The sequence below is a fragment of the Myotis myotis genome, unplaced genomic scaffold (genome assembly GCF_014108235.1).
Source record: "Myotis myotis isolate mMyoMyo1 unplaced genomic scaffold, mMyoMyo1.p scaffold_m19_p_3, whole genome shotgun sequence".
Taxonomy (NCBI): Eukaryota; Metazoa; Chordata; class Mammalia; order Chiroptera; family Vespertilionidae; genus Myotis; species Myotis myotis.
Window position 1 is genome coordinate 199,140,627 of NW_023416335.1, and position 54,029 is coordinate 199,194,655.

Here is a 54,029-nt window from a genome sequence, read left to right on the forward strand (position 1 = left end):
GGTTTGACAAGTATGAAGTCACCATTACTCATCTTACTTAGCTCAGGGCTCCAAGCTGGTACTAACTGTGATCAGTGAGAGGAGAAAGGGAAATGTAATTTTTAGGAAACCAATAGTCCAAGCCCGCGCACGTTTAAAACAGAACCCCAGGAGGCACACGAGGCCGTCCATCCTGATGGGCCCGACCCCTACCTGCCCCACACTCTCTAGGTTTTCATGGGACACCATGGGGCGGGGGGGATGTCACCGCGGTGGGCTCCCCTCTCCCCAGCGGCGCGGGCCAGGCCCCTGGGAGGGGAAGCCCGGGTGTTCCAGGCCTGGTACCCCGGAAACCCCGAGGGAAGGAGGGGGCGGGAGGAGCTCAGTTTCTCCGAAGTTGTGCAACCGCGGGGCTGAGAGCCGGACATTTCCGCCCGCGTCCCCCGCACAGACCCGCCCGCCTGCGCCGACCCCGCCGCACCCGAACCAAAAGCGAAAGGAGCCGCGTCTCCCGAGTGGCGTCCGCGGGGAGGTCCGCGCGCCTCCCATTCCGCGGGGCCGCCACTTTGTGACTTCACTCGCTTCGCAACAAGCCCGGGCCACTCGCGCCCCACCCACCCGGCCCGCCGCTCGGCCGCCCGCAGGCTCCTCCGCTCTCCGCGCTTCCCTTCCCTCCGGCCTGGCCTGCCTCCCGCGTCGCGGAGTCGCCCATCGCGCCGCCCGTGGCCGCGCGCACCGCAAGGTGGCCGCCGCCTGGACGGCTGGCACGTGGCGCCCCCGCCCCCGGAGCTGCCCGGCGCCCGGCCCGGCGGAGCGCCGCGCACCCCAGGCGGCGCGATGCCGCGCTTCCTAAAGGGAATGGCCTTCGTCCCCTTCCTCCTGGTGACCTGGTCATCCGCCGCCTTCATCATCTCCTATGTGGTCGCTGTGCTCTCCGGGCACGTCAACCCCTTCCTCCCCTACATCAGGTAGGCTGGGCGGTGGGTGGACCCGGCGGAGGCGCCGCGGGGTGCCACTGATGCAGAGGCTGGGACCCAGACCCAGCGGGGTGTCTTTAGAACCTAATGAATGGGATCTGACTACAGGGAGAGGAGAGGCTGCCCCCTGGCAGATGTGTAGAGGCAGGGGGCGCGCAGCTGAGTACCAGGAGGGGTTCGGGATAGACAGAGCTACACCGAACTTTCAGGTTGGGGATGGGACAGAAATCTCAGGAAGATGCTTTTCTGGGCAACGACGGATGCCATTTATTTTGAGTGCAAGTTGGAGATCCAGGTGTGAGCTGAAACAGCTCGCATATTTCACTTCTGCTTCCCAGCATCCTCGTGAAGTGGATGTCTGGTTCATGTTTTCAAGAAAGGAAACTAAGTTTAAGCAGATGTTGAAATACCATCAGTGTGACACTGATGTCACAGCTAGGAAATGGTGGAAGCAGAATTCACACCCAAATTACATCCCATGCCCAAAGCAACACTCCAGGTCTTTGGGAATCAGACTGAAGCTCTCCTGGATGGAGCTGGCCAAAACACCCCCCCCCCCCGCCCCCGCCCCCCCAACCCTTCTCTGTCTGGGTTCTGTGCCCCCAGAGCCAGAGCCCTCAAGCTGTCAACAACTTGTGGCATCTCTTGTGTTGTCATTATGCCGTTTCATTTTTCTTGAGTTTTGGGCTCCACCTTTTTAAGGGCACTTCATCGTTGGCCAGGACACAGGTCCTGATTCTCTTCGTGTGGCTCCCAACTCCGTGTCTTGTCCATAGCAGTCTTTATTAGAACGATTCATCTCTATCCTAGATTGTGTGGCTTCTCTGGGTCTATATTGGCTGGTGAGGGGATAATAAAGTTGGTGACACCAGTTTGTAGAGATGATACAGATTATAAGCGTTTTCCCTCCTGCAGCCCTCTGTCTCGTGGGCAATATTCTGTAATATTTTCTTTGTGGGTGAGGAGGGGGAAATGAAGGTGAGGCAAGAGGAGACTAGGATTTAGAGATGCAAGGAAGAGAGCATTAAGGAGATAGGGCAAATCTGCAGTCACGGGGGGTCAAGGAGGGTGTTTCCCATACAGAAAGAGGCTCCATGCATCAAGCAAACGTTCCCATCTGGTCATGTGCCCCTGAAGAAACCTGGGCTTGGTGTCTCATGGCTCATCTCAGTCCTAAGTGCCATTGTCTTGCTCCTTAAAAAAAAAAAAAGTTTATTGATTTCAGAGAGAGGTAGGGTGAGAGAGATAACATCAATGATGAGAGAGAATCATTGATTGGCTGCCTCCTGCACGCCCCATACTGGGGATCCAGCTGCAACCCGGGAATCAAATCGTGACCTTCTGGTTCATAGGTTGCCACTTAACCACTGAGCCATGTGCCGGGCTGTCTAATTCCTCTTGATTCTGAAGCAGGATAGATCTCCTCAGACCTGTGTTAAAAGCTTTTCTCACTGCAATGGTTTGAGTGTCTGTGCATTTTAAAAATTTTAAGTAGGAATTATTTGAGCCAAATTGAAGACACGCTAGGGAGCAAGATCTCAAATGCTCCCCTCCCTGCAGTGCTGTGTGTGTGTGTCCTGGACCTGAAGGTCAGGGACAGATACACATTGGCCAGGCAGCCAGAGGCAAGGTTTGAGTCTTTGTAGACGTGTCTGAAATAGTTGTGATTAATATCACCACAAGGTGAACTTGAAATGGAAGACGTTCAGAAATGGGGAAATGAGCTGACAAGACGAACCACTTGTGAGATGCTCAAATCACAGACGTGCCAGGAAAGAGATTGTACATTTAACAAGGAAAAGAAGCCTTTAGGAAAAGCAGAATGACTGGAGAAAAAGGCATGAGATTGTTCCGTTGTTGCCAGGAGTCATCAGCCTACACACACACAGCAAACATGTGGATTGTTTGCCCACATGTGCCTGGGGCTTTTGGTTGTCTGAGCTCTCTGCCTGCAAAAGCAGCTGGAGCTCTGAAATGCCTCTGCGCCTCCTAGAAAACCAAGTCATTGAGGAAAGGGCAAGATGTAGGTAAGAACTAGACATCAGGGCCTGATGGGTGTGCCTGAATGATCAGTTTTGTCCAGAAATGTTCAGCTTTGTCTTCTATGATTCATCTCTGCTGTCAATACCTCTTACTCTTCCTTACCCCCACTCCCTCCATTTCCTCCCAACTGCACTGGCTTCCTCCTGTGTCTTAAATGTGCCAGGTCTCCCTGTATCCAGGCGTATTATTCACCATAGCACCTATCACCTTCTAACAAACAGGGTGATTTACTTATTATGTTGGTCACCTGTCTTCCCTCTGGAGTATCTATATATCTATACTAATAAAAGGGTAATATGATAATTAGACCGGATGTCTTCTGGATGACCTTCTGGACATCCTTCTTGACAAAGCCAGGCCCAGGTGAAGCCGCCCAGGGTCCTGGGTGCCTGTGGCTATGGCTGGCCCGTGTGAAGCCGCCTCTGGTCCCGGGTGCCTTCGGCCAGCCTGGGTGAAGCCAGTCTGGGTTGCAGGTGCCTGTGGCCAGCCAGAGGGAGGGAAGCCCGGGTCCTGGGTGCCTGCAGCCGGCTGGAGGAGGGAAGCCTGGGTCCTGGGTGCAGGGGCCGAGGCAGAGGCAGTGAGGGGTGATCAGGTCAGCAGGGGAGCAGTTAGAGGCGATCAGGCCAGCAGGCATAGGTAGTTAGGGGCGATCAGGCAGGCAGGCAGGCGAGCAGTTAGGAGCCAGCGGTCCCAGATTATGAGAGGGATGTCCGACTGCTGGTTTAGGCCTGATCCCACAGGGATGGGGATTGGGCCTAAACTGGCAGTCGAACATCCCCCGAGGGGTCCCGGATTGGAGAGGGTGCATGCTGGGCTGAGAGACACCGCCCCCCTGTGCACGATTTTGTGCACCAGGCCTCTAGTATATATATAAAAGGCTAATATGCTAAGTGTTCATCTGACCAGTAGCTGTGATGCGCACTATCAGAGGGCAGATGCTCAATGCAAGAGCTGCTGTGATGCGCACTGGCCATTTACAGAGAAACGGCACCTGGTGCTCACAAAGCAACACTCAGCTTCCCCCAAGTGGGACACAGGCCTCCGCCACCACCCTGGAGTGACAACCTACCAAATCGCAGCTGATGCTGCAGAGACCACATGGCGCAAAATGTGGCCCACAGCCCAGCTCAGCCAGGAAACGGTGGCTGTGGGCACCGGGTAATGACGTCACATAGCAACGCCTGGCTTCTTCTCCCTAGCAACTAGCTTCCTTGCAGTTTCTTCAGCCCAGGAACACACTTGCTTTATAGCCAGGTGGAAACATTTTACACTTTAACCAAATGTCTGTGAAGTGTTTTTCTGTGCCTCATCTCATTTGATCCTCACAGAAGTCCTGGAGTAGGTAGATAGGAGACTCAGTAGAATCCTATTTTTTTTTTCATTAGCCAGAAAACGGAGATTTAGAAAGCTTAGAAAGTTGACCTGACTGAAAAGAAGCAGGAAATGGTGGACCTTGAAAATGACTTTAGGTTTTCTCACTGTTCAGAATATACTGCTGCAGTTAAATATTTTACCCTTTGTTCTCCCTGTGTGATCTACAATAATAATCTGCTTCATGTTGATATTTACTGCTGTGTTGCTGACAATTACCTGACAGAGAAGTTGGGCTGGAAAAGGTTTAGCGAAATCAGAAAGCAGGTCTAATTAAGCAAGTTTATTCTCTATATATAAAAGGCTAAGTTGACTCGCGCGTGCACAATACATATAAAGCTCTCGCTGGCGCCAATCACACGCGTGTGTTTTGATCTGTCATTGTCTATCATGAATTTGGTTGACACTTGTATTATAGAGAAAGGGCAAATAGTGATATTAAAATAGTTCTTCTAATTAATTTTCTTTCAATGTGCATGAATTTCTGCACGGGGCCATTAGTAAGATTCATGAAGGCTCTCAATATTAGTAGAATTGATATTTCTCAGACATCCACTATGGATATTGTTATTCTTCTTCTAGGGCAGGGCAGGTCGCTTTAGGGGAGGCTTGATCAGGTAGTCATTGGTGGTTGGGATGCAGATAATCCTTGATTGTGGGGTTACATCCTGATAACCTATCTTAAGTTGAAAATATCAACATAAAAAATGTTCAAACCTCTAGAGACTTTTCTTTTTTAAAATTTTTATCTGAAAATTTTTTTTTTATCGTTTTTCTTGTGTTGTAGAGAATTTTAATAAGAGTTTATTTGAGCCAAACTGATGACATGTGCGGAGAGCAAGATCTCACTGCTCCTGAGAATAACAGTTTTGCAGGTTCTTTTATGCAGTTGAAATTAAGGGGAGAACTTAGGAAGATTATATGGAGGTGGAAGGAAGTAACTCGGAGATTGGACAGTTAACAAGGTTATGTGCTCTCTTGAGGGTTGATGCCCCTTCAAGATGCATTGCTTCTGGTATTTCAATGGTGTGTTAACCTACATGTGCAATGGACAGGGCTGGTTTAAAACACTTTATTAAAGGAGTTCTATGCTTGGGGCATGACTGCCCACCATGACCTGATCATTTAGGAATTTATGATCAGATCAGCCTGTGAGATTACTTTCCATAGAATTCCCCTTTTTTTGGTCCAACATATCTTAAGTTGAAAATGCATTTAGTACACCTAATCTGCTGAACACAACAGCTTAGCCTAGCCTACCATAAACATGCTCAGAATACATACATTAACCTATAGTTGGGCAAAACCATATAAAGTGTTGACTAGCTCATGTAATTTATTGAATACTGTACTGAAAGTGACAAACAATGGTTGTATGGGAACTCTCCATGGACCATTAACACAGCTGAAAGCACACTGGGCCTGGAGAATGTTTGAAGCATTGAACTAAAACAAAGAATGTTGGCAACACTGTATACTGCAGAGTGTTGGTTGTTTACCCTCGAGATCCCGTGCCTGATGGGGAGTGGGCCCATCACTGCTGTCCAGCATCTCCAGAGTACCTACTGCATATTGCTAGCCTGGGAAAAGATAAAAATTTAAAATTTGAAGTCGGGTTCCTGCTGAATGTCTATTGCTTTTGCACCACGGTAAAGTAAAAAAAATACATTTAAAAAAATCACAAATAGAACCATTAGAAGTCGGGCACTATCTATATTTAAGATGGTCCTTTCACGTGATGACCAATTGGATGTTCTGATATTTAAAAAAATAAATATTTTATTGATTTGTTTTACAGAGAGGAAGGGAGAGGGATAGAGAGTTAGAACCATCGATGAGAGAGAAACTTCGATTGGCTGCCCCACTGGGGATGTGCCTGCAACCAAGGTACATGCCCTTGACCGGAATCGAACCCGGGACCCTTCAGTCCACAGGCCAACGCTCTATCCACTGAGCAAAACTGGCCATGATTGTTCTGATTTTTTTTTAAAACAATGTTGAACACTTTGAGTAAGACCCATTGCATTTTTAAACAAATATATTTTTATTGATTTCAAAGAGGAAGGGAGAGGGAGAAAGAGATAGCAACATTAATGATGAGAGAGAATTATTGATTGGCTGCCTCCTGCAAGTCCCACACTGGGGATTGAGTTATCAACTGGGTCATGTGTCCTGACTGGGAGTTGAACAGTGACCTCCTAGTTCATAGGTCAATATTCAAACATACCATGTGGGCAAGCCATTGCATTTTAATTAAGAGCCAGAACCCTGGGAGGATCCCTATCCAGTATGACATTCAAATTGAGTTTCCTTATAATATACTAGGGGCCGGGTGCATGAAATTCGTGCACTGGGTATGTGTCGGGGGGGAGTGTCCCTCAGCCCAGCCTGCCCCCTCTCACATACTGGGAGCCCTCAGGAGTTGACCCCCATCACCCTCCAATCGCAGGATCGGCCCCTTGCCCAGGCCTGACGCCTCTGACAGAGATGTCAGGCCTGGGCAGGGGACCCTCATTTCCCCCCATCACTGGTTCTGCCCCCAGCCCAGGCATCAGGCCTGGGCAGGGGACCCCCAGACCCCTCCGATTGCTGGTTCTGCCCCTTGCCCAGGCCTGAGGCCTCTGGCCCAGGAATCATGCCTGGGCAGGGGACCCCCATCTCCCTCTGATCGCTTGCTCCACCCCCCGGTCAAGCCTGACGTCTCTGACCCAGGCTTCAGGCCTGGGCAAGGGGACCATCATATCCCTCCAATCCCGGGCTCCGCCCCCGACCCAGGCCTGATGCCTCGGCCAGAGGAATTGACCCTCATCACCCTCCAATCACCAATCACCGGATCGGCCCCTTGACCAGGCCTGAGGCTCTGCACCTGCCCAGGCCTAACGCCTCTGGCCAAGGCATTAGGCCTGGGCAGGGGACTCCCAGCTCCCCGCGATCTCCCGCTCTGCCCCTGCCCAGGCCTAACGCCTCTGGCCAAGGCATTAGGCCTGGGCAGGGGACCCCCAGCTCCCTGCGGTTGCAGGCTCCACCCCTGCCCAGGCCTAACGCCTCTGGCCTTGGCATCCGGCCCGGGCAGTGGGGACCCGCAGTGGCAGTGGCCCCACGATCATGGGCTCCGCTTTAGGCCCAGGCAAGGGACCCCTAGCTCCCGGGACTGCCAGCTTCGACCGTGCCCAGCTCCTATCGCTGGCTCCACCCCTACTTCCTGCTATCACTGGCCAGGGAGGCAAAGGAGCCTGATTCTCCGATCATGGCTGGGGGGCAGGGCAAAGGCAGCCCCAGGGCTGCCTTTGCCCTGCCCCCCAGCTCTTAGCTCCCCCCTGGGTTTCTGATCACTGTCAGTGGCAGGGGGCTTCTTCCTGCTTTCCCTTTCGCCTCCCTGCATTGTACCTACATATGCAAATTAGCTGCCATCTTTGTTGGCAGTTAACTGCCATCTTAGTTGGCAGTTAATTTGCATATAGCCCTGATTAGCCAATGAAAAGGGTAGCACTGTACACCAATTACCATTTTTCTCTTTTATTAGTGTAGATTGTCTTATTATATTGTTATTCTTCAGTATGTTGGGTAAATGGACAAATAGCTCTTAGACATGTAGAAAGATGCTCAATCTCATGAATCAAATGAAATTTCAAATTAAAACGAACTGATACAATTTTTCATCTACTAGATTGGCAGAAACCCAAATGTGTGACACACTCTATTGGTGAGACTTTGGGGAAACAGGCTATCACACTTTGCAGGTGGAAATGTAAATTGATTAAATCTCTAGAGAGGGATGTTGGCATTATTTATCAAAATGACAAAAATAGCATTACTCATAGCATTGCTTTTAATTAAAAAAGGTTGGAAACCATACAAATAACCATGAGTAGAGGACTGGCTAAATAAATATACTTTATTCAAAGAAGATTTCAAAAAAACCCCTCTCTATATAGAATACTCTTTATTTATTTTAAAATATATTTTATTGATTTTTTTAAATTAAATCTTTATTGTTCAGATTATTACAGTTGTTCCTCTTTTTTCCCCCCATAGCTCCCCTCCACCCGGTTCCCCCCCCACTCTCCGCCCTCACCCCCCCCCACTGTCCTCATCCATAGGTGCACGATTTTTGTCCAGTCTCTTCCCGAATCCCCCACACCCCTTTCCCCCCGAAGAATAGTCAGTCCACTCCCTTTCTATGCCCCTGATTCTATTATAATCACCAGTTTATTCTGTTCATCAGATTATTTATTCACTTGATTTTTAGATTCACTTGCTGATAGATGTGTATTTGTTGTTCATAATTTGTATCTTTACCTTCTTCTTCTTCCTCTTCTTAAAGGATACCTTTCAGCATTTCATATAATACTGGTTTGGTGGTGATGAACTCCTTTAGCTTTTTCTTATCTGTGAAGCTCTTTATCTGACCTTCAATGCTGAATGATAGCTTTGCTGGATAAAGCAATCTTGGTGGTAGGTTCTTGGCATTCATCACTTTGAATATTTCTTGCCACTCCCTTCTGGCCTGCAAAGTTTCTGTTGAGAAATCAGCTGACAGTCGTATGGGTACTCCCTTTTAGGTAACTGACTGTCTTTCTCTTGCTGCTTTTAAGATTCTCTCTTTATCTTTCGCTCTTCGCATTTTAATTATGATGTGTCTTGATGTGGTCCTCTTTGGATTCCTTTTGTTTGGGGTTCTCTGTGCTTCCTGGACTTGTAAGTCTCTTTCTTTCACCAGGTAGGGGGAGTTTTCTGTCATTATTTCTTCAAATAGGTTTTCAATATCTTGGTCTCTCTCATCTTCTGGCACCCCTATAATTTGGATGTTGGTATGCTTGAAACTGTCCCAGAGGCTTCTTACACGATCTTCGTATTTTCGGATTCTTTTCTCATTTTGCTTTTCTGGTTGGGTGTTTTTTGCTTCTTCGTATTTCAAATCTTTGACTTGATTCTTGCGATCCTCTCGTCTGCTGTTGGAACTCTGCATAATATCCTTTATTTCAGTCAGTGTATGCTTAATTTCTAGTTGGTCCTTTTTCATAATCTCGGGGGTCTCAGTAGATTTCTTGAGGGTCTCACTACATTTGTCGGCGGTCTCACCAGACTGTTTGAGGGTCTTGCTAAATTTATTGGCGGTTTCTAGAAAGTTCTTGAAAAACCTGAAAAGTGTGGTTTTGAACTCTATATCCAATCTTTTGCTTTCCTCCATTTCTGTCATTTGTGACCTGTTTCTTTGTCTCTGCATTTTTTATGCTTCCCTGTTTTGGTAGAGTGGCTTTGTGTGCTAGGTGTCCTATAAGGCCCAGTGGCTCAGCCTTCCCAATTACCTGAGGTGGACACTCTTGGTGCATCTCTTTGTGGGTTTTTTTCACAGTCTTGTTGTAGTTAAGCCTTGATTGTTGTAGGTATCACTGGGAGGAATTGACCTCCAGGCCAATTGGCTGTGAGAGTCAGCTGTGTCTATGGTGGGAGAACTTCTGTGCTGAAGACACCCTTATGAGGCAAGACTTGCTTCAGTGGGGCTTTGGTGCTCACTGAGTCTGCCCCGTGAGTGTGTCCCTTATGGTTCTGAGGAGTTGTAATTGGATGGTCCCACTCTGACCACTGGGTACACTGGCTCTTGGATCTAAGGAGGTGCTAATTTAGCCTCTGCCTCAGGCTACCCAGCAGGAACTACGAAGAGATCTACAGATTCCCCTTCCTTGTTTGGGGTTTGGAGGTGCCCAAATGAGGTCCAGCTGTGAAGCAATGCAAGCTGCTGTGGGGCCTTGGGCCTTCTCTTGGAAGTTCTGGGTCTGTCTGGCCCAGCTGTAGTTTGTTAGGTAATTTTCAGATTGCAAAGGGCCAGGGCATTCATATGCAAAAGCTTCTGCTGCAGCTTGGGTGGGGCAGGGTCTCAGGGAATCAACAGGGCAGAGCAAGCAGCTATGGCTGATCCTCAGCCCTGCCCTAAGGGGCTCCTCCTTTCAGTGTCCCGGTAATAGCTGCAAGCACCTTTAAGAGAAAGCCGCCCTCAAGTTCAGAGTTCTGCCCTCTGCCAGACAGTCCAGTTTCTCCCCTTTTGAGACTGGGTCTCCAGAGACTCACCTGGAACTGGAGTTCAGAGCAGTCGGGGGCTTATGACTCCCTCCCGATTCAAAAAGACAGCCCTTGCTGCGTGCGCCTCCATATCTCTGCACTTCCGCACCTCCTCTGAGTCTCAGTGTGCTTTTCTCTTTCCTTCTAGTTGTAGAATTTCCACTCAGCCAGCCTTCCTGTGGTTCTGGATGATGTCCGTTTTGTCTTTTAGTTGTATTTTTGAATTTGTTGTGTGAGGCAGCAATTTCTGGTGTTTACCTATGCCGCCATCTTGGTTTCTCCGCTTTATTGATTTTTTTACAGAGAGGAAGGGAGAGGGATAGAGAGCTAGAAACATTGATGAGAGAGAAACATCCCCTACCAGGGATGTGCCCACAACCAAGGTACACGCCCTTGACCAGAATTGAACCTGGGACCCTTCAGTCTGCAGGCCGACACTCTACCCACTGAGCCAAACTGGTTAGAGCTAGAATACTCTTTAAATTAATACATTGATATAGAAAAACCTCTGATACATTGTTACATAGGAAAAGCAAGATGCAGAATAAAATATGCTACCAATTAGTTGAGGTGGTGGGGCTTGAGGGGTAAAGGGCGGGGGTAATACACATTTATATTTGCTTACATAAAGAAACTAATAAAATGGTTTATCTGTGTATGATGGGCAGAGGAGGTCATGGTCAAGAAGACCTTAGCAGATAAGAAATAAGGTGGAAATAAGACCTTTTTTCTTTTTAAAAAATTAACCTTTTTACTTTGAGATCATTGTTGATTTACATGCAGTTACATAAAGTAATAGAGAAAGATGTCATATATCTTTTACCCACTTTATCTCAAAGGTAACGTCTTGCAAACCTGGAACACCTTTTTGTATGTAGTTATTTTTCAGCTACATGGATGGGTTTCTGGTCAGAAAATTCAATTAGAAATATGGGATTTAAGCAGCTACTAAATTGCAGTAGTATAGTGTGATATTTCTGGATTATGAGGCCATTAATGCAAGGATGTGAAAACCAAGGGCAAACAAATGTCAACATGGAAGGATTAGTTTAGATTTTTACAAGGTTACACCCACATTCTTGAGCACCATCAAGGTTAATTTGTTATAGTTTCTTATATTTCCTCTGTGACCAAATCCCTCAGGTTATCGTGGTTCACTAGTTACTTATCAACTCCTCTTAGCTTATAAGCTACTCTCTTTTACAACTTCTTTGGCTTGTGTCTCATGCTTCCAGAATGTTCTGTGGCCCTTGGTTTTGCCAATTCTGCATCCTGGTTGCATCCTTTTTTAGCCTGCTCTCACTTTTTGTCAAGTGCTGTTTGCTGTACCAGGTGTAGTCTTTGGTCACTCCCATTGTTCTTCCTCATGATCACAAACACTGCTCAGTGATTGGTGGCAGAAAACTGGGTCACCTAAAATTAAGCCACTTAAAAGGGGGAAAAATGACACAGTAAACAAAGAGGTTGAGCCTCTCACTTAGTTAACAAAATGTAGGTTAAAATCACATTGTACTAATTCTTATAACGTACAAAATTCATTATAATGAACACTTCTTATAATGAACAAAAAAAATGAAAATGCAAAATTCTTAAAATGAACAAAAATCTGAAAATAATTCAGGTGCTGATTTTTAAGGGAGGAGTACATAATTTTCCAATACTGTTTTTGATTGCATGATACGAAGTCCTTGATTTCACATTTGATTTTTGAAGGGGGATAGGAAAAGGGTCATTTCTGCAGAAATGTTTTAACTTCAATTTTCCAAATGATAATTCTTAACGTATGTGTAAGGATATTGATATTGTTTATTGTCTGTCTCTCACACAAAAGTTCCATGAGGGTAGAGGTATAAGGTCTGTTCACTGCTGTCTCCCCAGCATTTACGACAGTGCTAGACACATAGGGGATGTTTAGTAAATATTGACCGAATCCTAAGATCACTTACAACAGAAGGGCCTACTTTATTTATGCCCATTTTATTAATCTGGTCAGCTTCTCTTCAATTGTTAACTGATTCTGCCAGCATTCACTGTTGATTAACTTTGATTGTGTTTCTATCTCTTCTCTGACCCCATTTCTACTGACTTCATGAAATTCTCGATATTTTACAAGGTTAGCAACTTTGGAATCATTCTGACTATGATAAGCCACTCTCTATTATATCCTCTACTTTGGCTGTGTCTCATGCTTCCAAAATATTCTGAGTCCCTTGACTTTTAAAGTTTTGCCAATTCTGCATCTTGGTTGCTTTTGAGTAGCCTAGTCTCACTTTTTGTCAAGTGCTGTTTGCTGGATTGAGTGTGGTCTTTGGTCACTCCCATTGTTCCTCCTCATGACCACAAACCCTGCTCAGTGATTGGTGGCAGAAAACTGGATCACCTAGTAAATATTCACCATGTTGAATATTTACAACATTTGGTAATCATACTGAGAGGGAATACAGTGTGTTGGATAAAGGCGCAACTTTAGAGCAGACAGCTTTGGTTACAATACAAGTCTACCACGTGCCCCAGCTATGGAACTTTGGACAAGTTACTTCTTTCTGCTTCCCTGTGGTTTAAGAATAGCACCTCCCTCATGAGTTAACACATGAACCCACTTAGAACTCATTAACACCCTGGTCCAAGGACATAATAAATTCTCTGTAAGCAATTGCTATTAGTATTATCAAGGGACAATCCACATTGGTCTGGATAGATGCTAGTGTTAAGTAGGACAGGATATTTGGTTGAGGGCTAAGTTTTATAAGTGATTGGTGTATTTGTGCACATAACAGAAACTTTCTTAACCAAATTCAACTTAATGAATTTGCTGGTTTAACTGATAATCTCATTCTCTGAAAAATACACGGACTAAAGCCAGTGGACCCTGAAAACCACACCCAGGGATGGCCACTCTGAGCTGCTTGCTTGCTTCTTTCACCTGTTTCTTTGTACCCTTATCAAATGCCAGCTGTGTTTGTTCCCAAAGTGTTTATGCCAGTTGTATTTTTTTATTGTAATGGTGTGCTTTAACTCAATATAAATAAATTGTTGGTCTGTCAATGCAGAAAGAGAATCGTAGTTTCTAAGAAAACTCGGTTGAGTGTTTTTGGAAAGATTCAAAAGAGACTGCAGTTTGTTCACTAGTGTTTCTGACAAATGTAAGGATTTATAAAAACTGTAAAAAAACAACACTAATCCCGGCTGGTGTTGCTTAGTGGTTGAGTGTTGATTTATGAACCAGGAGGTCAGGAGGTCACAGTTAATTCCGGGTCAGGGCTCATGCGCGTGGATTGCGGGCTCAAGATCCACAGTTAGTGGGTGGGCAGGAGGCAGCTGAGCAATGATTCTCTCTCATCATTGATGTTTCTATCTCTCTCCCTCTCCCTTTCTCTCAGAAATCAATAAAAAACATATTAAAAAAACCACAAAAAGGATTCTGCACTCAAATTGCTTCAAAAGTGTCTTAAGATTTTTCTTAACTTTAAAGAAACCCAAACAAAATGAGATGATTGGGAGTAGGTGTGGTGTATATATCAGAAACACACACATTGGATTTATACTCATGTAACAGTCTTGGCCTACATTAACAAATAGGCAAGTGAATGTATAATTCTATGTTTATGGTGGGTATGTATCTATATACTTTTTGATGACTTCCTGCTTAAACTGACTTTTTGATTACTAACTACAATGAATTTCAGGCAACAGTGACCTTTGCTTTCCTGTTCAACCGTAACAATGGGGTCCGGATAATAAATACCCAGAGAATGAGGTTTGTGTACAGAGAGCCACATATTCTGACGTGATGTTAATGCCATACAGTGCAGTGATGATTATCCCCTAGTGTTTCTAAGCCATAATGTCGTGAGGACGAAAAGGCAGGCATGCCATTTAAAACATTTAGCTGAGAAAAGTATCAGTCTTTTAAATGATAATTTATAGTTTACTAGAGGCTGGGTGCACAAAATTCATGCCCAGGGAGGTGGGGGGGGGGGTTCCCCTCAGCCCAGCCTGCACCCTCTCACAATCCGGGACCGCTGGCTCCTAACTGCTCATCTGCCTGCCTGCCTAATCACCCCTAATTGCCCCCCCACTGCCAGCCTGATCATCCCTAACCACCTCTGCCTGCCAGCCTGATTGCCCCTAACTGCCCCCCCCTGCCAGCCTGGTTGCCCCCAACTACCCCCCCCGCCAGTCTGGTAACCCCCAACTTCACCCTCTGTCGGCCTGGTCACACCTTACTGCCCCTCCTGCCAGCCTGGTCGTCCCCAACTGCCCCCCTTTGCTGGCCTGGTCACTCCTAATTGCTCCCCCCATCACCCCTTACTGCCCCCCCACCAGCCTGGTCGCCCCCAACTTCCCTCCAAGTCAGCCTGGTTGTCCCATACAGCCTGCTGTTCAGTCGTTTGGTTGTCCCTCACTAATCCCCCTGCCGGCCTTGTTGCCCCAAGCCGCCTGCTGTTTGGTCGTTACTGTTACTGTGACGGCATCCCGGACAATTTGCACATTCCTCTATTATTAGTATAGATTATTTTCTTAAGAAAACATGACCCAAATTATTTAATTCTAAGAAAAGTATAGCCCGGCCAACATGGCTCAGTTGTTGTGTCAACCTATGAACCATGAGGTCACGGTTCAGTTTCCTCAGGGCACATGCCCAGGTTTTGGACTTGATACCCAGTAGGGGGCATGCAGGAGGCAGCCAATCAATGATTCTCTTTCAAAATTGATGTTTCTCTCTCCCTTTCCCTTCCTCTCTCTGAAATCAATTAAATATATATATATATATATATATATATATATATATATATATATATATATTTTTTTTTTTTTTTAAAGAAAAGTAAATGACAAAATTCAAGATCCCAAATCTCTACAGCTTGAAAATTAATGGAGGTGATGGATGCAGCGTTTGGCTTCTAAGCAAGCCAACAGTAAATTTTGCCTCTGTTCACTTTTTAAATTTTCCATTGTCATTTGATTACATTTCAGTTTTCCCTCACTACATTAAGTAGAATTGTGAACATTTTTCTTCTGTTATTCTGACTTTTAAAAACGCATTACAGTATTGCTTCAAAAGTCTTCACTGATTTGAGCTGACAAATTTAAATATAATGCCTCAAATTTAACTTAAAAAAGTGTTCACTTAATAGTTCTTTTTACCTGACAGTAATTGCATTTCGCTCCATAAAGAGCATGCATTGTAGAGTTATTGCACGTGAGGACAACTTACTGATGGCTCCAGAAGGAAGAGCTGATGCCAAGCTGGTTGTAAATATACAATGCTGTAAACTCATATGGAAATATGAACATTATGAGAAGAAATGGAATAGGGCATGGCAGAGAAGAGTTCCTAAGTTGTGTCCATTGAAAGTAGACAGCTCTCCATGCGTGTCTTGGCTTCCCCATTAACTATCTGTGTGACCTTGAGTGAGTTACTCTTCTAATAATAAGTACTTTCCTTATAATGTAAAGGCCAGATGAGATATGCCTGGCTGAGTGTAAGCACTGAGGAAGTGTTAATCGTTTTTTCTTTTTCTTTGTTTATTTTTTAAATATATTTTATTGATTTTTTTACAGAGAGGAAGGGAGAGGGATAGAGAGGTAGAAACATCGATGAGAGAGAAACATCAATCAGCTGCCTCCTGCACACCCCCTACTGGGGATGTGCCTGCAACCAGGATACATGCCCTTGACTGGAATTGAACCTGGGACCCTTCAGTCTGCAGGCCGACACTCTACCCACTGAGCCAAACCAGTTAGGGCTTTCTTTTTTAATATAGCAATTCTAAGTAGGATGGGTTTCTAGCGACTTCCCTCAAAAAACTTCACGAATTACCACTTTCCTTTTCATCACCACCCTGATCCCAGCCACTATCATCTCTTTACAAATTCTTACTCAAATCCAGGGAAATATATTCATCCTATCTAATAAAAGAGAAACATGGTAATTAGCGTACAACCGCTACCCTTCCCATTGGCTAATCAGGGCAATATGCAAATTAACTGCCAGCCAAGATGGCGGCCGGCAGCCAGGCAGCTTGAAACTAACATGAGGCTTGCTTGCTTCAGTGACGGAGGACTCCAACGTTCCCCGCCTGACGCTGCCGGCCTCTGAGCTGCAACTCTAAGCAACTATGTTACAATTGTAGAAGCTAAACAAAACCCCAGAAACCTGCTTTAGTCCGCCAGGCTTCAGCCAGCAGGATCCCAACATTGTTTCAAATACAGAAGGTAAACAAAGGCCAGAAACCTGCTTTCAGCAGCGGAGGCCTAAGAGCTGGAGCCAAGCCTCAGAGCTAAAGCTGGCCCAGAATAAAAAAATAAAGAAAAAAAGGAGCGGTTGGGAGCTTCAGTCACCTGCCAGCCTGAAAACAGCCCTCAGCCCTCACCCAGACTGGCCAGGCACCCCAGTGGGGACCCCCACCCTGAAAGGTGTGTGACCAGCTGCAAACAGCCATCATCCCCTCATCCAGGCTGGCCAGGCACCCCAGTGGGGACCCCCACCCTGATCCAGGACACCCTTCAGGGCAAACCAGCCAGCCCCCACCCGTGCACCAGGCCTCTACCCTATATAGTAAAAGGGTAATATGCCTCCCAGCACCGGGATCAGCGGAGCCGAGAGGCCTCCCGGCACGGGGATCAGCGTGACAGGGGGCAGCGCCCAAACCCCCTGATTGCCCTGTGGCTCTGTGTGTGACAGGGGGCGGGGCCACAACCTCCCTATCCGCCCTGCTCTGTTCGTGACAGGGGAAGGCACCCCAACCCCCGATTGGCCCTGCTCTGTGCGAGACAGGGTACGGAGCCCCAACCCCCCTGATGGGCCCTGCTCTGTGCGTGACAGAGGGCAGCGCCCCAACCCCCTGATTGGCCCTGCTCTGTGCATGACAGGGGATGGCGCTGCAACCTCCCCACTGACCCTGCCTTGAGTGTGACAGGGGGCAGTGCCCTAACCCCCCAATCAGCCCTACCCTGAGCGTGAGCGAGGGTGGCATTGCAACCTCCCAATCTGCCCTGCTCTGTGCATGACAGGGGGCAGTGCCCCAACTCCCCAATCGGCCCTGCTCTGAGCCCGACCAGGGCCTGCACCTAGGGATTGGGCCTGCCCTCTGCCACCTGGGAGCAGGCCTAAGCCAGCAGGGCGTTATCTCCTGAGGGGTCCCAGACTGTGAGAGGGCACAGGCCGGGCTGAGGGACCCCCCCTGAGTGCACAAATTTGTGTGCACCGGGCCTCTAGTTTATAATAATAAAAGCGTAATATGCTAATTAGACCAGACATCCTTCTGGACGACCTTCTGAATGAAGCCCGGGCTGCGAGGGAAGCCCAGGTCCCGGGTGCCAGAGGGAAGCCGGTGCCAGCAGCTGGGGGAAGGAAGGCCTACTCTTGCACCAATTTCGTGCATCGGGCCTCTAGTAAACTTTAAAGAGATATAATAAACAGTTCATAATGGCTGTTCAGAGGCAAAAAAAGTAAAATAAAGGGTGGTGCCTCAAATGTGCTCATTTATCATTCAGTCAGGTTACCCCATCCCCATCAGGTAATATGATGGCACTCCTAATGGTCTCCCTGGTCTACACTTGCCTCTCTATAATATTTTCATTACATCCTTTAAAAACATCACCTTTGTAATCACTTCCCTGCTCTAAGCCCTCAACAGCTGCCCAGCATGCCGAGAATAACATTCAGAGCCCTTACCACGACCACGACCCACGGGACTGTCTGTGACCTCCATTCGCACATATGCGTCCTTGCTCACTTCCCTCCAGACACAACCACTTCCTTGCAGTTCCTCTAGCATGTTGCCACCTGAAGGCCTTTGACTTTGCGGCTCTCTCTGCTTTTAATTTTCCTGGCCCAATAGTCCTCCTCATTCAGATCTCTATTCACGTACCCTTCCCAGAATACCCAGTCTTAGTAGATGACTCACCCATCACCCTCTGTCTTCTTAACCAACTTTCCTTTTCTTCACACTATTCCTCGCTCTGCAACTTTTTTATTGTCTCTCCCCCCATAAGAGTATAAGTTCCACGGAAGAGCAGCTTTTTTTCTGTTTCACTTACAATCTTATTCATCGTGCCTACAAAGTTGCCTGCAAATATAGAAAGCAATCAGTAACTATGTGTTGGACCCACGAGCCCTTGAATTTTTTGTTAGATATTAAGTGTCTTGAAGATAGTAAATTATCTTTTCATCTTTGTAGCCCCATCAACTGGCACAGTTCTCAACACTTAGGTAGTGCTTAACAATTTTTACAAAATGTTGTATGAGTAAATCCAGAGGAAACTCAGATTGATAGAAGGAAAATTGCATGTGGACGGTGTGAGGAAAGAGCAAATGGTTTGCGTTGATGAGTAGGAAATTCTTTTCACATTTAAAAATAGTTGGTATGGCTTTAGGGTGCCTCCCACTCTAGAATAATCATCTCCAAGTGAAGCTGCCAAAAAGTTAGTCCTAATAATAGGAAGTATCTAATAAAGTGTAATGTCTTTTATTACCATACATACTCCTTTTAAATAATTTACTTATTGTGAAGATAAAGGAAGCAATGGTCTCCTTTTCTAGTGGTGTATTAAGTGTTTTTAGGTTCTAAGTCCTGATTAATCTGCCAAACAATAGGCCTGACTAATCTTCCAAGCAAAACACCTCAGTCTGGGCATGCAGATAATTTTGTATCTTGTCATTTCAGTCTCCCCTAATAAACCATGACTCGGGCTTTGGAGTAATGGATCCCATGTGTCCAATGATTAAAAGAACAGCATTTGACCAAGCTTATAGTGTCATTCATGTTTTCTCTGTATTGTTTTCATTCCATTGCCCCCATCAAGTGATTATGCACTGGCTTAACATCATAAATTAGTTTGGAGAAGGATGTTAAACAAATAACTTTGAATTTTCCAGGATGAACTTAACTTGTAGAAATGTAAACAAAGGAAATATAGAAGAAAGCTAATTTCCTGGGCATAATTTACCGTAAAAACTACTTGTGTACACATGACACCCTCAACAGCTGCTAAGCCACATGCAAATAAGCAATAAGTTCCTAGCCCCGTTTTAATATTCAGGAAGTGCCTCATTTGCAAGATGATAAGTGAGGAGGTGGATGGGGCTGGGGCAGGGCTGGAACCATATTGCCTAAGCCACAATGGGGGTGCAGAATGCTTCGCCAGCCGGCACTTATGGTGAACCGAAACTGGTACTCAGATGCGTACATGCCTGCCCAGGCACTGACGAAGGGCTACCAGGACATTGCCACGCAGTTCATCTCCAACCTGGACATTGACGCGATCCTGGGTGGAGGCTGCAAGTATACATTTCCCAAGGGGACCACAGACCTTGAATACCCTGGTGATGCCAGACAGCGCAGAGTCAGGCTGGACAGACGGAACCTGGGTCAGGAGTGGCAGGCCAAGCACCAGGGTGCCGGGTATGTGTGGAACCGAAGGGTGCTCATTTAGGCATCCCAGGATCCCTCTGTAACACATCTCTTGGATCTCTCTGAGTCGGGGGACTTGAAGTATGAGGTCCACTGAAACCCAAGCTGGACCCAACCCTGATGGAGATGACAGAGGCAGCCTGAGTCTGCTGGGCCTGAACCCCTGTGGCCTCTACTTGTTCCTGGAGGGGGAGCCCACATCGACCATGGCCATCAATGAGAGCAGAGCTTACCTGGCACTGACAAAGACCATCAGTTTCTTTTCCTTCCTTTCTTCCTACCTTCCTCCCTCCCCTCCTCCCTCCCTCCCTCCCTCCCTTCCTTCCTTTTCAGAGAGGGAGAGAGAAAGATAGATAGAAAACATCAATGATGAGAGAGAATTATTGATCAGCTGCCTCTTGCACAACCCTCACTGGGATCGAGCCCGCAACCCAGGCATATGCCCTGACCGGGAATCAACAGTAACCTTCTGGTTCATAGGCTGATGGCTACACTGGCCAGGCATGAGACCATCAGTTTCAATGATGCCATGGACAGCGCCAGCCAGCTCACAAATGAGGACACACTGACCCTTGTCACCACTGAACACTCCCACATCTTCACTTTTGGTGGCCCGAGGTAGATGCCCTTCTGAGCACAACAGGGTGCTTCGTGGGCATGAGGAGGGGACAGGAGCCAGTAATGAGAAGAAGGCAGTGACAGCTCTATCTTTGGGCTTAACTTTTGCTAGAAAATTCATTCTCACAGGGAAGTCAAGCCTCCCAACCCAACTCCCACCCCCCACTGACTTCCAGGCTTTCTTGGCCCAGTTCATCACGGAGGTGACCTCATTACCATGTGTTGGTTGTACTGGTTACATCGGGCTGCCCCACTCACACCAGTGGTATACTAGTTGGTCTTGACCCCACACAGGTAGGCTGTGGCAGTGTTTGTTCATGTTGCATGTCTTGGCCAGAGCCATGTATGGGAATTGATCCATGGCCTGGGGTTATCCCAGGCCCTAGCTTGCCATTCATCTGTTCCTTTAAGATCCGAGCTGCTGTCACCATGGACACCCCCATCCCATCCCCCAAGAAGATAATGAGGTTCTTGGCAGCCATCTGGGTGGGCTGCAGCTTCTCAGCGATGTCCAGGGTCTGGGCTGTGTGGTAGTTCCAGAAGGCTGGGTCTTCCTCCTCAATGGAAAGATGCCCAGGAGAGCCATAGCCTCGGGTCCAGCAGCAGCAGCCAGGCTCCCCGTAGGCCTGTGGGACCATGGGAAGGTGGCGGAGCTGGAACTCCAGACGGGCTGGGACCTAGTGAGGCTGGGCCTTGGGCAAGGCTGAGACACCAGAGTGCCAGCTGCAGGGCAAGCTCTACTCTTCAGATATTGAGTGTTTGCAAAGGCTTCTGCTCTCCGCACACACAGGCTTCTTGTGGAGTTCTTCAAACACTCTGAAGTGTGTCTTCAATGTGATCCGTCTTTCAGTCCTTAATTTCAGGCCTGTTTTAAAACATGGGGACGCTCAAGATGGGTACACGTTGTTTCATCTTGGGAGCTCTTTTGCCATCAGTTTTCAACTGTTGCTTTACGCGGGCAGCTTGACAGTGTAAAAATTCAAACCTTGGCATTGATCAGTAGAAAACAGAACCTTTCACCCAGCTAGTGTGGCTCAGTGGTTGAGTGTTGACCCACAAACCAGGAGGTCACAGTTCGATTCCTGGTCAGGAGATGTGCAGGAGGCAGCTGATCAATGATTCTCTCTCATCATTGATGTTTCTCTCTCTCTCTCTCTCTCTCTCTCTCTCTCTCTCTCTCTCTCCCTTCCTCTCTTTGAAATCAATAAAAACATATAAAAAGAAAACAGAACCCATTGTCCATGTTTTTCTTCCCTCTCAGGTGTGCATCTCCTAAACTATAACGGTTCCCAAAGGACTTGCAACCAGGGGAGCAATGGGCAGCAGCAGCTTGTCCCGATCTAACCCCCGGAGCCTGTCGCCAAGGCCCCCTTTTCTCTGACTCTCCAGTGAGCTGACAGCAGCCGCACCTCAACTCACTTCTTTCCCATTGGTTTCTAGAGAACCAATGCAGCCCCGCCAAGGCTCTCTCCTGTTGCTTCTTTTATCCTAAGCCCTTTCTTGCATCACTGTCTCTAGCTTCAATAAATGTACTCTCAAAATCACGTGGAAAAAAGGAAAAAGAAAACAACTGCCAAACACGACTTTCCAGCTCATTTAATTACTGAATTGGTAGACTGCGCCTGAAAAGTGTTTATAGAGATAATTTTCTTATTAAAATAATTTATCACAATTACTATACACCCTAAGTACACTATTGTTTCCATAAAGTAGTGATAGGTATTAATAATATTGCTCAGTTTTTCATCCTTGTATTTACAGCACTGTAAACTTGTGCAAAAATCAAATTGTTAAAAAATATAATGTGTTTATGTGTATTTAATATCCCAATATATATAGATATTTCAAATGTGATTTTAGACCATCATACCCACCCCTCCAAAATAGTTACATTCAGTTCATCACTAAGAATGGACACATATCCATCAAGTTTATCGAGCTGGATTATTTCAGAAATACCACCACCATTCACTTTCAGCATTTCTTCGTTTTTTACAATTAATAATAAAAAAAAAAAGGTAGAAAAAAAAAGAATTTTAGATTTTTTCAAAGCCAGAATTAAAGCACTTTAGAACAAAATCAGGACAAATCTTTGCAATTCAAAGTGACTAAAGACCCTGAAGAAACACATCATGAAACCTGCCAGATCATGCCTATCCAGAGGTCTGAACTGGATTCCTTTGTAATAATTTGAATATTTCTTCTCTTTCTCAGTGATACAGGAACAACACCTCCAGAGAGTGGTATTTTTGGATTCATGATAAACTTCTCTGCATTTCTTGGTAAGTACACAAAAATTATTATCAATAAATGAAAAATTCACCATCCCATGTGAAGGAAAATATGTTATTGACAGTGTGTGTATATAATTTTTTATTGTTATTTTAAAACAGACTTTTTATTTTTAGAACAGTTTTAGGCTCACAGCAAAATTAATCCAAAGGTGGAGATATCCCATATAGTGCCTGCTCCGTCTCCCCATTACCAATTTTTTGATGAGCCTACATTGACACAAAGTCCATAGTTTATATCAGGTTCATTCTTCGTATGTGTCATTTTTTTTAAAGTATAACCTTTTTGCCTGGCCATGGCGGCTCGGTGGTTGAGCATCAACCTATGAACCAGGAGGCACGGTTCGATTCCTGGTTGGGGCACATGCCCAGGTTGTGGGCTCTGTCTCCGGTGTGGGGCGGGCAAGAGGCAGTCGATCAATGATTCTTTCTCATCGTTGATGTTTCTATCTCTCTCTCCCTCTCTGAAATCAATAAAGATATATTTTTTTTTAAAAAGGAAAAGCATTAAAAATAAATAAAAGTACAACTGTTTTGCCTGTCCATCTCTATTGGTCCAAGCAACTGGAATTTTGCTCTACTTTGAAAAACTAATATGACTTGAACTCCAGAGTTATTTATGACCTCATAGAACTATTCTTCAACTTTCCTGGCAGTTTACCATGAGATTATGAAATGAATTTTAAATGTAATTTGATTTTTAAAATTATGATTTACATACAATACATTTGTGTAAGCCAAAGACACCTAATATATAAACTCATGTTTCTCAGAGCATGTTCCAAAGGCAGCTTCCATGAAAAGCAGCTGGGGTGCTGGTTAAAATGCAGGTCCCAGGGCTATACCACAGATGGACTCCATCAGCACCTCTGGGAGTGGGGCCCAAGGGCATGTGTTGTGAACCAGCAGTTTAGGGGAGTTGGATTCTCCCTAAAGCTTGGGAACCTCTGACTAAGGTGTTGTCTCACCTGTTAGAGAGAGAGGGAAGGGGAAGCAGGGCAGTTTGTCTCCAACTAAGGCATGATTTTCCTTTTCAGTCCCACAAGTGCCCCTGAGGTGCAGTTGATAGGATACAACCCTCTCATGAGTAATTAATGTAATAACGGAAAAGCTCACCACTAGGGAGTGATTCTGGTCTGCAGATGTAACATAGAGAGCTCTCTCTCAGTTCCTTTAAAAGCGCCTACCCTACGGAACAAGCAGGTGTTTGCCAGGGACACTTCTGTCCCTCTCTACTGGTACAGGTGGGAGGGGACAGAGATGCTGGAAACTCTACTTAGTGACTTGGCACCTTTGGAACGTGTTTTATCCTTGCCAGAGAGAAAGTTTCACCCCGTCAACCATTTGTGGTCTTCCCCACCCAAGGTTTTGGAGGTGAGCAAGGGGAGGTAGACACAGTTCATCAATCCGAATGCTCTCTTCCACCATCCTTGCCCAGAGTCCCAAATAAAAAGACAGATTATTTTGTCACCAGCAAGTGTTAAATATGTTTTTGCTTTTAGGCAAGGCAGAATCCGACACGAATGTCTTTGTTTAAAAGTTTATGGTACATGATTAGCTTTTAGCCTGTTTTTATGTTTTAAAATATATTTTTATTGATTTCAGAGAGGAAGGGAGAGGGAAAGATAGAAACATCAATGATGAGAGAGAATCATTGATCAGCTGCCCCATACCAGGACTGAGCCTGTAACCTGGGCATGTGCCCTGACTGGGAATCGAATTGTGACCTTCTAGTTCATAGGTTGACGCTCAACCACTGAGCCACGCTGGTCAGGCATGTTTTTAAAATTCAGCACAAATATTATGGCCATTACACGATTTCAATACATAGAGAGCTACTTTATTCTTTAAACACATGCATGATCTTGAACTCATGGATGTATTATAATTTATTTAGTTAGTCCCCTTTGTTAAATACTTAGGCTATTTCTGATTTTGGAATTTAAAATGCTAAAATTAATATCCTTCTAAACATATCTTTGCATAATGTATATATGAGTTTCTCTATAAGATAAATTTATTGAATTAAAGGGAACAAAGATCTAAAATTTTGATAGCTGTCCATTTATTCAGCATTCCTTGACTAAGTGCCTACTATGTGACAGGCTTGTGCTTAGTTCTTTAATCATCAAATTGACATTTTTGAGTAGATAGAAAATGAAAACTTCTGAGTGATAAAAGATACAAGAAACAGAATTAAAGACAAACACAGAAGCAGAAGAAAACTTGTAATATTTATTAGAGCAGACAATAGACTAATGTACATAATGTGTAAAAAGCAGCTATAAATTAAAAATGAATAGACTGCATGGCTGGTGTGGCTCTGTGGTTGAGTGTGGACCTATGAACCAGAAGGTCACGGTTTGATTCCCAGTCAGGTCACATGCCCGGGTTGTGGGCTCAGGCCCCAGTAGGGGGTGTGCAGAAGGCAGCTGATCAATGATTCTCTTTCATTATTGATGTTTCTATCTCTCCCTCTCCCTTCCTCTCTGAAATAAAAAAATATACATTTAAAAAAATGAATAGATCTACTCAAGAGAAAATACCAAAGCATTGTAAACATGCAATTTTCATAAGAAGACATGCAAATGACAGTAGGCATACTGAAATTTGCTTAATCTCACTAATGATCAGAGAAATGCAAAGTAAACCAACAGGTGGCTATTTTTCATTTATTAGATTGGCAATCATTAAAAAGGCACGGGCATACATAATTGCTTCCAAGCTTTGCTCTGGGAGTATAAATCGCTACAGTCTTGGAACAATTTTGAGATACTTCTTGGCATTTTAGGCACAGTTTTTTGACCCAGTAATACCACTTCTAGGAATTTATCTTTCAGAAGCACTGAAAGTGTGCCAAAGACAAGGATGTTCATTGGACATTGCTTGGAATAGGAAATACACAGAAACAATGTCGAAATCTCTCATTAGGAGGAGAATGAAATAAATGTGGCATCTCACTATATACCAAGATGGGACCCCTAAACATGATGAGATAGACCTATTTGTACTGACATGGCAAGATCTCCATGGCACATTTTTAAGTGAAAAAAAAAAAAAAAAAAGCAAGTCACAGAACAGTATGTGCACAATAGCATTTATGTGAAAAGAATAACAGCCAAGAAGGTGTGTGTGTGTGTCCCCACCACACTGGGGGAAGAGCAAGATGGGGTGAGGAAGGACAGGTTGGGCATATCGGGAGACTATTGCAATTAGGAAAGTGAAAATACAAACTTTAAAAAAAGCAATACGAAACTGTTTCTGTGTTTTTCCTTTAAAACAGTCAAATAAAAAAAATTCACTACTGTACCTTTCTTTCTCAGGTGCAGCCACGATGTACACAAGATACAAAATCGTGGAAAAGCAGAATCAGACCAGCTACTTCAGCACTCCTGTCTTTAACCTGGTGTCCTTAGTTCTGGGATTGGTGGGATGTATCGGAATGGGCATTGTTGCCAATTTTCAGGTATGGCCTGAAGTTCTTTTGGATATGGGGGTGATGGAGTTTGTGAGTCCGGAAGAGAGAATCAAGAATACAAGAGTCGAGCTTGTGCTAGGATAGCTATCAAATAGTTGATGAGTTTATTAAAATGGGTTAATTTGCTTTTTAGAAACAAATACCATTTAAAACACAGTCCCATCTGGTGTTTGGAAGTGATGGGGGGCATGTGTGCTTGATTATGAGACAGAGAGAGAGTGCTTTGAGTGAAGCTGTAGGCTTTACAATGCTCCATGTTCTCAGTGATGTGGTTGATGTGTTGGGAGAATGACTTCAGCTACTGTGATGACCTCACTAAGTGTGAAAACATTTGTGTATGAGTATGTGTGTGTCTGTGTGTGTGTACTGATTTTATGGTTTGAACCTCTGGTGTGAAAATCAAACAATGGCACCTGATCTCTTCCTTTCCCAGAATAGGCTATAGGTGCCTGGAAGTGAAATAATTTGCTCAGGGTTCCTTAGCTAAGTAGTTGCTGAGCCAAAATGTAACCCAGCTAGAGTCAATGAACTTACATGACGACTACTGAGGAGTCTGCTCGATCTAATCTTATGGTGTCAGGTGTTCAGAAAACACCCTACTTGTTTTTCTAATTTGTGGATTCCTATTCATTCTGAGATCTCTTTCAAGAAAACATGGGACCTACTTAGCTACGGAGACAATGTTTAATATTTTAAAAACATTTGCTGTGTTTAAATTAGTACTAATTATAATAGTACCCAGCTCCTAGAATTATTGCAAGAATTGGGTGAGATAATGTATGGTAGCCAGTGGTCTGTACTTGGGGGTCATTTTGTCATCATGGGTTCATCATTACAGGCTAACACTAGGGTGGTCCTGCTCTCTCCATCACTATTGTCTCCTGTGACAGCAGAAAGGAAATTACTCCAGGACAACTTTTTGTTCAGCCAGGGGTACTCCTTTAATTTAATTTAATTTAACTTATTATTATGATTATTTTTAATGTGTTATTTTTAAATGTATCTTTATTGTTGAAAGCGTTACAGATGTCCTCTTTTTTTCTCCCATTGACCCCCTCCTCTCCACTTCCTTCCTCTCCCCAGGCTTTCTCCCCACTATTGTCCATGTCCATGGGCTATGCATACATGCAAATAAAAGTTTTGGTTGATCTCCTTCTGAGAATCCTCATGCTGTTGCATGCTTCCATGTCATATTATTTTGTTCATTAGATTCCACATATGAGTGAGGTCATGTGATACTTGTCTTTCTCTGACTGGCTTATTTCACTCAGCATAATACTGTCCAGGTCTCTCCATACTGTCTCAACAGTTAAGAGATTCTTCTCTTTGATAACTGCATAGTATTCCTTTGAGTAAATATGCTACAGCTTTTTTATCCACTCATCTACTGATGGGCACTTGATCTTAGCTATTGTAAGTAATGCTGCTATGAACATAGGGGTGCATACATTCTTTCTGATTGGTGTTTCAGGCTTCTCAGGATATAGTCCTAGGAGTGGGATCACTGGGTCAAATGGCAGCTCCATCTTTAATTTTTTGAGGAAACTCCATACTGTTTTCCATAGTGGCTGTATCAGTCTGCATTCCCACCAGATGTGTACTAGGGTTCCTTGATTATTAGAGGAAAGACTACATCTCTATGGTGTAGAGCAGTGATTTTCAACCTTTTTCATCTTATGACACACAAAGTAATTACTAAATTCTTTTTGCCAATCTGATAAAAAATAGCTATACTTTTGATTCATTCACATTGGATGGCTATCATTGTGTTGGTTGTTAACTTTTTAAAAAAATTTTACAATCTAATGGAAAAGAAGTCGGTGCCCCTGGCTAAATAGACAGGTATTGCATGTTTCAAAAATTCTGTCACAGAATGCCAGTTGAAAATAGCTAGTGTAGAGAGAGAGAGGTGAGGGGGAAGGGCGAGAGCTCGCTTTCTTCTCCTATTGTTCCCCTGTGGTGAAATCAGATATTCTGTGCTGCAATGCATGGTTGCCCATGACATTTCCCACATGGTAGAGACTCTGTGACATTTCCTTATGTTCTATGATCATATTCATTTTGTTTCTCATAACATGTAAAGGAAATTTTCTATGTGACATACTTATGACAGCATTCACTGCTCTAACTCATACAATTCTAATGACAACCTTCGAAGGTACGTAGTATAATTTTCCTTATTCTCAATGGAGAAGTGGAGGCCCAGAGAGGTAATACTTACCCAAGATCATAGGAGTAGGAAAGGTAGAAGTGGCCCCTGCATTGAAGCAGTCTGTCCTGAACCTGTGGGAAAGAGGTAACCTCAATGTTACAATGAGGATATCTCTGGGAGAAAAAAGCATGTCATGATTCACAGAGTTGCAGCATCAGAAAGCATGATGAAAAAAAGGGGGGGGGGGCGCCTAGAATGATATCCTTTGTCTAGTAGGTGTGGATAGGAATTGTTCAGCAAGGGATAGTAGGCACTGTCTGATATCCTAATTACTTTATTCTCCAAATCACTCAACATTGTTAGTGATACACCTGCCAATTTTTAAGCCACAAAGGGCAGACTTTTGGAAGAAAACTTAGATGGTTAGATAATTGGGCTCATGACGAGATTACATTTTATCAAAACCCAGAAATAGAATCGGTAACTTTCCTGAGAGCAAAGTGTTTGCCTTGTCATTGTTCCCATCTTGACAACTTCCTTGTTTGACATCCTGCAATTCATTTTCGGCAGGCCATGAGCAAACCAACTTGAGCTGTTACCTTGAGAAGAAGGAGAGATGTGAGGGCAGGAGAGAGCCTTGGTTCTGGTGGGATTTTCCTGAGCAGGAAGTATATTGTGTTTATCAGAAGTTCACAGATAGCTTCCTTTCCTGGACTGGTGGGTGGGATGGCTACGTTTAGGTATGTCCTCACCAGTGTCTGCCTCTGCTGTACTTTTCCTCGAGAAGTTTCCTTTTTGAAAAGTCATGTTTTCTAAGGTTGAACACTCTCAATATCCTAGTTTTCTCTCTTTTTACTCAGTTTTCAATTAACCAGAGAGTTTTGCAAGAGATCTCAAAAGGGCACCAGGTGTTCATCTTATCCTCAGTCCAAGATTCATGTCGGATCTAAGAATCATTTCCCTTCAAAAGGCATTTTTGATAAGAGAGTTTGTGCTCCACAGGCCAAATACAGCTCTGTGATCTGGAACTGTCAGGGTTAATGTGGGGCCTGTGCAGTTTGCAGATTAAGATCCCTAAAGGAGTGTTGACATGGGCCAGGCCGAGGAAGCAAATCCCCTGACAGTGCTGGTGGGAGGGAAAAAGTACGTAAATTCAGAATGTTGACTTAGCATGGAAAAAAAGGTGGAGTGGAAAGAACCAGGATTCTCAGAAGATTATTCTTGGAAATGACTCAGTAGTGGATGCCTTGATTTTTGTTTATTTTCCCTTGACCAAATGTGCCTAACTAACATTCAAGGAGTGAAAAAGACTTTTTCTTCTTAATTTTTTTTTACTTTTTTTTTTTTGGTTTAATATTGCTTTCTCCCCAATTTTATTGAGATACCATTGACATATTACATTGTTTCAGTGCAAGATATATAATATAGTGATTCGATATATGTATATATTGTGAAATGATTAAACAGTAACTTTAGTTAACATTTATCACCTCTTATAGTTACTTTTTTTCCTTGTGAGGAGCATTTTTAAGATTTACTCTCTCTGAAAAAAAAAATTTATTTCCTTAGCAACTTTTGGAAATACATACACCTTTATTCAATATAGTCACCATGCTGAACGTTATATATAACTGAAAAGTTTTTACCTTTTATTTTTATTTTGTAAACTTTATTTAAATATATTTTTATTGATTTCAGAGAGTAAGGGAGAGAGAGATTCAATGATGACAGAGAATCACTGATTGGTTCTCCCCACATGCCCCCCACTAGGGATTGGGCCCACAACCCGGGCATGTGCCCTCACTGGGAATTGAACCGTGACCTCCTGGTTCATAGGTTGATGCAGTATGTTTTTTTGTGAACAGTCTAGATGAAGAACACAGTGGGGCTATGGAAATCTGGGTGGTCAAAGAAAAGTCTGGAAAACAGGTGTGGACAATGAGTTGTGGCCAAAATTAGGCTTTCGTGGACAATACTTTAACCTGCCCCTTTGCAAAACTCAAAATTATAAGTTCAAGTAGGGACTCAGTCATTCAATCTGAATGTCATTGTTATGCCGGAAGGTAGGTGCTCATTGAACATTTGAAAGGAGCTTAAAGTGAGCTTTATGATGGCTCCCTATGACCACATTTGGGGTAACACCAGGCTTTCTGCCTAGACTGGATATAGGGACTGCCTTCTTGTTGAAATGACTCGGGGCCAGGGACTTGATTTGAAGTTGTCTTAGCATTGTAAGAGCAGTTTTTTAGATTTGGGGTAGCTTGGGAGGGACAAATAGAGATTAGTGAGGAGCAGGGAGCCTAAAAACCCCAAGCACCCTTGGCACTTTTGCATAATTTTGTATGCAGTTTATCAAATAAGCTACATTGCAGACCTGCAAGGCAGAAATGAATACAGCCATTTTACAGATCAGAAATTGAGTTTTTAAACTAAGGACCCAAAGCCCAGTGGTGGAGTCAAGATTTTTACTCAGGTTAGCCAGACTCCACAGCCCACCATGCCCCACTTTGCCCCTCTAAGGTAGACGTCGCTCTGTCCTCATCCCTCATGCCCTCATGTTGCTGTAGAACATTTACTTCATTGTGGGGGAAGGCTTTTCTCTTGGTAATCTTGTGCAAGCAGCCACATTTTCTTTCTTTTTAAAAAGTATATTTTTATTGATTTCAGAGAGGAAGGGAGAGGGAGAGAGAGAGAAACATCAATGATAAGAGAGACTCATTGATTGACTGCCTCCTGCAGGCCCCACACTGGGGCTCGAGCCTGCAACCCAGGCATGTGCCCTGACTGGGAATCAAACCCCAGACCCTTCAGTCCTCAAGCCTCTGAGCCAAACCAGCAAGGACCATTTTTTCGATTTGGGGTCATCTGTGACCATGGATGGCCTCCGGTAGCCAGGAGGAGGGAGTGCTCAGATCACGGTGTGGACAGACCCACTTGGAATAACGCATACATGTGTCTTTCTCCCTAGGAGTTAGCGGTCCCTGTGGTCCATGATGGTGGTGCCCTTCTGGCCTTTGTCTGCGGTGTGGTGTACACACTCCTGCAATCCATCATCTCCTACAAGTCCTGTCCCCAGTGGAACGCCCTCTCCACCTGCCGCGTACGGATGGCCATCTCCTTCATTTCCTGCGCAGCTGTCATCCCCAGTATCCTTTCCACATCTGTTAGTGGCCTTACAAGCTCGACAGCTTCCCCTACCTGCCCCCCAGCAAAAAGGAGCATGAAAAAAGCAAAGGTTAACGGCCAGGTTTCCATATACTTCAGACGAACCATTGGAAGACAAGTGTCAATCATTGAGAATATGTCTCAACTTGGTCAGGTTGGATAACAACCATGTTGAGGGAAAAGAATGGTATGAAAGGAGGCTGGGAAAATGAGTTTCTGCTTCTGTTTACTTTCCTTCCAGCAGGGTCAGTTTTAAAAGCCATGTAAAATATTTATTTTTCTTTGGAGTACTTGGCTAAAGAAAAGACATCAAATATTGACATTGTACTTAAAGGAATAGCTCTGTGAAGTCCTAGGAGTTCAGACTCTTCCTTCTCAGTGCCTCTAGGCCAGTGGTTCTCAACCTTCCTAGTGCCGCGACCCTTCAATACAGTTCCTCATGTTGTGCTGACCCCCAATTTCATTGTTACGAATGGAACATAATGAAAGCATAGTGATTAATCACAAAGACAATATGTAATTATATATGTGTTTTCCGATGGTCTTAGGCGACCCCTGTGAAAGGGTCGTTCGATCGACCCCCAAAGGGGTCGCGACCCACAGGCTGAGAACCGCTGCTCTAGGCAGTTCGATGTTTTCATTTACTCATCCACATTAAGAGGTTTTAAAAGCTCTGTGTTACTTATTTCTAAGTCAAAGTACAGGTAGCCTCTTCTTTTTACTGCTGATTCTATTTTCAAAATTTTATCTCATTTTGTAATTCAACGTGAAAAGAAAAAATGTATCTATCACATTTGTATGTTCTGATTTAGAGGAAATGAAAGCTCGCTCTCTCTCTCTCTCTCTCTCTCTCTCGGCATTAAACAAAGAACATAAAGAAGCTGTGGTCCCCACGGGGTGGATTATTTCCCATCTTTTGAAATACCATCTGCACTCCTATCGGAGAAAGCTGCAGAGTCATGAAAAAGGGTGATTATGTTACAGGAAAATGGGAACTCTCCTGTTAGCCATGTTGTTCGTTTGGGTTGGCCTGTGGTATAAAGTGGGCAAGCTTGGGTGGCAGTACACCATGTGATTCTGGTATTAAGTTCTGCGTTGTTCTTTTGAGATAGAAGCTATACAAAATGCGAAGTCTGCACATGGTCTCGGGGTTGGTTTTGTTTTTCATTTTGGGGAAGGAAATTTTTAATTACAAAATTTGTAAGCACAGAGGAAAAAAATCTTACTAGTAGTATTGAGAAATTTAACGACAAAATATATACCCTGGTTCCTAAGATAGTTCTTTCTCAGTTTTCTTGTCCTGTTTATGGATTGAAGACATTCATCCTTTCTCTTCAAATACATATTCTTCAGACCTTTAGCCTGAAACCTTCCCTTGCTTTTAACTCTGGAGACAGATCTCTAAATATTAAAATCAGAGAGAGTTTTAGCACAATAAGCATTTCAGGCCTCAGAGTTTCAAATACTATGAGTTCCTGTTTCTAGTTCTTAGCCATGCCAAGAGATTGCAGCCCCACACAGAAGCAGGGTATGTTCCTGTATCACCTTACCTTGAACAGATTCTTCCACATAGAAAAGTCTTTGGCATTAAACATTAGCATGGTATTTATATTCACTTACAAAAATTGCAAAGCATCTTTAAAATGCCTTTGTTTCTCTTTACTGTGAAATAGCCTCATTTAACTACTGAAGAAACTGAGGCACATTAGAGTTAGGCTTCTAGGCCCTTCCTGGTAAACTCTGTCTTGCACCGGCTTCTACAGTGTAAACTTCACAAAGTAACAGCACAAGGTCCAGGTTCCCTTGCTTGAGACATGTGCTCTGAGAATCCCCAAGACTGGGCTGTTTCCTGCCCTCTGCTTTTGCCCCCTGCCCTTCTCCTGGCTGAGTACCACCCCCTCCACCTTGTCTTTCTGGCCAATATGGTCGCCACAGGCCACTTGTAGCTCTTGTGCTCTTGAAATGTGGCTAGTCTGTGTTGAGACGGGTTATGGTGTAAACCACACCCCAGATTTCAAAGACTTAAAAAAAAAGTAAAATGTCTCATTAATAATTATTTGTACTATTACATGTTGAACTGGTAATATTTTTATCTATTGTGTTCAAGGAGCTATGTCATTAAAATTAAATTTCATTTCTTGTTTTTAGTTTTCTTAAAATGTTGCTGTTAGCTGAGAAACAATGCCAGAATGTTCCTGGCAAATGGACCTCAGTTCAGCAACCTTAGTACTTGAGTTCTGGCTAATAAAGAATTCAGGGCCAAGACTTAAATACAAGCAGAAGTTTATTTAGAAAGTCACAGAGGTAGAAGCCGAAGAAGTGAGCCAGCTGGGCTGCGTGGGCTCAGGAAACAAGTTACAGAAGCAAAAGAAGGGCCTTTGCAGCTTAGGAAAAACAAAGGCAGAGAGAATGCACCTTGGGGAAGGAGAGGGGGAAAGGCTCGGATGTGTTCCCCAGAGAACATGCACTGGGGAAAGAAGGGGGTGGGGAAAGGCCCTGATAGGCTCAAGAAAGAGAGAGAGGGAGGGAGGGAGGTTGGGTAAGAGGGAGAAAGAGAGAGTTGGGTCCTCCATCCAAGGGTTTTTATCCCCTCTTTAAAGGCAGGGCTCTTCGGGGAGGTCCTAGGGAGGATCTCAATAGAATATTCATCAGCTTTACCAGGTGTGGTTGGTAGGTGCCAGGGCAGAGGGTCAGTAGCCATCAAAGCTGGTCCTAATGTCAGCCATGTGTTGCCCTCCTGGCCTTACTGTTTTTCTGGGCTTGGAGCTGAGTCCTAGCTGTTATCTCCAGTTTAACCAAAACTCTGTCTCTGTGGTCAACATACCTGAGGCTGTGCTTCCAAAATCATGTGATATGTGCCAGAACCTCATTGTCCAGAGGACTTACTGCTTAAGAAGTGGTTGTGCAAAGAGTCATATGAGACTATTCTCCGCCCCCCTTGTTCCTCCTCTATGGGGAGGGTGGGGGTGGTCTGCCTCATGACTAGTGAGACATGAAAGGCTCGATAGGGGAGGAAAGGTCACCCTGGGGTAAGGTCCCTGTTTTCCTAGTTTTGCCGGTTGCTAGGTACCCTGGGATTTCCGCCCCGGTGACATTCCATACCTGGCCTATGGCTCCTAGTCTGCTCATGCCTGTCTAAGTGCCTACTGCACAGAGACTGCAGTAGAAAATTTAACATTACACATGTGGCTGGTGGTGTGTTCCTGTGGGACAGCTCTGCTCTAGAGGGCTCCTCAAACTTCATAACTTAGAGTAAGTTCAACTCCAGGAAGGCCTCACTGACACCTCAAACTCCATTCCACTCTGAATTAATACTTTTTCCTCTGCCTCATCACAGTGCTTTGTTCTTGTCTCTCATATGGCACAGCCCTGGGCTTCCTTCGACAAGACTCTGAGGTTTCTGGGAGTTGAGACCAAATCCATTTAGCCAGGGTTTCCCCCACCTCTTCCTTTTCCCCCTGCAGCATGGTACCAGGTGCCCAGAACTAAAAAACAAATAAACGAAAGAATTAAGAGGCTTTAAAACTATTAGAAACAGAAGTATGGTCATAAAAGGGTCGGAGAATCTGCTATGCTTTATTTAAAAAAACGGAGAAGTGTTCAGCATTGCAAATTATGGAGGTAGGGGGTAGGGAGAGGAGATGATGACCCCGAATTTAGAGGAGGCTCTAAACTTGGCATTGAGGCAACACTTTGAATTTTTAACTTTTTCTTAGAGCATCTCAATTCTCTTTCTCTTTTGCCTTCAAAGTTCAATCAAATGGATGTCACTGCTTTTGTGCAGACCTTGCTGTCCACGGAGGGCAATGGATTCAGTGCCTGGGCATTATTAGGCTGGCCTCAAGGTCAGGTGTAGGACATATCTCTTCGATTTTTAAAATATATTTTAATTGATTTCGGAGAGGAAGAGAGAGGGGGAGAGAGAGAAACATCAATGATGAGAGAGAATCATTGATCAGCTGCCTCCTGCATGCCCCCTACTGGGGTTAACCCACAATGTGGGCAAGTGCCCTGACCAGGAATTGAACTGTGACCTCCTGGTTCATCGGTCAATGCTCAACTACTGAGATATCCAGCTGGGCATCTTGACCACTTTTTAAGTATAGTTCAGTGGCATTAAATAACATAGTTGTGTAACCATCACCACCATCCATTCCATAATTTTTTCAACTTGTAAAACAAAATCTACACTTATCCTATATAATACAACCCTAATATGCAAAGCAGAACTACTGGTCGCTCTGATGCACACTGACCACCAGGGGGCAGACGCTCAATGCAGGAGCTGCCCCCTGGTGGTCAGTGCACTCCCACAGGGGGAGCTCTGTTCAGCCAGAAGCTGGGCTCACGGCTGGCAAGTGCAGCAGTGGCAGGAGCCTCTCCCGCCTCCACTGTAGTTGGCGGTAAGGAGGGAGGGGTCCCGAACTGCTAGAGGGATGTTTGACTGCCAACTTAGGCCCGATCCCAGGCAGGCAGACACCCCCTGAGGGGTCCTGGATAGCAAGAGGGTGTAGGCTGAGCCCAGGGACCCACCCACCCTCCCTCCCCCCTCCCCCAGTGCATGGATGTCATGCACCGGGTCTCTAGTTAAACAATAATTCCCTATTGTCCCCTTTCCCCAGGATTTGAAACCGCTGTTCTACTGTATTTATGATATTGACTACTTAAGTACCTCATAAAAGTGAAATCATATTGTACCTATGTTTTCTAATGGGCTTATTCCACTTAGCTTAATGTCTTCAAGGTTTATCTATATTGTAGCATATTGCAGAATGTCCTTCTTGAATAATATTCCATTGTATGTATATAGCACATTTTGCTTATCCATTCATCTGTCAACGGACACTTGGGTTGCTTCCAACGTTTAGCTATTATGAGTAATGCTGCCATGAACATGGCTGTACAAATATCTCTTTGAAACTCTACTTTCAGTTATTTGGGGTGTATACCCCAAAGTGGAATTGCTGCATCATATGGTAATTCTATTTTTAATTTTTTGAGGAACCTCTGTACTGTTTTCCACAGTGGCTGCCCCATTTTACATTCCCACCAACAGTGCACAAGGGTTCCAACTTCTCCACATCTGTACCAACACTTGTTTTCACAACCTAATGGGTGTGAGGTAAAACATGTTTAACACTGTGTAATTATACTACTAGAAGAATAATCTAGTCTTAACATTAAATGACCTATTTTCTTCAGTACTTTCCTTAGCACTCTTCTTTTTTTAGTGATTACCTGTGCTTCACTGATTTCCATAACCAAGCTGGAGTGGAATCCCCAAGAAAAGGTAAAATTCAAGTCATTTTCAATATGAGTGTCAAGACTGGTGGTATGAGACTGTGGCTGTGTGAAGCCTTCTTAGAAAGAAAGGATCACTGCCATTTCTTAGAACAAGTTGCAAAATATGAAGTAACTTACTGTCCAACTATTTGGCAATTCATGGGTCATAATTAGCTATTGGAATAATCCCAAATGATTCCTGGGATTATTTTCGAAATTAAAAAAAAAAATCTTTATTGTTGAGAGTATCACCCTGCTTCAGGCCTTCATCACCCTATTATCTGTGTGCATAGGTAATGCAAAAGATCTTTGAGTAATCTCTTCCTACCACTCCCCCTTCCCTCTGAGGGAAGTAAATTGAAAGAATATTATTGAAGAGGAGGGAGCCCAGATTTAGGATGATAGAGAAGGCAGTTCAGATTTCAAATAAAGACCAGCCTAGATTGATTGGGAGTAATAGGGGAAAAATATTTGATGAGCACTGGCACGTGACTAACATGAGAATGAAAGAGCATGATGAATCAAAGAGGACTTCTTGGACAAGCCAAAGAATTTGTTCCCATGACAGAGAGAGATAAGATTCCTAGGAGGATAGATTATTTCATGGGGGACGTGGATGGGTTTGTTTTTAGAATTGTTGAGTCTGGGGCTGTAGTAAAACATCAAGGAGAAATGTCCAGTTGGACACATGGGACTGGACCTCTGGTGGGATTGAGAACCATCAGAGCAGAGGGAAGAGTGAGATTTCCAGACTAAAGATCACAACACCCAGGACTGAATGTTCAGATTTGAGATGGACTTGTGCCATTAGATACTTACAGCGGTGGCTCATCTCGATGCCATATGGAGAATGAATGACACCCTGGAGAGAAGAGTTGATGAAAGAATAGCAGGAGTGGGTGTTTGTTTTTTTGGTCTCTTTTAGGAACGTTTTTTCAAGGGAGAGGTGGAGTTACTGATGTTATCCAAAATGCAGTTTCAGTTAAGAATGCTGAAGTTAAAAGCCAATTGCAGGAGGTTAAAAAAATGGTGAGAGGAGTCTTTCCTTTATCCAGCTGTCCATGAACATTTGGAGGTGAGAGGGAAAGGAGAAATGAGATGATGAAGGCTATAGGGGACAGTGTGGTTAGAGGAGGATTCTGGCATACAATGGGAGCCTGCAGAAGACAAGGGAAAGACTGAAGATGCTGAGGAAGAGAATGATTCAGAAAAATTTTACAAATAAAACACTAGAGGCCCGGTGCACTGATTCATGCACGGGTGGAGTCCCTCAGCTTGGCCTGTGCCCTCTCGCAATCTGGGACCCCTCAGGGGATGTTGAACTGCTGGTTTCAGCCCAATCCTTGAAGGCCAGGCTGAGGGACCCCACTGGCGCACGAATCTGTGCACCAGGCCTCTAGTATGCATGTAAGATCTTTGGCTAATCTCTTTCCACCCTCCTCCTCCCTCTCCCCCCTCCCCTCTGAGATTCATCAGTCTGTTCCATGTTTCCATGCCTGTGTGTTGAGGGTCTTCCCCTGGTGGTCAGTGGGCATCACAGCTACTGGTCGAACGGTCGAATGGTCACTTAGGCTTTTATTTATATAGATTGCTTCCTGAGAGTGAGACCTCACAGCAGAGCAGCCTCAGGTGTACTTTACTTTTCAACCACTTGGGGGAGACTTTCCCTCACAAATCAAATAAAAATCAGCTGCTGGGAAGGGTTCATCAAAGCATATCCCCAGGCTATTTAAAAAGCCTTTTTATTTTTCATTCCTTATTGAATCTTAAAAATGTTAAAAGTACCTGTTTTTATATTTACTCCATAAAGTACTATGCCACTCTTAGATTGCCTTCTGTTCCCAATATCAATAAATAAAACGAAAGTCCTTTGCATTAATTCACTAAATGGAATAAGCACTTAGGTACTGCCTCAAACGAATGTGTACTGCTTTAGGGCTTTCATAATGCAGACTTGTGCATTGACTAACTTGGTGGGGAGGGTGAGAATTAGAATTTAACTGTCTCATTTTATGGAGCAAGGAAATTAGAGCTTTGCCTGTACTCACACATGGACAGTGGTGTATGGGCTTCTGGTTCAGCATACTTTCATTAACATCATGCTAAAGAAATTTCTGCCAAAATTTTATAAGCCATCTTTATTGTCCCGGGATGATAAGGGGATGAAGCAGATCCCCTGGTTCTGTCACCAAAAAGGGGGCAACTTCTGTTCTTTAACCCCCTAGTGCAGTGGTTCTCAACCTTCTGGCCCTTTAAATACAGTTCCTCATGTTGAGACCCAACCATAAAATTATTTTCGTTGCTACTTCACAACTGTAATGTTGCTACTGTTATGAATTGTAATGTAAATATCTGATATGCAGGATGGTCTTAGGCGACCCCTGTGAAAGGGTCATTCGACCTCCAAAGGGGTCACGACCCACAGGTTGAGAACCGCTGCCCTAGTGTGAGGTGGTTAGGTTCTCCCCAATTCGACCTGGATAAGGAGAGAGGGTGGATGGTGATGTCCTGGAAGGGGGAGAGTAAGGAGAGGTGTCTGAGAGTTCGATGTTCCTCAGTTAATCTTTGTGGATGAAAACTGGATCAAAGAAAACAACTGTCATCATAGAACTGACTTGCAATCCAGTACTATTTGTTTATTCACACTTGTGATCTATAGCAGAAAGCAAAGTGGGGGGTGGGGGGGAGAGATAAAAAGCAGCAGGTCATGGTTTGAAATCAGACCTGGCAGTCCACAGGCCTGATTTGGCAAATGGGCAACGTCAAAATGCAGGTGTTAGTTTTTACTTAGATGGGGTTTAAAAATGCTTTTTAAAACGTTTCCAGCATTTCAAAATCAGGAGATCACACACACACACACACACACACACACACACACACACACACACACACGCTCACTTTTGTTTTCATTTTTTAAAAGCAGCCCTGGTGTTCCTGGTGTCATAGGTCCCCACTTGGTGAAAATGGAATTGAGCTGATGAGCATGGGCTTACTCCCCACTTCACTCTCTCTCTGCAACTATCAGTTCCATTGATTTTTATTAATCTCCTGGCTTCCATAGGCAGCTGACCTTGGAACCCCAGTGAAAGCCATCCTCATTCTTGCTGCCCATTCTCTCCTTCCTGCCCCCAAGAAGGTAGTCAGTGACTGTGTACAGATGTCTCGTTAGCATTTGCTTTGCTGCTATGTTTACATATAATGTTAAGCTGAACTATTTTCTGAACTGACATTTTCTGTAGCAGCAGAGACCACAAAACCCAGTGCTGACAGTTAGCCAATTTCCTCTCGATACATACGCCCTGGAAAACTTGGGGATTCCCAGCCTCTGGAGAGCAAGTCCTGCTCTGCATGGGAAGTTCTGCCTTCTGTGGAGTCCACATTGGCTTCCTGTTCTCAGCCATTTTTTGGCCTTTCTTTTGCTTTTTGAAACTCTATAAACAAAAACAAGCCTTTTTTAAAAACAACAACAAAAAACCCAAAACATTTTTATTGATTTCAGACAGAAAGAGAGAGGGAGAGAGAGGTAGAAACATCAACGATGAGAGAGAATCATTGATTGGCTGCCTCCTGCACACCCTACACTGGGGAAGGAGCCTGCAACACAGGCATGTGCCCTGACCAGGAATCGAACCTTGACCTCCTATTTCATAGGTTGATGCTCAATCACTGAGCCACGGCTGGCAGGCTATAGACAAGTCTTAAAGCCAGAGCTGGGCAGGCGCCCTGCCATTCACCTGCGCAACCTTGCTGCTGTATTTGCTCCAGGGGTTGACTGATGCTCTCGGACAGCCTCCTCTGCTCTGAAGTGCATCCATTTAGGCTAAATTGTCTTTCTTTCCCATTGCTGTTAGGATTATGCATATCATGTGGTGAGTGCGATCTGTGAATGGACAGTGGCCTTCGGTTTTATTTTTTACTTCCTAACGTTCATCCATGATTTCCAGGTAGGTGTTTATCCATTTCAATGTTGTAAATTGCTGACAATTAGGATTGGAAAAATCCATAGAAAATTTTTTGCATGAAAAATGAGAGCATGATTTGCCTTTCTTTTTACTATTACGTGTTTGGAAAAATATATGTATTGTGCAACTTAGTTTTTTCCCAAAGGCATGCGGCTTTAGCAGCTCTCCCAAACAATGAAGTTTCCAGTGTCCTCTGCCACTTGATGTTTATAGTTATACATCCTGATTTTGTTTTTTTTAGGAGGTCTCATTTACTGGTTCCAAATGATATGTCTTTTTATGTTGTTTTATTTATTTTATTTTTTATTGTTGACACAATTACAGATGTCCCACATTTTCCCCCTCTTTGCCCACCTCCACCCATCCCTCACCCCTGGAGATATGTCTTTTTATTTATTTGAATTTTTTAGTTATTGATTTGAGAGAGAGAGAGAGAGAGAAAGAGAGAGAGAGAGAGAGACATCGATTTGTTGTTCCACCTATCTATGCATTCACTAGTTGATTCTTGTATGTGCCTTAACCGGGGATCAAACCCCAACCTTGGTGTGTTGAGACACTGCTCTAACTAACTGAGCTACCCAGCCAAAGCCATATATATGTCTTTTGAAAAAATAAAAGTATGTTGTTGAAAAATGTCCACAAGGCAGAGAGAAGGTGGAACCTTATTAGATTTGGCCACAGGTAAAAATCTTAGATTTTTGAAACCAATGAATTGGGACTAGCTAAAAATATATAGAAAGCCAAGAAACTTCTTGAGGAGTCAACTCAAGCTTAGCACAAATCATAGTGAGGTCATGTCTTTGGGGCTGCAAAGCTTTGGGGACTTGAATAGCTGGTACTGGAATTGCTGACCTTCTTTTAAACCTTTCTTTGCTTTTTTTTAATAGAGTGTCACCCTGAGGATATCCACAGAACTTAATAATGACATCTGAAGAAAGAGGAATGGTATCTTACTCGTTGCAAGTCGCAGACAGTTTCTAGATGTGGCACAGGGGACAGATAGGCTATGAATGCTGCCCTGTAGCAGGCAGGCATCTGTGGCACACCCAGGACTTGAGTTTCACGAAGAATTCCCAATAGTTGTCCTATTTCCAAAGGGATGTTTTCCTAGAGAATGTAGAGCACTTATGACCTAGCAATGTTTGTATAATTTTCTAAACTGGTACTTTTTTTATATTCACAAGTTCATTACACAAAAGATAAGGTGTTACGGAAAATGGAGAGCTCTTATTTTTGTACAGATTCTGTTTTGTTGTTTCTTTGTGTGTGAGTGATTTCTGGAAATACACTAAATGAGGAATTTACTAACAAGTAACCTCAGGATATTTTGAGAATAAACTATAATTTCATATGAGGGCATTTGTACACTTCAATTTATAGTGATCATCAAGATTTAGTTAATAAAAGAACTCTAGCTATGACACTGATTCTTAAATGAATTAAATAAGCCAAATGCTTTTATCAAAAAGCCTTAATACCACCATACACATTAATGCTCCACAGAAAACCTCAGTTTTGAACTTCTGCCTTGCTCACAGGAGCCAGAGGCTTTTCCTTTGCTGCTGATTGGCAGTTTGTAATGGGCATACTTTTAAAAAATACATGTTGTTGTTTTTTTTAATTGATTTCAGAGAGAGGAAGGGAGAGGGAGAGAGGGATAGAAACATCAAAGATGAGTGAGAATCATTGATTGGCTGCCTCCTGCACGCTCCCTACTGGGGGATTGAGCCTACAACCCTGGCATGTGCCCTGACAGGGATTCAAACCGTGACCTCCTGGTTCATGGCTCCATGCTCTGCCATGGCTGGCTGGGATGGATTCAGCAGTGCTGGTTAGAAATCACAAACCTTTCACAGCAGAGTAACATGGAGGTGAGCAGCTAAAGGGAAAACCTCCCTGAATTCGGGTTGAGCAAGGAGGGAAAGTGAGTCTCAGGGACATTCGTGGAAGGCGGGACTATAGGAAGGAGACTTGTACTTGATACCAAACCTCTGCCAAGTTACGACAGACCCAGGAATGGTTATCAGGTCCCTCTGGGGAGCACTGAGGAGATAGATGGTTTGTCCCATGCTGTGGGTCCCCATGATCACCCTGGAACTGGAAGACTGATCAAAGCTATGTCGAGCAGTTGTTTTTCTGAAGGGAGGAGGAATGCCACATGCCTTTAGCATGGAAACTGCAGTTCATGGTTGGTCTCACTTTGGACAGACTTGTTATCAGCACCTCCTTATGCATGGTCTTTCTCTTTTCCACATCTCTCTGTGAGATTAGATTGGGAGCTCCTTGAGGGCAGAGTATGCGCCTTACTCTTGATCCTTATAACTCTAGCATTTAACCAGGCACCACCTGGTACACCATAGGTGCTTAATAAACACTCATTGACTTCATGAATGAATGAGTGAACATATAAAGGAATGACTAGAGATATTTGTAGTGCTGCCTACTGAGATTTACACTGATTCGCCAGTTAAGTGATGGATCAATAGTTGTTGACTGTTTTTGTTTCATGTACTGTAAACATTTCAGTTGTGTGGGCTTCACTATTCTCTGACAACTCTCTTCGCGCTGGATAGTTATCACAGAAATTGTTACCTGGGCTAGACAAAATGGTACACCTGGCCTTCGCCAACGACTAGGCCAAAACTCACTCCAGACAGCCACTTTCTGCTGATTCCATACAACCTTTAAACTTGGTCTGTTCCACATTTCGGTATTTCTCATTTCCAAGAACTTGCATTTCCTTGGACCTCATGGCTGAAAGAGTTAAATAAAATGAAGCACTTCTTTATTTTAGCAATTTGTGTCTCTGTTAAATTATAATATGTTGCCTGGGTACAACAATGATATATATTTATCAGGGAAACAATTCTAGCTCTTTTGGATTTTATAAAGGTTTAATTTAAACCTTACATTTTCTTAAATCATGTAACTTTGCATGTGGGCACATGGCTTATCTTTGTAGGGATTCATTTTATTGTTTTACTAAAGGCCCAGTGCATGAATTCATGCACGGGTGGGGTCCAGCCGGCCTGGCCCCCATCGGGGTGTATAGGGGCTGGGCCTATCAGGAGGAGGAGATGGCGGGAGGTTGGCTGGCCTGCCTGCCCTGATTGGGCCTGATCAGGGCCGGGCCGGCTGGGGGAGGGGTTGTGGGTGGTGGGCTGGCCAGCCCTGTCCCTGAATGGGGTGAGGGGTGATCAGGGGCAGGGCCAGCCAGGGGGAGGGGCTGCAGGCTGATCAGGGTGGTGGGGGCCCATAGGGGGTAGGGATGGCTGGGGGGAAGGAAATGGGGGTGGGTGTTTGGCCAGCTGGTCTGCCCTTGATCAGGGTGGGAGAGTCTGATCAGGGACGGGCTGCCCAGGGGAGGGGCCATGGGAGGTTGGCTGGCTGGCCCCACCCCCTGATCAGGCGGGTTCGCTGGCCACAGTGGGCGTCATAGCGGCCGGTCATTCTGGTCATTATGGCGTTACTGTCACTGGCTTTTTATATATATAGATTTTAATTACAGTTCACATTCAATGTTACTTTATATTTCAGATGTACAATACAGTAGTTAGATAATGGTATAATTTACAAAGAGATCCCCTCAATCTTTCCAGGACTCTCTTTATTCTCTGCTGTCAGCTCTGCTTTCCTCTCTGGTGGCATCATTCTCAGGCAGGCTTTCCTCTGGTCAGAGTGAGATGGCTTCTGGAAACCCCAGGCCTGCACCCTGTCCAGTGGGAAGGGAGGACTTCTCAGTAGTTCCAACAATAGCTAACGAGCTGAAACTCGTTGTCTGCAATTGGCTGGCTTGGTCACATGCCCATCCAGTAGCTCTGGAAGGCAGGATACTCGGATTAGTCAGACCTGGGTCACATGTCCACCTCTGGAGCAGGAAAGAGTCAATACCCACCCAAACTACTCAACTGATGGTGGGTGGAAGTTGTTTCTCAGAAGGAAGGGTTGAGAAATGGGTTTTGAACAAACACAAAGCAAGATCCTATTGTGAAATTAAAGTCCCCTCGCCCCACCCCCGTATGCCAGAAAAGCCAACCTAACTTCGTTCAGAGTAAACCAAAGTGTACTTGCTGACAACCTTTTCAGGTTGAAAGAGAAGAAAATGTAAGCCATGTAGGTAATAAGCATGCCTTCAGTTAACTTCAAAGTTATGTTTGTACTTTTTCAAGCCTCTTGTGTTCTTAACCTCTATGTGCTTGGTCAGGCAATTAATTATCACATGTTTCGCCCTAGCTGGTTTGACTCAGTGGAAAGAGCGTCGACCTGGGAACTGAAGGGTCCTGGGTTCGACCCAGTCAGGGGCACATGCCCAGGTTGTGGTCTCAGATCCCCAGCAGGGGGTGTGCAGGAGGCAGCTGATCAATGATTCTCTATCATCACTGATGTTTCTATTTCTCCCCCCCCCTTCCTCTATAAAATAAAAATAAAAATATTTTTAAAAATTATCACATGTTTCAGATGAGGAAGGCAAAGAGAAGTTCAATGACCTGCAAGAGATTCTACTTCCAGATGGCAACAGATTCCAGATGGGAATCCATTTTCCCTAATTTCTAATCAAGTGGGTCTTTTTTTTAACACACAAGAGGATTCCACAGAAATTGTATTTATAAACCAAATTAAGTACATCAGTGTTGTGCTGTGTGTGGGATTCCACACATTCCTTACATGTGGCATTATCCCATGTTCCCATTTTTTACTCAGTTGGAGACATACTGGTCTGGTGTTTGGGTCTGGAATGAGGAAGGAGGAGTGTGAGGGAGATAAGTGGTATCCCGTTCTCTCCCACCCTTGATTCTGGCAGTCGGTGAGCCCAGCCGTCTCCCCACACACATACTCTTGGTCTGACTCTGAGTGCCCCGCATTCTCAAGGCCAGAAAGTCATGCCTCTGTGTCCAGCCAGTTGCACAAGAAGCAGCCACAGCCTCAGCCCCAGAAAAGCTGCTGATTTGCCTGGGTCACCCTAGCAGACTCATCTTCTACCAGGAAGGGAAGCAGGATGCCCAACTGATATTGGGGCTTGGGTGGGAGTGACCTCAAAATTCAATGCTTGGAAAATACTGAGGGAGATTCCAATCATATGCAAACACAGAGCACTCCTGTTTTCCCGACTCACTGCACTGGGGTGGCAAGAAAATGTCTAGTGGGTACTCAACTGCTGCCACTCACCACACACTCTGAGCCATTGGTTCCTATTTAAAATGTTCAAATCAGTAATATTCACAATTCAAAAAATCAAAACAATATAAAAAGGGGTTCTGTGCAAAAGCCTTTGTATTTTTCTCTATCCACATTTATTCAACTCCTCTCCTTGAAAATACCCACCTTTTATGAAAATACAAGCAGAAACACATTTTGAAATGTTTCCATTTGAACTTCTACCCCGAAAGTAGCATACTGTAATTTTGAGCTTTCCTTTTTTTTGACTAAGCAATGGATGTCTCCTTGTCAATACACAGAAAGCTTTCTCATTTCTTGGTTCTAGTTTATACATGTACTGTATTGCACTGCAGGGCTGTGCCCTCATTTATTGAACAAGTCCTCTATTTGATGAACAATGTTGTGGTTTTCAAACTTTTGCAATTACAAGTGGATGACCTCATAGGTACATCATTGCACACATGCCCACGGAAATCTGTGGGAGAAATTCCCATAAGGGGGAATGCTGGGACAAAGAGGAATTGTATCTCTAATCTGACCAACACTGTCTATCATCTTGTCTTTAGAATCTTTTCACTTGAGTATTTTTTGTTTTAAAATCTTTCCAACTCTCTCACACTTTCTTCTAAGCTGAGGATGTCAACTATAAGTTCACTTTTCCTTGATGACTCATTGATTCATCCACAGGCACAGCTGCGGGCTCTGTGGTAGACAGTGTGGGACAGAGGTCAGCTGACTTTGACATTGCTCTAGACACACTCTCCCTCTCATCCCCCTTGATTTAAACACCTGGGGCAGGGCAGGCAAGGCTGTCTACTTCCCCTTCTGCAGACAACAGAACCCTACTGTCTTCTAGCTCCATCATCTGGCTCCTCCTTTTCATGATCAAGAGCGTCTCCAGCTCTCGTGGGCTTTTTATTGTGAGCTCATGCTTTTGTCTCTACCTTTTCTCATCTTGTCCCTTTTCTACCCACTTTTTCTTTGGGGTATTGCTTTGAAGGGCTGCCACGTCACTTATACCTCCTTATCTTTTTGAGAACATTGTGCTTTTACAGACATTAGTCATCAGCCACAATATTCTCTTTCTCTTTTCTCGAAAAGGGACCCATTCATTATAGGGCACTGGGGGAATCTACAGACCACTTGGCCCTCTCTGACCTTGTAGGCTGGTGGTCCGTGCAGGATGATGCACTGAGTGGAGGACACCAGCAGTGCAGGGTACACAAAAAGAGGAAGGGGGAAACTCCAGCTTTGAGAAACTTGAAAGATTTAGAAAACATAGACTTTAATTTTGCTTAAAAGTACCTTTTATGTAATTTTTTAAAATTAATAAACTTGACTTTTTACAGCAGTTTTGGTTCATGGCAAAACTGAGTGAAAAGTACAGAATTCTTCCACATTCCTTGCCCTCTCACATTCACAGACTTCTCTACCAGAATGGTACATTTGCTATACTTGGTGAACCTACATTGACACATTATCATTCCTCATAGTCCATAGTTTACTGTGCTGTGCCAACACAGCCAAGGGTTTGGTGAGCCTGAGGCAGGGGGGTGGGGGGTGGGGGGTGGGATGAAGGATTAAAGAAAAGACAGACAAAGAGAATACAGCTGGGGCTCGGTGGATCTCCTGTGCTTGGATGAGGCCACAGAGAAGGATCCAGCCAGCAAGCTGAGGCTTTATTTTATAATCAGAGAAAAACAAGGTAGTGGTCAACATAGTTACAATGTTCTTGTGAGTTTCACTTGTTTTGGCAGCACTTGCTGCATCTCTCACAGCCCATTAGTTACCTAGGAAGGATCTAGAGGGCAGCCATAAGGTCAAGCTTAATTATGCTAAGAGGGCTCTGCCCTCTAAGCTGGGACTTGCTTGTGGCTCTGCCACAGGTCAATCCGAGGCTTAACTCTAGAGCCACTTCCTACAGTTTACATTAGGGTTCACTCTTGGTATTGCAAACTCTATGGACTTGGACAAATATATAATGGCCTGCATCCATTATTGTAGTATAATACAGAATATTTTCACTGCCTTAAAAATCCTTTTGTTATTTTGAAAAAGAAAATATTATTTGGAATTACCTATGGGGAAGCATTCTATTTTTTTCCAGCACCAGGTATTTAGGGACTTTGGCTTCACCACTAAGGACATCTGTCTACCTGCTTGCATCATGTTCCATATTGAAGGCACATTTTAATAATTAGCCCATTTTAGTAAAAATTAAGGTACAGCGAGGTTATCACCAAGTTTCAAGTGAGGGACAGAACAAAATCCAGAGCTGTGGCTCCTACAGTTAACCTTTTCCAATAGAACAATGGGATTATTGACCAACATCATGTGATTATGAATTAATTTTCTGGGGTCATATAATACAAAGCACTGAGGAGTGAAATTCCTACACTGGTCAGGTCAGAAAAATGAGTAAAATGTTTGGGTGGTTGTTGCAAAAGGACAGATCCTGGTTGAACGCTGTGCATCTAAGACTTGGGGGCAGGAGGTAGGTAGTGGGTGTCAGGAGTAGAAATATAATAGTGTGGAGGGTGGGAGCAGGCTAGAAGGGGTCAATGGGGGGAAAAAGGAGACATATGTAATATTTTCAACAATAAAGATTAAAAAAAGAAATATCACATAGAGAGGGGTCTTGTATGCCATACCCAGTCTTTGGTGGGAGTTTGAGATTAGCTCTCCGGCACCCACACACGACCCCTGAGAAGGAGACTGAATGTCCAAGACTTCCATTGGGCAGTGAGGCTGTGGAGTGGGGCTTTCAGTATGATTAAGGTTCTGGGGTCTCAGTGTCTTCTGCTTCTGGTTGGTGCAGTGAGACAAACTCCAGCTGTCTTTTGTTTGGAAAGAAAGATCTGCTTTCTGCTCTCAAGTGGGGAGTCATAGTGGGACTCAGGGAAGACATTTGGGCTGCTCCCAGGATGGGTAAAGTTCAGACTTGTAGATGTGTGGGTCTCTGTGAGACACAGAGTTATCTGAGCCTCTAGCAGCAGGGAGCAGAGAAAACCTTAGGACTCAGAGGAGTCCCGGGTTCCAGCTCTTCTGCTCAGCAGGCTTCTATTAGCACGAGTGATAGGAATGCCTGGAAGACAAATTTCACCTTTTGCTCTGGGTCAGCCCAGAGTAGTAAGTTCCTGGTACCACCCAAGACATCTGATTTAAGGCGAAGAGCGATGTATTTAGAGTTGGCCAGTGCTTTGACGGCCACTAATATAACCGATAACACAGGTATTAAAATGAATACTGAGCTCAGTTCAGTCTGTCATTTCCTCTTAATACTTGAAAAGCCGCAGTTGTGTTTAAAAGTTCCCTCAAAAGGCTGTAGTGGGGAAATTTATTCTTCCGCTTGACTGCACTTGGAGCCCTTCAGTAAGAGCCACCTTGTAATTGAAACCAGGAAAATCCCGGCTCTCTCTGGCCAAGAGAAGAAGCAAAGGTATGTTCTGAGGTTTATTAAATAATTACCTAGCTGTTGACATGTGGTGGGGGAGGGAAAAAACCGAGGTGCTGGCAAGTATGAAGAGAAATTAGTGAGAATTTGGGGTCATGTGGCTTATAAACCAGGTAGAACATTTTGATGTTCCCTGACCTTCAGCTCAGGTCGACCAGGAGATGTTCTTCTGCCTCAGTTAACCAGCCCATGGCGTGGTACATCATTATTTTACCTGTCTAGATGGCTGCAGTCAACTGTATCCAATTACTCCTAAAATACTCAAAAGTCTGCTAGCTGTTGGAAGCACACACACCAGTGACTTGGGGGTGAGAAAATGGGGAGAGAGAAAACCCAGAAGTAACTGGCCATGTTGACCTCCTACTTGAAGCTGGTCTGATGGCAGAATAGGGCAGGTTTCCTCATATCATAGATTGCTCAGAGATTAATGCAATTCTGAGCTCCAGAGAGGGAGGATGTTCTCAATTTGGTGATAACATCCATCAGTATTCCCAGATGCCAGCCATTTGTAATTCCCTTTTGTCTTCCTTGGAATTTTTGTCATGCTGTGTGTTGCAGTTTACTTGACACTTTTCTATGACTGAGTTTTAAACTTAAATGTTTTTAAAGAAAAACCTTTTTCTCACCGCTCCTCTTCCTGGACTGCTTAGCTTGGGGAATACCATCCACTGTGTCACCCAGGGTAGAAACTTGGGAGTCATAACCTAGACTCTCCACTCCCATCGCATGTTTCATAAACTTTATTTCCTATGTACAGGGTTAACAGTAATGACCATCTAAACCAGGGCATTTGGGGGAATGAAAGGGGCACTATTCATAAGTGTACCCGGAATAAACTGAGTTTGTCCGAAGCAAATGGAATTGTGTGTTCAGCCCTAGGTGGGGTCTTGATTCCTCTCCCTTCTCTCCATTCCCACCCTCACTACCTTAGGTCTTCATAATGTGCGTGGACTAGTGCAGTAGCTCACAACTCTTTCCTTGATTTCAGTCCTGGTCCTTTCCAATACATTGTACACACTCCATATACATAGCTGATACTTCACTCTCTCACTTAAAATCCTTCAGTGGCTACCCATGACTTTGGGATAAATTTTAGATTCCTTAATGTAGTTTAGGAGGCCTTTCACAGATCTGGTTCCTTAAAAATAAATTCTTTTTAACATACATTACTCCTTTTTTATTTTTATTTATTTATTTTAAAATATGTTTTTGTTGATTTTAGAGAGAGAAGAAGGGAGAGAGAGAGAAAAAAAAAGCATCGATGAGAAACATTGATTGGCTGCCTCCTGCACGTCCCCTACTGGGGATCGAGCCCACAACCTGAGCACATGCCCTGACAGGGAATCAAACCTGCAAGCTCTCAGTGCATAGTACCTGCCTCACAGAATGGTCCTGAGCATTCATTGGAGCAATGCCCATGAAGTACTTGAGATGATTTTGGTTATTCTTATGCCCATGGAAGCTTGAAAAGCTTAACCTTAACACAATGCCTGGCACAACCAGAGCTCAGCATTGTGTCTATTATTACCCTTTACACCGCCTGTTTGACTGCAGCAGTGGTTTCAGTCATGGCTGCCCATTTCAATCACACAGAGAGCTTGTAAAACGCCACTCCCTGGAGCAATTAAACCAATTTCAGGAAATGGGGCAGAGGTATAGTTCTACATGATTCTTATGTGCAGCCAAAGCTGAGGAGCTCTGTGCGATGGCACTGGTTCACAAATATCAGTGTGCATCAGAGTCACCTGGAGGGCTTGTTCAAACTATTCCTGGGGCCCACCTTGTGTCTCAAGTTCAATATATATAGAACAGCCCCCTCCCCTTTATTACTTTATTCCATCTTCTATCTCGTGGCTCTTTCATTTTCTTTGCAATCTGCATTGGTCTACCCACTACCTGAGCTCTTTCAGACTCATTACTCTACTGCAGAATTTCTTCAAAACATTTGCCAACAGCCTTCTTCGGGCCAATGGTCTAAAAATTCTCCAACCTATTCCAGCTTCAGACAGTTCACCATGTCTCAAAATTCTTCTTTGAATTCAGAGCCTTTACTCTGTGGGTTTTCCTTTCCTTCTTTCTCCCTCCTCCATGAGGAAGCAGGGGGATTCTCATCTGGGACTCCCACGACCATTTCATTGGGTCCCTATAGTTACCCCTTAAAAAGAACACGGTCATAGGAGTGAGACAGACATTGGTTCATATCATGTACTTGGGTGATTTGATCAAGCTCTGAATCTCATTGTCCTCACTGGTGAGTCTTGGGAGATGATAATGAGGCCCCTATAAATAATATATCCCTGACACACAATACTCAATTATTAGCTACTGTAGTGTTTCACCTTTAAGACAAGGTGAAATCTTGACCTTGAAGAGAACTCCAGGAGTGGGAATAACCCATGGGATGCAGAAGGCGGAACCAGAGATATCGAAAACACAGCAGAAAGAAATAAAGTCAGGATTTACCAAAGGCAAGCAAATGGTCTCAACCAAGTATTTTCTAGGAGGCATGGGCAGACAGGAAGGTGAGAGATGGGGTCTGACAAAGGGAATTGACCAAGAGATTCCCTGTGACTGCATTAAAATATGAGCTTACGGGCTGGTCCGTGCACAGGGAGGGTATTTTAACAGAAGGGCTATGGAATGGCCCCAGAGGAAACCCACAAGGGGATTCAACCCCATCAGTGTGACATTCAATCTCTCTGGCAAGACACAAAGTGCTAAAGAATCTACTATAATTTGCACCATTTATTATAGTCATGTGCAAAACATGACCACGAGAGTTACACAGAGCTCTTGTTACAAGATAAGGTCTCTGCATGATGTTTCCCATCGATGATGTTATTCAGCAGAATGGCTCACATGCTGAAATTTGAAACTCCTTGGGTGAAGAATCCCTCTGCAGGCTGTACCAGATGTTGCTTGTGTAGCTCCTGGAGCCCAGAAAGATGAGTTAATCCTTGAAGGAAATTATTCTGAACTTGCATCAAACTCAGAGGCTTTGATCCAACAGCCCGTGGCAATAAAAAAACAAGACTATCAGAGGAGCTGTGGGTGGTAGTCCTGTCTCCGAGAAAGGACAGGGCCACTGGCCAACGGCTACATTCCAGAAGGCCTCCAGATGCAGAGCCTTGAGCAGGGGGCCTCCCTTAGCACGATGTTATGAAAACCCTGCACTTTAAACACATGCAGTCATAAACAAGAACATCCTCACCCTTCCAAGACCCTGCAGAAATATCACCCTCTCCAAGATGCTTCCCTGAATGTTCCAGGTCTCACTGACCCCCACTATCTTCTACCTTCTTTAACTTTCATCATCCATAGCACAACACTTGCTACTTGTTGCATCTGTATATTTCTTTAGTTATAGGGTAAGTTCCTAGAGTTCTAAACCAAGTAAGTGTATTTGATCATTTTTGTATCTCTGAGTCCTTAACACTATAAGAAGCATCATGTGATTCATCTTTTCATCCCTAATATCTAGCACAGTACCTGATACATAGCAGTCAATAAGTAAATAGATACTTATTATATGAATGAAATTATTGGCTGATGGCTGAATTGGATTGGCATGAAAAAATATATATAAGGGAAGATGTAACAAGCATCTCTTGTTTTGCTTGCCCAGTACTTCACCCTCCTACTTCCTGAAGCTTCCTCTCCTGTGGCCCCACCTTCATGTTTCATGATAGCTGGAGTTGACTTTCAATGAGTCCTTTACTGGGATTTTTGACTTGGAACCGGAGAGAATGTTAAGATAGTCTCTTTCTAGAGGCCAAAACTAGATAGATATACTGGTAAATTTGGGAGCTATTGAACCCATGTTTTTCATCCCTTGGAGGAATCTGATCACTAGCTAGAATGAAGGATGAAACTAATGAAGAGTGTGACTAGAGGCACTGAGACAAAAAGAATCAGAGAATCCTGGGTGGTCCTCGAATTCCTGGCTTCAGGTGTTCCCATGCCCAGGCACATTCCTGCCTTTGGGTTTCAAGGATATCACATTATCTCTCTTTAAAAAAAAAATTTTTTTTTATTTATTTCAGAGAGAAAGGGAGAGGGAGAGAGAGATAGAAACATCAATGATGAGAGAGAATCACTGATTGGCTGCCCTCTGCACAGCTCCTACTGGGGATTGATTCTGCGACCTGGGCATGTTTCCTGACCAGGACAGGGACCATGATCTCCTTGTTCAGAGTTTGATGCTCAATTACTGAGCCACACTGGCTGGGCACATTATCTCTCATAATCACCCCCTCTTTTGCTTACATAAGTTTGAGTTAGGTCTCTGTCACTTGTAACCTCACAAGTTCTAAAGAATATTGAAATGTCTGTTTTGTGATAGATACCCAATAAAAAAAGAACGGATGAATGAAATCTCCTTATGTCAAGTTATGAAGTTTGGCAAACTAATTTTGCAAAACATTCCATCTTTATTTGTGGTTTCAATAAATGCCTCTTTGATATTCCTCCCAGAGCTAGCACAGTGCTGATTATAGAGAAGGTACAAGGTATACATGCCGTTTCTGGTAGGTTGATTCTTCATTTTTCATTTTCAACGACTTTTTATCCATGTGTGTGAGAATCTCAGATGCTTGGCACTGCAATGCCATCTGTGCAGGA

At 44.2% G+C, this 54,029-nt stretch overlaps 1 protein-coding gene across 1 annotated transcript; it reads left to right on the forward strand.

The window, feature by feature from the left end:
• Nucleotides 1–439: 439 nt before the first annotated feature.
• On the forward strand, nucleotides 440–43,595 carry DRAM1 (DNA damage regulated autophagy modulator 1). The gene is made up of 7 exons (XM_036300618.1): nucleotides 440–947; nucleotides 22,682–22,749; nucleotides 26,082–26,224; nucleotides 31,357–31,534; nucleotides 36,785–36,843; nucleotides 40,688–40,780; nucleotides 41,686–43,595. The coding sequence occupies exons 1-7, from the start codon at nucleotides 817–819 to the stop codon at nucleotides 41,728–41,730; spliced, it is 717 nt and encodes a 238-aa protein (XP_036156511.1). The 5' UTR covers nucleotides 440–816; the 3' UTR covers nucleotides 41,731–43,595.
• Nucleotides 43,596–54,029: the final 10,434 nt, after the last annotated feature.

Coding starts and splice junctions, on each gene's coding strand:
- DRAM1 (XM_036300618.1), top strand. CDS start 817: ATGCCGCGCTTCCTAAAGGGAATGGCCTTCGTCCCCTTCCTCCTGGTG. Junction 22,750..26,081: donor AAACTTCTCTGCATTTCTTG/GTAAGTACACAA, acceptor TTTCTTTCTCAG/GTGCAGCCACGATGTACACA. Junction 36,844..40,687: donor AGTGGAATCCCCAAGAAAAG/GTAAAATTCAAG, acceptor CATTGCTGTTAG/GATTATGCATATCATGTGGT.